Source organism: Eretmochelys imbricata, chromosome 2 (genome assembly GCF_965152235.1).
Source record: "Eretmochelys imbricata isolate rEreImb1 chromosome 2, rEreImb1.hap1, whole genome shotgun sequence".
Taxonomy (NCBI): Eukaryota; Metazoa; Chordata; order Testudines; family Cheloniidae; genus Eretmochelys; species Eretmochelys imbricata.
This window is the reverse complement of record NC_135573.1, coordinates 141,933,827-142,005,517: the sequence shown is the minus strand read 5'-3', so window position 1 is coordinate 142,005,517 and position 71,691 is coordinate 141,933,827. Positions and strand designations below refer to the sequence as shown.

The window sequence follows — 71,691 nt, the reverse complement described above, 5'->3', positions numbered from 1 at the left end:
CATGCCAGCAGCTGGTTGGCACTAACGCTCCGCCACTGCTTCTTCCGGGCAAGCTGCACTGGGGATAGCGCCTGTTGGGAGAGTCTCACAAATATGTTAGTGCAGACTGGGCTTAGGAAGGAAAACTGAGACATAGCTGGAAAGGAGTTAGAGGGCCAGAGCCCCGCAGTGGGTGGCTGAGGATATGCCCGAGACAGGGCAGAGCAGAAAGGACCCTGTTGGCAGAGGATGCATCTGCACATAAGGCATTTTCACTTCTTTGCAATGACACACGGGACCAGCGCTGTAGCTTTTGCTGAGTACCAGGCTGGAGATGTTGTGCAGACATAGCAGCTTTTAACCATCAGCCCATTTTCTCTCCTGATTTATGATTTTAACTAGATTCGGGTTGTTCTGAGGTCAGGTCCTTGCAACACATCACTGAAGGGAAGAGACAGTGTGCTGAGCTCTCAGCAGTGGCATTTGGGAGAAACACAGCCCATCAGCTGAGGCAAACTCCATGAAGTATCCGCCAGATGAGGCCATCAGTCAGGGCCACAGGGAGCCAGGGGACTAGAAGTCGCAGTTCCCAGAACAAGGCTGTGTCCCAATAATTGCTGTCACTGAGGCTGTTTCTGGTCATAAGTCAGAAGGAATCAGCGCTGTTCCCAGCAGGTTCTTAACCAAGGAAGAGGAATCAGATTTCTGGCCACATCAGGTGCGCTGCATGCTACCCTATCACATATACCTATGAGTGTCATCAAGGATGAATGCAGCTGACCCCTCCTACGCCTCAGGATGTATTCTCCTCTACAAAGACTCCCCCTCCAACTCTTTAATGGTAGTGGGCATTACATGGATGAATTTCCTGTATCCCATTGGAGCACCAGTGTCATAATTTACTAACTTTGTTATCTGAAACAGCATTTGATACAAAGTCCCAAATGCAGATCTGAGACTGCATGTCTACAACCTTTGTAGGTTGGTTACAAAGTCCAGAATGTTAGTTCCTGGAGAAGGTGTAAATCCCTCCCATTGCTGCTTCACCAACTGTAATGGCCCCTTAACCTCACGGCCATATACAAGTTCAAATGGGGAAATCCCTAAACTGGGGTGTGGTACAGCTCTGTAGGCAAAGAGCAACTGCTGCAACACTAGGTCCCAATCATTGGAGTGTTCATTTATGAATTTATGTATCATGGCCCCCAAAGTTCCATTAAACTTCTCCACCGTGCCATTGGTTTGATGGTGGTAAGGAGTGTCAATCAAGTGATTTACCCCATGAGCTTCCCAAAGGTTTTCCATAGTTCCTGCCAGGAAATTAGTCCCTGCATCTGTGAGGATGTCGGAGGGCCAACCTACCCTGGCAAAAATGTCTGCTAGTGCCTGGCACACACTTTTAGCCCTGGTGTTGCTTAGAGCTACTGCTTCCGGCCATCGGGTGGCAAAATCCATGAAAGTCAGTATGTACTGCTTTCCTCTGGGTGTCTTTTTCGGAAAAGGACCCAGAATATCCACAGCTACTCGCTGAAATGGAATTCAATGATGGGGAGTGGCTGGAGAGGGGCTTTGATCTGGTCTTGGGGTTTTCCCATTCTTTGGCATACTTAATAAGACTGGACATAGGTAGAAACATCCTTGCCCATTCCCTCCCAGTGGAATGACCCCCCCAAACGGTCTTTGGTCCTGTTCACCCCAGCATGGCCACTAGGGTGATCGTGGGCTAAGCTCAAGAGCTTGACCCGGTATTTAGTTGGAACCACCAACTGTCTCTGAGGATGCCAGTCTTCCTGGTGTCCACCAGAAAGAGTGTCCTTGTATAAAAGTCCTCTTTCTACAACAAACCTGGATCGATTAGAAGAGCTGAGAGGCAGTGGGTTGCTCCGTGCCGCCGTCCAATCTCTCTGGAGGCTTTCATCTGCTTCCTGTTCGGTCTGGAACTGTTCCCTTGATGCCTGAGACATCAGTTCCTCATGGGATTGTGGACCTATGCTTGGTCCCTCTAGAAGCGATGTAGGGGATGGGGCTGTTTCCGTTGACTGTGAACCGCTCTCCGCTGGGACACTATGTTGGGGTTCAGGCTCCGGCTGAGCCTCTTGTGTAGGGTTATGGGCTGCTGCCGGTTCTGGTTCGGTGGGGCCCTCTGGTGTTGAGGTTGCAAGTACTGGATTCAGTGCTGGCAATGGGTCTGGTGCTGGTTGTTCAGCTGGTTCCGGTTCTGGGACTGGTTCCATCTGGGTCTCTGGGACTGGATCCACTACTGCTGTTGCAGACCTTGGACTGGGGTCCAGGTCCATCACCTCTGACAGGGTCCTGATAGAAGTTTCCGGAACAGAGCTAGGCCTCACGGCTTGTTTAGCCTGGCTACGGGTGACTATTCCCACCCTCTTGGCCCACTTCACATGATTGGCCAAGTCTTCCCCCAACAGTGTGGGGATGGGATAATCATCATAGACTGCAAAAGTCCACGTTGCTGACCAGCCCTTGTACTGGACAGGCAACTTGGCTGTAGGCAAATCGAAAGAGTTGGACTTGAAGGGTTGAATCATCACTTGGATCTCTGGGTTGATTAAATTGGGGTCCACTAAGGAAGCATGGATAGCTGATACATGTGCTCCGGTGTCCCTCCATGCGGTGACCTTCTTCCCGCCCACACTCACAGTTTCCCTCCGCTCCAAGGGTATCTGGGAGGTATCTGGGCCTGCGGACCTCTGGTGTGATTCCAGTGCAATGAACTGTAATCTGTTGGGGTTCTTGGGGCAGTTGGCCTTTACATGCCTCAGCTCGTTACATTTAAAACATCGTCCAGCTGACGGGTGCCTGGGGCGAGGTGGGTTGCTGGAGAACGGGGTGGTGGGACGATAAGGTGTCTGGAGGGTTCTTTGGGAGGTAGGTGGGGCTTTGGGCGGCCCCCAGTAATAGGGTGTGGTCTGGGGTTGTCCCTTCTGGTCTCTGCTCCAACTGCAACCAGTTTTCTTCTTCTCTGCCACCTCCACCCATCTGGCTCCAATCTCTCCTGCCTTGATTACAGTTTTGGGCTTCCCATCTAGGATGTATCTTTCTATTTCCTCAGGAACACCCTCTAAGAATTTTCCATTTGCATTAGGAAGGGCAAATTTACTGGAGATTCAACACTTGCTCCTGATATCCAGGCATCCCAATGTTTCACAATGTGGTAGGCATGTCGGGTAAATGACACGTCTGGTTTCCACCTTAGGGCTCTGAACCTCTGATGAGAATGCTCGGGTGTTATCCCCATTCTGACTCTTGCCTTGGATTTAAACAGTTCATACTTGTTCATGTGTTCTTTAGGCATTTCAGCCGCCACCTCAGCTAAGGGTCCACTGAGCTGAGGCCTCAGCTCTACCGTGTATTGGTCGGTAGAGATGCTGCACCCAAGGCAGGCCCTTTCAAAGTTTTTTAAGAAGGCCTCAGTATCATCGTCTGCCTTGTAGGTGGGGAACTTTCTGGGATGGGAAGTGGTACCTGGAGAAGGATTGCTAGGGTTTGTTGGTATATTCTGCTGAGCCTTTACTTTCTCCATCTCCAATGCATGCTTCCTCTCTTTTTCCCTTTTCTCCTCCACATGCTTCCTCTCTTTTTCCTTTTCCTCCTTCTCCAGCCGCATAAGTTCTATCTGTCTTTCATGTTCCCTTTGTTTTTCCTCAGCCTGAAATCTGAGCACAATATAAACGGTTTTTGACCACAAGATTTAGTGAAGTTTAATTTCTGTCTTCTCTGTGAGAGACTGTGTGAATGAGGAATGCATGCATCAGGAAAAGATAAGGTGTGAAGGTCATTGTTATAGCCAGATGGTCAGGGAAGAAGTAGTGAGGAGACTTAATGACACCAGAAAATCATCAATGCGCATCCATAATGAAGGAAGGGCAGATTGACGACCCTGAGGGGAAGGCTGGCACCCCTAAAGACAATTGATTAAATCAAAACCAGGACAGGATGACCCTCTCAAAGGAGTTTTGAAATGTTAACACCAATCAAGGATTAACCGGTCAGAAACTGACACAGCAAAATCCATAGACTTCAACAGAGAGAAAAGACTATAAGAACAGGGTGCTTTGCCTTGAGACTTTGGGTTTGTCTTGCCACACTCCAGGAGCATTGGATCACAACCGACAGAGTCCTGCTCCCCTCTGCGACCAATCTGGCTGGCCACTAGATTGATCCAGACTCTGGACTGGTAACGATAAACATCAACTGGCAGGACTGTGTGCATGGTGTGCATGTGTGTGAGATTGAAAAGCATATGCTAACTGTTGTATTTACAATAAACGCAGAATTTTGCCTTATCCCTCTTATAAGATCCTATTGGTATTTTTTTATTAGTGTAACAAGGGTGGGGGGGAGGGGTGAAAGGGCTTGAGGGTACCCCATAGGGAGGAATTCACAAGTGCGTCTTCCTGGGTTCAAAGGGGTTTTTTGCATTTGGGTGGTGGCAGCATCTACCCATCCAAGGTCAGAGAAAAGCTGTAACCTTGGAAGTTTAATACAAGCCTGGAGTAGTCAGTATTAATTTTTAGAATCCTTATGGGCCCCCACCTTCTGCACTCGAAGTGCCAGAGTGGAAAATCAGCCTTGACAGAGGTATTTAAAGGGATCTGCATGGTTGCTTGTACCACAACCCAAATCTCTTCCATTGCAAAGAGAAGCTCCTCTAGTAGATGCCTCCCAAGGAACCAGGAGAGGCTTGAGAGACCTGTCCTGAAAACCAAGCCAACAGCAGGGAGCGTGTAGTATCTTATTGGTGAGCAGACTGGTGTCAAGATAAACCCTTTATTGAGAAAAGACACGATGTACAGAAGTAAGGTAACAAAACTTCCTAAATTTCTCTAGCTGCAGCCTGTGATTGCCATGAGCTGGACTCCTTTATTTCTGCTTCCCAGCAGGAAGTGTGTCACAAGAAACCAAAGGCTGCATGCAGAGTGTACAGGAAGTGTGGCATCTCTAGGACAGAGAGTGCTCCAGAGCTAGGATGCACAGGGGGTGCCCTGTAAGAAAACGTTCACATATTCAGGTGGGACGCACATGCTCTCCTGGCCCAACTCGGAAGCTTACAAATCAAGAATAAATCTGTAAAAAATCATAACATGTTCCCCAGTAACTGACAGATAAAAGCAGGGCTACTTTAGTGGACATATGATTTACAATAACTAATCTGATGGTTCTTCTGGTTACCCTACCTCATTGAGCATGGGCAAGGGGAAACATAATGAAGTGAAAAGGCAACACTTTTAAAGCCGATATCTGGAACCGATTTTGAAATAATTTCCTGAAAGATGGTTATGGCACTATAGTAAGATGCTTGAGATCTGTGTTCAGTTCCTCGCTGTGTCGTAGTTTTCCTTTATGACCTCAGGCAAGTCACTTAATATGTCTGTATATCAGTGTGTAAAGTGGGTATAACAATATTTTCCTAACTCACAGGGTTGTTAATTAATGTATGTGAAGTTCTATGATTGATGTGGGCCTTAATGAGTACCTAGACAGAATGGGTATCAGGAACTTGGTCTACAAATAGATTCTCTGAATTAAAATTGACAATGCAAACCTACCCCATCACATATCTGTGATGCTAGCAGGCATAATCTGGTACCGGGGAGGCAAAAGATTCTATGTGTGAGATTACAGGCATTCGATAATGTTGCTTTAACAGAATATAAACAAAAAAACTACACAAAAAGAAAGTTAAACTTACTAAGTCAAGCACTCAACAATTAGGAAATGGAAGTTTAATTTACATGTGAAACATTAATTGGCCTCCTTTGTGCATATGAACTATTATACAACATTGTGATCATATGCTATTTTTTCCACACGCCTCCTGCCTTCTTTACTTTTGACTTCTATCTAATCTATCTAAACGGCATACACAAATTGCTCCGTCCCTACCACCAAGGAGGAATGTGACAGCCATTTAACACAGCTAGCCATACAACAGGATACTTTGTTTATTTTTTAAAGGAGAGTTAAATATAGCTTCTCCTACTGAAATTACAGGGAGAATTTGTATAGGCAAAATAGAATGATCCAAGTTGGAATTGGACACAACACTTAGGCCTTGTCTTCACTGGGAAAGGTTTTTTTTCCTACCACATGGTAACTATCACATGGCAAAATTCTAGTGTGGATAAGGCAGTTGTAGTTTTCAGACATGTTAGCAAACTGAGGTAAATACATGGTTAAATCAGCTGTGACATACTGTACCTCAAAATGGCACTCTGTAACCCCCATATTCATCATTCATATGTGGTTGTAATATTTCATACAAAGCATGCCATGTAAGATATCATATGAAAGGTCATGACTGTTGAAACCCATTGTTCTGTCCAAATATGTATATAATTAGTGTGTATAAAATTATGAGATGTTGCTGTATAGTTGTTACTGAACTATGCTGTATGTTTGATAGTGACATACAAAGGAGCCCGCCCAGGAGGGTGCTCCACAACCATTAATCCGCAGGAGAGTTGTAATCAAGGAATTTACAATTCAATGACTTTTGCCCAAGTCCACACAATGGAGGTTTACTCAATCACTGTGACTCAGCAAAGCTCACTGGGACATGTTGCAGCACGTTTCTCCTCCCTGCACCTATGCTGGAAGCAACTGGAATGACAAGAAGACGAAGATCATCTGAGGTGACTGGTCCAGGCTTAAGTGGAAGCCTGTGTATTAAGAATTGTAACATCCAGTTGGATGAGAAAAATGCTGATCTAAACACAGCCGAATGAAATAAGGTTTAAGATTTAGATTGTTCATTGATCTTTTATTTTCTTTGGTAACTATCTCTAATCTTCCATGCCTACCACTTATAACCACTTAAAATCTATCTTTCTGTAGTTAATAGATCTGTTTTATACTTTAACTAAACCAGTGTGTTTTGGTTGAAGCGCTTGGGAAATCTCTGCACAGTTACAAAGGCTTATGCATGTCCTCTCCACACTGAGTGAAGGTGAGAGGGCGGCCTGGGTAATAAACATACATTGGTCAGGCTTCTGACTAGGGCAAGAAGGTACAGCTCTGGGGTCCTAGGCTGGGGAAGCTGCAGGGAATTGTTTGGAGCTTCTCTATTGTTAGTTCAGGAGTGGTTGGGAGAAGCATTCATGTAACTCGTTTAAGTGTGTCCCTACCTGTGGATGTCTGTGTGAGTGCAGTAGCTGCCAGAGGTTTGCAGCTTGTCACAACATCACAGTGTGAGAGGGAGCCCAGGTTCGTGGGACAGAGGGCTCAGTGGTACCCCAGTTCCATGTTGCACCCTGGGGACACCATCACATCAACACCTTTTCTCATAATTTCCCTAGCTATTGCAACAGTTCATGGGACAAGTATGTGGGACAAGCAACTTGATTAAACATCTTATCAGAAAAACAGTGGCCCTAACACCATGCTGGGATTGGAGAATTAGTAAATGTTTGCTTCAGCAGGAGTGGTACTAATTGTTGAGTCACTGATGCCACTCTCCTGGGAAGTCTCCCATCTAATGTCCAAGCACAACCCTGCCTAGTTTAGAGCTGACGAAGCCACAGCTCAAGGTACTGTACGATGGCTGTAGGAGAAATATTTTCTCAGTGCATTCACATAACTGTCATTAGCTTTTCTTACAATTACTCATAAATATTAAGGGATATATGAACCCCTTAGATAGGGGTATATCTCGAAGCAGATTGTAACAATCTTAAGATATGTAGGTCAGATTACAAAACTTTTTTCTAAATTTAAGGTGTTCTACACTTGAAAATATTTTGGCATCAACTTATTCAAGGAAGTTCAAAAATACAAATAAAAATTGTTAGAAAGTGTTACTGCTGAAAAGTAAATAAACAACCATTTATCTTTTTTTATCTTCTAATTAAATTTAAAATGATTTTTATTTTTTCCAAAAATAAAAGTACAATGTGCTCTAAAGTCTACCTAACAAATTACTTGATTGTGTTTTACAGATCTGGCAGTATACTTTTGTTAAAGGTATTTATTTAACCAGTAGATCATGTCCTTTCTTGCTTCTTCAATGTAGGGTTTATCTTGAGGGTTTATATCTTCTCTCCTGCGATGTACAAAACCATGAGTTTGCCCAGGGTAAATTTTAACTCTGTAATCAACTTTACAGTGTTGTTTCAGCTTCTGCTCCAGTAAGGTGACCTGTAACAGAACATCCTTCTGTTAGTGACATTGATTTAACCTATTATTTTTACTAATTCTCAGCTTGCTCATCATTTAGTTTCCTGAAAGATGTGATGTATCCTCATCTCAGTTCCTTCTTTACCAATCTCACACTTGGGCCAGACTAGATTTGTTACCCCAATTGTATTTTTATGGGCTATTTTCTTCTAGTAATCATTGAGCTATGACTGTACAAAATTACAAAAACTGTGTAGGTAAGTGGAATTGCATCTTTAAAGGTCTCTGCAAAGATAAAAACACTTGTTTCCTGATGTGGGGCTTACTACCATGAGTAGTCCAGTTGGTAGCAAGCACTACAGCAAGTAGTAAGTAGTGGAGACTGGACCGAGAAAGGGACAAAACTTTGAATTTGTGTTTGGGCGGGTGGAAGCTGCACAGATTCAAAGCTTGTGATTCTAACCTGTTCCTATGATTTTTGATGGAAAAAAAAATCTACAAGTGGATGCAAGCCTGCAGCATATCTTCCTTTGGGCTCCTGCAAAGGCTACTCAGCTCCCTCCTACTATGATTCTATACATTGTGACAAAGTTCCTGCTCTACCTTGGTGGGTCTTGTGCTTATTGGTGAATTTGCTTGCCTTGGAGCTTCACGGCAGCCCTCAGCTTGGCCATTTTTCTGAACTCACAGTCCAGGTCAACTCCTCCTGTGTCTGACCAGGAGTTGGGAGGATTTGGGGGGAACCTGGGCCCGCCCTCTACTCCAGGTTCCAGCCCAGGGCTGGAATGCAGGCTATCTAGAGTGCCTCTTGGAACAGCTGTGCGACAGCTACAACTCCCTGGGCTACTTCCCCATGGCCTCCTCCCAACACCTTCTTTATCCTCACCATAGGACCTTCCTCCTGGTGTCTGATAATGTTTGTACACCTCAGTCCTCCAACAGTCCGCGTTCTCACTCTCAGCTCCTAGTGCCTCTTGCTCCTAGCTCCTCACATGCACACCACAAACTGAAGTGAGCTCCTTTTTAAAACCTAGGTGCCCTGATTAGCCTGCCTTAATTGATTCTAGCAGCTTCTTGATTGGCTTCAGGTGTTCTAATCAGCCTGTCTTAATTGTCTCCAGAAGGTTCCTGATTGTTCTAGAACCTTCCCTGTTACCCTACCCAGGGAAAAGGGACCTACTTAGCCTGGGGCTAATATAGCTGCCTTCTATTACTCTCCTATAGCCATCTGGCCCGACCCTGTCACAACACAAAAAAAATCTATATTCTGATCCGGAAAACATTGAGCACTGTGCCTATATAAGTGTTCTGGTTCAGATGGATCTGAAATGTTATAAGAAAAGCTTGCAGTATTTTAGTGTTGTTGAACCAGAGCCTGAGCTAAACTTAAGCCTGGAACTTTAGCCTACATGGAATCCAGATTTACGTCTAGTTACTAACAACGCCTTTAGATAATAAACAGGGATAGAACAGGGTGGGGCTGGCAGCAGGGGGTAGGAGGACCCGGGCCTCTCTCCTCTACTGGGTCCCAGCCCAGAGCCCTAACAGTGGTGGAGGGTTCTGCCACTGGGTCAGTGGGATCCAACTGAAACATGCTTACTCATGCTCCAGCAACAAAAGCGGACTAAAGTCTAGTTTCTCTGGGCTACTTCCTACCCTCGTCCAGGTGCAGGACTCTGTAGTCCAAGGATATTCCATCATCTCAGGATACAGGGCTGACAGCAGTCCTGGCAACTCCTATCATGGGCTGGTCTCCTCTGGGGGCAGGGCGCAGCACAGCATTGATTCAGCTCTGGAGTTCTGCAGTTGGTTGGAAACGTCTGCCTCCTTCCATGGCTCCAGCCGAACTGAGCTGCAGGGCCCTCCTTCTATACTTCCTGCCACTCCCCTCTGCTTCAGGTACAAGGGGGTGGGGTTGGCCCTGCTTCGCCCACCAAGGGAGTGTAGGGGTCCCTTGGGCTCAGGCTCGGCGGGAGGCCACTCTCCCTCGCTACAGGGTTCATAATTTCCCCTCTGTTTTCTTTTTGCACATCTCTCAGCTTGGTCAATGAAACTACACTAGTTAGTTTTCCCTTCCAGGGAAACCTTCAAAATTGCCAGAAATGTCAACCCTGAAGGGAGGGGGCTCCAGTAGGAGGGAATAACTAGGAGGGAAATAGGCAATAACACCGAAGAAGGGGACAGAGAGCTGGCTGCCCTGATGGAGGATGGATTTCCCTGAGGTAAACAGAGAACCCGGAGACCAGATCCTCAAGTGGTATAAATCACTACAGCCTCACCAGAGCTATGCTGATTTACACCAGAAGAGGATCTGACCCCAGTTGTTTGCAGGGCTTTTTGCCTTCTGATTGGACTTCATAAACTGTTTGAAAGCCTGGTAAAGAGCAGTGGCTCTCTTGGCCTTCGTGGGATGGAAAGCCTAGGAATGAGCTAGCAGGAAGAAGAGGGAAAGCCTAGGAATGAGCTGTCCCTCTGTAACTGTTGATCCCAATTGCAGGGTGTTGACCTAATGCCTAACCTCACTTTGATTAAGGAGGGTTTCATCTCCTGTGCCTGCCGAATGCCTTCCTTTTGACTCCATCTACAGCTACTAGCCCCTCTCTTACCATGACCCCCTTATTTTATAAAATCTATACTTAGAGATGGGAAACATTGACAGTATGCCTTTAAATAATTTGTGAGAACAATAACAGGAGTTTTTATATCCTTTTTAAGAGGCAAGAAAGATACTAATTCATTTTCTAATTTCTCTGAACAAAATGTTATCTTATTAAATCAATGTTTAAAAAGCAATGAAGATATAAATGTGTTTGAAGGTGAACTTACTTGTTCAAGAGGGATGTAATCATCACTTTCACCAAAAATGAAGAATGTGGGGTGGAGCAAACTGTATCTATCCTCAAAGTACTTAATTACTCCTAGAAAAATTAAATACATTTAAAATGTTTATAGTGAGCAATTTATAATGATTAACACTAAATCAAAACATGAAAGTTACAGATGGAGACACTTTTCAGAGTGGTAGCCGCGTTAGTCTGTATCAGCAAACAGAATGAGGAGTACTTGTGGCACCTTAGAGACTGACAAATTTATTTGAGCATAAGCTTTCGTGGGCTAGAACCCACTTCATCAGATGCATGCAGTGGAAAATACAGTAGGAAGATATATATATATATATATATATATATATATATATATATATATATATACAGAGAACATGAAAAAATGGGGGTTGCCATACCAACTCTAAAGAGACTCATCGATTAAGGTGGACTATTATCAGCAGGAGAAGAAAACTTTTGTAGTGATAATCAGGATGGCCCATTTCAAACGGTTGACAGGTAGGTGTGAGTAACAGTTGGGGAAAAATTAGCATGGGGAAATAGTTTTTAGTTTGTGTAATGATTCATCCACTCCCAGTCTTTATTCAAGTCTAATTTAATGGTGTCCAGTCTGCAAATTAATTCCAGTTCTGCGGTTTCTCATTGGAGTCTTTTTTGAAGTTTTTTTGTGGAATAATTGCGACTTTTAGGTCTGTAATTGAGCGTCCAGGGAGATTGAAGTGTTCTCCGACTGGTTTTTGAACGTTATAATTCTTGACGTCTGATTTGTGTTCATTTATTCTTTTGCATAGAGACTGTCCAGTTTGGCCAATGTACATAGCAGAGGGGCATTGCTGGCACATAATGGCATATATCACATTGGTAGATGTGCAGGTGAACAAGCTTCTGATAGTGTGGCTGATCTGTGAGAGTGAGGAATCATCCTTCAGGATAGCTTGTAGATCCTTAATGATGTGCTGGAGAGGTTGTAGTTGGGGGCTGAAGGTGATGGCTAGTAGCGTTCTGTTACTTTCTTTGTTGGGCCTGTCGTGTAGTAGGTGACTTCTGGGTACTCTTCTGGCTCTGTCAATCTGTTTCTTCACTTCAGCAGGTGGGTATTGTAGTTGTAAGAACTCCAGCTCATCATCAAGAATCTACAACCTATCCTGAAGGATGATCCCTCGCTCCCACAGATCTTGGGAGACAGGCCAGTCCTCGCTTACAGACAGCCCCCCCAAACTGAAGCAAATACTCACCAGCAACCACACACCACGCAACAAAAACACTAACCGAGGAACCTATCCTTGCAACAAAGCCCGTTGCCAACTCTGTCCACATATCTATTCAAGGGACATCATCATAGGATCCAATCACATCAGCCACACTATCAGAGGCTCGTGCACCTGCACATCCACCAATGTGATATATGCTATCATGTGCCAGCAAAGCCCCTCTGCCATGTACATTGGCCAAACTGGACAGTCTCTACACAAAAGAATAAATGGACACAAATCAGATGTCAAGAATTATAACATTCATAAACCAGTTGGAGAACACTTCATCCTCCCTGGACACTCAATTACAGACCTAAAAGTCGCAATTATTCCACAAAAAAGCTTCAAAAAAGACTCCAGTGAGAAACTGCAGAACTGGAATTAATTTGCAAACTGGACACCATTAAATTAGACTTGAATAAAGACTGGGAGTGGATGAGTCTTTACACAAACTAAAAACTATTTCCCCATGCTAATTTTTCCCCTACTGTTACTCACACCTTCTTGTCGACCGTTTGAAATGGGCCATCCTGATTATCACTACAAAAGTTTTTTTTCTCCTGCTGATAATAGCTCACCTTAATCGATGAGTCTCTTTAGAGTTGGTATGGCAACCCCCATTTTTTCATGTTTCTGTGTATATCTGTCTTCCTACTGTATTTTCCACTGCATGCATCTGATGAACTGTGTTTTAGCCCAGGAAAGCTTATGCCCAAATAAATTTGTTAGTCTCTAAGGTGCCACAAGTCCTCCTCGTTCTTTTTAGATGGAGACACTGGATCTGAACTTCCTCTCTTCCAGCTCTGGGGAAGTGAGGCTCCAGATCCAGTGTCTTGGCCCAGCTCTATAACTGGTCTACCTGGACCTGCACTGGCAAAAAAAAAACCACACTGATGTATTTCCCCATCAGTGCAGTTCCCCTAGTAAGGACAATGGAAAAATCTGTATTGTAGACAAGCATTTTTATCACCAGGTTGGATGGCTATCCTACAACTTCCATCATTGATACCCTTGGTGGAGCTGTACTGGTGGTGAATTAATCACCTGACTTTTGCCAGTGTAGACAGACACTGCAACACTGAACCCAAAGATCTGTGGGGACATCTGATTCAGGTCCTGTTCAAAATCCATACTTCACAGCTTGGGTCAATCTTTTGTGACAATTGTATGTATTACATTGAGCCTTGAGTGCATGCCTGGCATTTTGCCCCACTGAAAAAGCCTACAGATCTAGTTTTGACACAGACCAAATGGTTGAGACACAATTGAACTGAATGTGATGTGCCTTTATTATCAGTTAGAAATGGTATAAGAATCAGTATGCTGTAGCAGACTATACAAAGTTGATTTCACATCTTTTCTGTTATGAAAGCTTCATAGATCTAGGGCTACAAAGACACATATAAACATTCATCATTATATATACATCTATGCTTTCAATTTAAATATACTCAGAAATATTGATGCAAATCACTAGGCAATCTATATTGTATTTGTATTTTACTATTTATTTACATTTAAATAACAATAAAATCCATAGAAAAAGCTCTACGTGCTCTGACAAATAATTAGACATACATTCACAAGTGATGACCATAGAGCAACAAAAATAACCATATAGAAATAATTAATTAACTTGGCTGATCAGCAAATCAAAGCAGCAATATGACCTTTTAAGGCCCCCAGGAAGTTCTCCCAACTCTCCCCATAATCCACAGCACATAAATCTAAATCATTATGGATTATATTCAGTAATAATTAAACTACATGCTATATTTATGTATGTGAGTGAGCTCAAGTTTACATGCATTTTAAACTTACCATAGATTGCCACCCCAGTTTTTAATTCAGGATTTTTCAGCATCAAGTGATGTACAGCCATTCCACCCCAGCAAAATCCAATGACACCGATCTTCTTTGCATTGCATTGCTCCTTTAGATACTTCAAGATGACATCAACTTCCCTAACACATATAAAGAAAGGCAAATTAAGGAATCTAATAGCACTGGAAAACTGGAAAGAAAATACAATTGGTTTATAAAATAGACACTTCTAATTTTGTTTAGGTTTTTAGTATCTTCTTGGAACACAACAACTCCAGAATTTAAACTGCAGTTTTGAAACATGAGTTGGCAATTATATGAAACACATGAATATTTAATGGGTTAGCTCATCCTCTAGAAGAAAACAGCATAATGTGTAACATACTGAATGTGTAATGAGGTGCAATCAGAACAATCTTTTACTTTACACGTATTAGTGGTTAGAATTTTAATTGAGTCTAAAAATACAAATACAGTTGGACAAAGGACACGATTTCTTATCTTATCAATTAACATCAATAAAATTTAAGTGAAGCCCATTCAAGAGAACACCATTTATGATCAAATTATTACTTGAACTGTTTCAAGGGAAGTAAACATTGCATGAAGTCAGTAAAGCAAATTTTGAAAATGCTGAATGAAATTCAGCAGTGAACTAATAGGTGTAATGGTGAAGTGCAGTTAGGTGTAAATGGTAAAAAACAAGTTTAAGTGACTAGTAGAGTGGCAAAGTAGTGTAACTTACGCTGACCTGGGACTTTGTGGGTGTGCAATACAAATGTAAGTTACACCAGCTTGGTAGTCTTTGGTGACTAATTTTACATCTTACAATTACAGCAGGGCAAAATGGTACCCTAGGAAGCACAGGAGTAGTGTGACCTAAGTTAAAGTAGGAGAAGCCTGCTTTATCTTGCTGAGTTTTGATAGGGTTTCCACCCCACCTCCTTTCCTTCGATGGTTCCATCTCCACTCCTGACATGTATAACTTATAGCTGTTTGCACACCTGCTTCATGTCACTACTTTGCTATTGACTCCACCGTTTACATAACTACTAATTTGACCCACACATTTCCATGGGATTTGTGCTTTCTTATTCCAAGCTGCATCTGGTCCATTATGTTTTAGGACTGGAGTCTTTACTAGGGCAAAACTCCTATCAATGAGAGCTGTGTGTACATGCAGTCTACTAAATATACATCTTACCTGTCTACCTTGCTGGCATCTCGAGTTTTCAGCCAGTCATTAAAGATGGACCAGTCATCAGAAGGGTCCCAAGGTTTTTGTCCCACAAAGAAGTCTGGGCAGATGGCTCTATATGAAAAAGTAAAACAATTTTAGGTCCATGGAATAGAGGTAAGGAGTAATTATGGGACAGTCTGTATACTTTAATGTGTATTCATTCTGTTTATTCCATAATGCTCACACACAATTATACAGATCTGTTCCCATTACTTGTCTAAATCTAATAGAATGATTTGATAGAACTTCCAGAGCATGGCAGTTTACTTTGACTTATTAGACTTTGTTAATTAAGGAATTTGATAAGTTATTAACTGTTATTAAAATACCCTAAGAACTGATTATCAGTTTTGCAGATATTCTACAATTTACAAGAATATAAATTTGAGCTGGAACTAATGTTAACCTAATATTGTGGGAATGACTTTAGGTTTTTACTATATTTCTGAATATAGTACTCTTATAGGGCTTGAGTCAGCCCTTCACACTCATGCAAAATTCCATTTTTCTTCACTAGGACTTTTGCCATTATAAGTAATGCTAATTAGGACCAAAAAGTACAAGGCTGTTTAAAAGATACTACAGATATTTTAAATAATATCTCAGAAACTTGAAAATCAGATGTTTGGTTTTGTTTTCCTTTCCTTCTTTATGCATCTACACACTGGCTAATTATTGTAAGTAGGGCTGTCAAGCAATTAAAAAATGAATCGCGATTAATCAAGAGATTAATCCAACTGTTAAACAATAACATAATTCCATTTATTTAGTTTTGGATATTTTCTATATTTTCAAATATATTGATTTCAATTACAACACAGAATACAAAGTGTACAGTGCTCACTTTATATTTATTTTTATTATAAATATTTGCACTGTAAAAAACAAAAGAAACAGTATTTTTCAATTCACCTAATACAGGTACTATAGTTCAATCTCTTTGTCATGAAAGTTGAACTTACAAGTGTAGAATTATGTACAAAAAAACCTACATTCAAAAATAAAACAATGTAGAGCCTACAAGTTTACACAGTCCTACCTCTTGTTCAGCGAATTGCTCAGACAAACAAGTTTGTTTACATTTGCAGGAGATAATTCTGCCTTTCTTGTTTACAATGTCACCTGAAAGTGAGAACAGGCATTCACATGGCACTGTTGTAGCTGGCGTCGCAAGACATTTACTTGCCAGATGTGCTAAAGATTTATATATCTCTTCATGCTTCAACCACCATTCCAGAGGACATGCATCCATGCTGATAATGGGTTCTGCTCAATAAACATCCAAAGTAGTGTGGATCTATGCATGTTTCTTTTCATCATCTGAGTCAGATGTCACCAGCAGAAAGGTTGATTTTCTTTTTTGGTGGTTTGGGTTCTGTAGTTTCCACATCAGAGTGTTGCTCTTGTAAGACTTCTGAAAGTATGCTTTCATTCCTCTCAGATTTTGGAAGGCACTTCAGATTCTAAAACCTTGGGTTGAGTGCTGTAGCTATCTTTAGAAATCTCGCTTTGGTACCTTTTCTGCGTTTTGTCGAATCTGCAGTGAAAGTGTTCTTAAAATGAACAACATGTGCTGGGTCATCATCTGAGACTGCTATAACATGAAATATATGGCAGAATGCAGGTAAAACAGAGTAGAAGACATACAGTTCTCCCCCCAAGGAGTTCAGTCACAAATATAATTAATGCATTATTTTTTTAACGAGCTTCATCAGCATGGAATTGTGGCTGAAGCAAGAAGGGGCATATGAATGTTTAGCATATCTGGCACATAAATACCTTGCAATGCTGGCTCCAAAAGTGCCATGCGAATGCATGTTCTTACTGTCAGGTGACATTGTAAACAAAAAGCTGGCAGCAGTATCTCCAGTAAATGTAAACAAACTTGCTTGTCTGAGCGATTGGCTGAATAAGAAGTAGGACTGAGTGGACTTGTAGGCTCTAAAGTTTTACATTGTTTTATTTTTGAGTGCAACAAAAAATTTAGATATAACAAAAAATTTAGCTGCTGGCATGTCCATGCAGCCCACGCCACTTCCCACAGCTCCCATTGGCCGGGAATGGTGAACTGCAGCCACTGGGAGCTGCGGGCGGCCGTACAAATGTAAACAAACTGTCTGGTGACCTGCCAGCGGATTACCCTGACAGGTCGCATGCAGCTCACAGGCCGCAGGTTGCCCACCACTGATAAAGAGATTGCACTTCAATACTTGTATGAGGTGAACTGAAAAATACTATTTATTTTGTTTGCCATTTTTACAGTGCAAATATTTGTAGTAAAAATATTAATATAAAGTGAGCACTGTCAACTTTGTATACTGTGTTGTAACTGAAATCAATATATTTAAAAATGTAGAAAAACATCAAATGTAATACATTTCAGTTGGTATTCTGCTGTTTAACAGTGCGATTAAAACTGTGATTAATCGCAATTCATTTTTTTATCTGCGTTTAATTTTTTTGAGTTAATTGTGTGAGTTAACTCTGATTAATCGACAGCCCTAATTGTATGGTTACTCACTAGTGATCAGCTACTTGCACTGTTTTAAGATGACATATGTGTTTAGAAAAAACACATGCTAGCAAAGTCTTTGAAATTCTTCATACGTGGTGTGGTTTTAAAAAAAAGTCTATAACATTTTTGGCCTAGCAACTTTGACCATGTCTCTTTGGGAAGAAAACATTAAGATTGCTTACATGTATCCATTAGCTGCAAGCATATCAGTTATGTATCTGGTATTTGGGAGTTGCCATCCAAATATATCGTGAATCACAACCACAGCTTTTTCCGTGCTGGCGGACGGTTTGCAAACGTACGCCTTGATGTGCTCCACTTGCACTTCATGCCCAAGGCCCCCATACTCAAACCTGTCTCCAATGTCACATGGGCATGGTCTCGCTTCATTGGCCATCTGGGATACAAACATGGAAAGGACAAAAGATATTAAACTATTAATATTTAAGTACACACGCAGAAAATGTCTGAACGCAATGTGATGATGGCACCGTGAAATATGGAATCTATTGATAACGTTAGGCATAGCACTGATGTTAGGTATGAACTTCTAATACTTGTCAAACAACAGCATTTTTGCTGTATTTCAGAGAGCTGTAATTTGGTTACTTAGCCTATATGCTCTTGCGGGCAGAGAACCATCTTTTTGATTTGTGTTTGCACAGCACCAAGGTTAATGGAGTCCTGGGCCATGACTAGGGTCCCTAGGTGCTGTGGTAGTACAAATAATAAAACAGTGAAAAAAATTAAGAGTAATATCTCCCTAGATAAGATCATCGCAAACTGCTGTTGTGATGAAGTAAGTTCTTTTCCTTCTTTTCTGTGATGTGCTCAGTAACTCATAGTATATATTAGTCTAGTCATTTTAAAGTTTTGATATGTGACACAGTGCTTTGGAAGTGAATAATCTTTTCTGAGCAAGTAAAGATACATACATAGTTTTGATTAAACGTAAGACATTTTATGGCAAGAATTAAAGCTCTCTAAAACATTCTGTAATGGGCTCTTTCAATTTGAAGAAATGCCACTGCTAAAGCAACTTCCAGCCCAGGTTGAAGAAAGGTGTTTGTTTTATATATGGAATGTGATCAATAAGAACATACCTAACAAATATTTCACAAACTTTTTATGAGGTATTTATTACATATTATGGAAGTGATACATTCTGCCAGTATGGTAAAAAGCTCATGAGAAGTGAAAATCTTTAAGGTGAACAAAAATGTTATAAGAATGAAATGACCACAAGGCCTGGTTAACTGCTGATTAGCTATTATACAGAGAGAGGTCAGCATATACAAGTGACTCAAACAGAGTAAAGAGAACAGAGCTGATACAGAGATTTATACAGCTGTTTTGTCTTACTATTTCATTAAGTTAATGGCTACATTCTGCTAGTGTCGGACCAACCAAATTAATCAAATGACTTTATATTGCTGCAGAATATTTCAAGTGATCCATATAAATTACTTCATTGTGGACTGAATAGTATACAAACTTAAACCAGGGGTCTCAAACTCAAATGACCATGAGGGCCACATGAGGACTAGTACATTGGCCCGAGGGCCGCACCACTGACCACTCCCCAATGCTGCCCCGGCCCCACCCCCACTCCACCCCTTCCGTGAGGCCCCGCCCCTGCCCCACCTCTTCCCACCCCTTCCCTGTCCCCATTCCAACCCCTTCCATGAAATCCCTACCTCAACTCCGCCCCCACCCTGCCCCCAAGGGGTGCAGGAGTGTGCAGGGTGCAGCAGGCGGCTCAGGGTAGGGGGTTGAGGTGCAGGAGGGGTGCGGGCTGCAGCAGGGTGCTCAGAGCAGGGGGTTAGGGTGTAGGAGGGGTGCAGGGTGCAGCAGGGGGCTCAGGTCAGGGGGTCGGGGTGCAGGAGGGGTGCAGGGTGCAGCAGGGGTCTCAGGCAATGGTGAGCTGGAGGCGGTTTGCACCAGTTCGCGCGAACCGGTTGTTAAATTTAGAAGCTGGTTTAGAACCGGTTGTTAAAGGCTTGGGCAAACTCCAGCCCGTGGGCCACATCTGTCCTGCAAGACCATCCTGTCCAGCCTGCCTGAGCTCCCGGCTGGGGAGGCTCCCCTTGAGAATGCCTTTATACTCACCCGGCAGTGCTCTGGGTCTTCGACAGTGGGTCCTTCACTCGCTCCGGGACTTCAGAGGCCCTTTGGTGGCGGGTCCCTCAGGGCCGCCGAAGATCTGGAGTGAGTGAAGGACCCGCCGCTGAAGTGCCGCTGAAGACCCGGAGTGACTGAAGGAACCGGTTCTTCAGATTTTGGCAGCTCATCACTGGGCCCGGGGCAGGGGTGCAGAAGGGGTGTGGGGTGTAGCAGAGGGCTCGGGGCAGGGGGTTCAGCTGCAAGAGGGGTTCCGGGGCGGGTCCGGCCCAGCATGCACCGGGGCCAGGGCAGGCTCCCTGCCTGCCCGCCCTGCCCCTGCACCGCTCCGGAAAGCAGCCGGGACCTGGGGGCGGGGGGCACAGGGGTCTGTGTGTTGCCCTGGCCGCACCTCCAGGCACCGCCCCCTGCACCTCCCATTGGCTGGGAATGGGGAACCGCGGCCAATGGGAGCTTCGGGGGGGTACCTGGAGGAGCGGCCAGGGCAACACACAGACCCCTGTTGCCCCCCTCCCCCAGGTCCCGGCCACTTCCTGGAGTGGCACGGGGGCAGGACAGGGCTGCCCTGACCCCAGTGCACACCAGGCCGGAGCCGCTCTAGGTAAATGCTGGGGGGGCCACGGGAAGCTGGTGGACCACAAAAATCACCCCGCCTGCTGCATGTTTGAGACCCCTGTATTAAACAATGTGGAGAAATTTTACTTAAAATTCTGTATAAACTTTAAAATGGACATGTTGCAAAGACATAAGAGCACTGACAAAGAACATGCTGCCTGGTACATAAAAGGAGATGTATAAAGTTGACTACACTAAGTATGCTCATGGAAACCATCCTGTGGAGGCAGGTTGCTGCCTAGGCCCTGGTATAGGATGATCTAAATAGTTGTCTGTCCAAATGCAAAACTGAGGACAAAAAAGTCTGCATACCCATATGACCAGATGATTTACACAAATTGGTATGGCTCAAGAGGTTTTGTACTTATGGACTTCAAATTCCAGTAACACAAACCACAAGCAGTGAACAATTCCAAGAGTAAAAAACACAGCATTTGTTCTGTCTTTGGATGGTGAGAAGGAACAGGACTTGTACTCTGATAGGCCACTTCAAAACTTAGTAAGAAGTATCAGTTGTATGTTGTTTGAGTCAAATCAGCTTTTCAAATGGAGGAATTCATTGGATTATCTCAACTCTTCATCAGAAGCATGCATCACTTTCTGACTGGCCTAGATCAGCTTTGCTAAGAAGAACCAGGCCGTATTGCCCATAAGTGGATAAATGTAGCTTAATGCCATCAGAACTTTGTTCCCAAACTGAAACATCTAGACAAGAGAGACTGAGAAGGCCTTCACTGGCATACCAGTTGTCTGGTCCTAACTAAAGTCTTGTCATAGACAAGCAACGTTTTAATGCTGTTCCTTTGAAGTCCCATAGGAGACTTCTGCAAAATTCAGAAAAAAATAGAGATATCAGAAGGTCTTGAATGCAAACTACCTGAACTGAACTTTCCATTTGTCTCAAGAAACTATTCATTGCAAAGTCAAGCTGAGCTGGAGAACTTACCTTCACACCAGTTGTAACTGATAAGTAGCAACCAAGTTTCAATAAAATATGTACCCAAAGGAAGACTTGATTATTTTCAAGCAAAATGCATCTCAGAAATGACTTAAGTGTATAGCATACTGTGTTTCACTAACAAGCTCTATCGTAGACGTATAGAAATAATGCTACATCAAGTAATTGAGAGAGCTGAGGTTGGAAGAATTAATTACACTAACTCATCTCAAAACTGGGCGTGGTGGCACGTGCCTGTAATCCCAGCTATTTTGGAGGCTGAGGCTGGTGGATCGCTTGGGCTCAGTGTTTCAGGGCTGCAGTGCACTATGCTGATCAGACAGCTTGGCCAGTGGGTAGCTGAAGAAATGGCTAGAACAACACGAATGGTGTGTTGTGATCGGCGCTCTCTATGAGAGGGCTGATGGACCAATTGATCAAGGTGACTGAACTCAGCCTAGCACTACTTATAACAAGAATGCTTGCTTATAGCAAACGATAACTGAGAGAAACCTTTAGTGTCTAAAACAATCAGCCTAGATACACAGTTGATCAGAAGAAACATACAGCTCCCTAAAGTAAAAGGCAAAAGTAACTTTCAGAGGTTTCGTTTTAATTAAATGGCACTAAAGGCCAGATTTTTAAAGGTATTTAAGCACCTAAAGATTCAGATAAGTGCCTACTGGGTTTTTCAGAAGTGCCTAACTCCCACTGAAAGGCTCTTAAGTGCCTACGTCACTTTTAAAAATGGGACTTAGGCCCAGATTTTTAATAGTATGTAGGTGTTACTCCACTCAGCATTACGAGGCTGCAATTATTTAGATGGCTAAGAGCTTACAGCAGCAGTGAATTTCCTGTGAAATTAGGGTAGTTTGCATCATTAATTGCATATTATATTTGTGGTTTAGTGTGTGATGAAGGCTATGATTTATCACCTAGAGAGGCAATTTTAAATTAAATTCACGTTTTAGTAATTAACTGTCTACATTCTAAATTCTAACCTTAGAGTAATGTTTGGCAACAGACAGTCCCATAATTTGATTAATAGATTAGTAGGGATCTGTATTGAATGATCCATTGTTCAGTGCTTGTACCAAAATCACCTGTCCAGAATAGTTCATTGCTAGGATACTTTCACCTGTGTAATAAGATTTTCTGATAAGACTTTGATTGATTGATCCGACTTACTAGCTCTTGATGTATGCAGTGCTGTTGTAGCCATGTCTGTCTGAGGATATTAGAGAGAGAAGATGGGTGAGGTAATATCTTTTCTTGGACCAGCTTCTGTTGGTGAGACAGACAAGCCTTCGTGCTTACATAGAGCTTAGACCTGAAGAAGAGCTCTGTGTAAGCTCAAAAGTTTGGACTCATACAATCCAAATCCATTATTCTAACACATTAGTTGTTATCAGTCAACTCTAGAGGGGAGCCTACAGTTGATCTTTACTAGCCAATGTGTTAAAATACAAATTGTGCTTTCTACACCAAGGTTTTAACAAATGTCTTAGTGATATGTTAAAAACACTTTTTAGCCTAGGGAAGGCATATCCTAAATGTGACAGGAGTCCAACGTGCTAAATCACACACCCCTACTCCCCCTATCTCGATCTACATGGGGAGGGGAAAGAGTTCTAGAATCAATTCAGGATTTCTTTGGTTTGTTTGGCCTGAATCACTGAAAAAGTTAAATACAACTTACCTCACATACAATGTATTAAATGTATATAAAGCAACTCAAAGTGAAAAGAAATGAGAGCAAAGCCTACACAAAACCTTTTTCTCATCTGAAATATCTCAATCTCCATTTCATTTCCCTGTGTCATGGTGTTGCAGTTCTCTGAGTTTGTTTGTTTTTAAAACAGTTAATCATATGTACTTTGAAACTTTTCCCTCCACCTAAAATTGTAGATTAAATTACATACTAACCTTTGGTGTCTTGTGCTTGGCTGAGCAGCTGATTCAGTTCTGTTGCTGTTTAGAAACACAGCAATTTTTTTATTTGAGGGTGATTTAAAACTATTCAACTTCAGGAAGAAAGAACGAGGCTGTTCAGGAAGACGTAACGAGTCCCGACAATGAAGTTGTTTGGAATTTGTGCTGACCTGGACTTGTATTGCCAGTTCTTAGTTAATGAATCACAATTTTATCTACAAGATTTAACTGTGTGTGTATTCAGATATTTTATCTTTTCATTTTAAACAAAGGCTGTGCTGATTCTAGGTTTAGTTTTTTGCTTAGTCACAAGATTGCCATGTTCTGTAATACAGTGTACAATCCATCCACCATTTCTCTAAATATATGGCCTGATTTTTCTTTTATTTACTTTGGTGTAACTGTTGAATTGAGGAGAGATGCTCCTGATTTACACTAGAGTAACTGAAGGCAAAAATAAGACCAATATCGCTATATCTATTTCCCTCCTGGATAAAAATGTGTGGGAGTGGTGCCCATCAAAGCAGGAAGGGGAAAAGGAACGATAAACTAGAACAAACAAAAATACAGTTAGTTAATTTTCTTATTTTCTATTTTCTTTATTATTTTGAAATATAAACATATTAACATAGAATTATTTGATGCTGTATGTTTATACTCAGAGGCTGCCATGACGAAGAAATCCTTTAATTTTACCAAGTTTTTTTTTTCCACCATGATTATCACATGCCAGAAATGTAAAACAGTGCATCAAATTACAATAAGGTAGATAAGATGATAAAGTAAAAGTTTCTTGTTTAATAGCAACCACAGTATGCAATTTCACAGTAAGAAGTCCCCATACTTGCACTACATTATCATTGTAAATTCCCAACCTGAGGTAAACGTAGGCCAAGTGGCAGCCAGGATCCTCATAGGGAAAGGAAAGACCCAGGGTCATCTGAGAAAGCAGTTCCTTGTTGTTGCCCTGTCCACCCCCCAAATTTTGGGGGAAAGTTACTCCACTGATGACATCTACGAAATCCAAATTGGCCATGAGAGTACAGGTCTTACAAGTCTAATCTCTCAGGTTTGGATTCAGCAAAGAATCTAAGCATGTGCTTAAATTAAGTATTGATGATTTAAGCACATGCTTCAATAAATACTTTGCTGAACTGGGGCCACAATGCACAGTTAATTGTAACTCACCAAAAATGTGAGGAGGATAAACCTCAAGGAACTTGGAGAACTTTTCCCAGCACATTAGAACAATATTAAGTTAAGTTGAATCTGAGAATCATTTAATAGAATTCAACTTGAAATCATGTGTGAATAACTACAAAATAAAAGTACAATTCATTAGTGTCAAAAAGTCTCTCCAATGTTCTTTGTCAAACTTCTATTAATATGGCCTGTGTGTTTTCCCTAAAATATAATTTATCAAATATTTATCCCTAAAATAATGATAGAAAATGTTTTCCCCATAAAAATATAATTTAATTAGATGATTATCACAGTATACTAAGTGATTTTGTTTTGCAGGTCTGGCTATATGCTTCTGTTAAATATATTTATTTAGCCAGCTGATCATGTCCTTTCTTGCTTCCTCAATGTAAGGTTTATCTTGAGGATTAATATCTTCTCTCCTGCGATGTACAAAACCATGAGTTTGCCCAGGGTAAGTTTTAACTCTGTAATCAACTTTACAGTGTTGTTTCAGCTTCTGCTCCAGTAAGGTGACCTGTAACACAGAACATTCTTCCATAAGTGATACTGATTTAACCTAGTGCATCTTGCCAGTTCTCATCTTGCCTACTATTTGACTCCTTGAAATCCATGCTGTATCCTCACCCTGGTACTTTCTCTACTAATCTCACACTCAGGCCAACCTCTTTATACAGGTTCTTTTAACTACAGGAGAAACTATCTTTGAACTAGGACTCTATAAAATTATACTGTGACACTGACAGACCAGCCAATCTGTGTATGTCCAATAACAACTTAACAGGTGGCATTACAACTGTAATCAAAACAATTTACTTGTATGTGAACTTCAAAGAGATGTACTAGACCAGCATTCATTTGTAGTAACAGAAATCAAGGGTAGGTGTTAAGTGTATTTGTCTGTGTTTACGAATATCCTTTTAGAAGTTTAACAAGGTAACTAAATTAGCTTGTTAATGCTAATTCCCTTTCATGTCTTAATTGCCTGACATTATGTATGCAAATGGTTCAGTTAACCTTAAGGTCAAAGATGCAAGATACCGTAGGAAACTAATAATATTATCTATATTGTCTTCAGCTTAATTATCTGTGTTATAATGAATGACCAGCTGGTGTCTTATAGTGTAACTAAATCACCTGTGTATACATAGGAACTAGAAAATTAATTTAAAAGCAAATGTCAACAAACTATCTGCACTGCCTATTCTTCCTCTGGGGAAGGCCCTGCTGTGACAATTTCTGTGAGGAGACTTGTCAGCCTGCTAGTGAGCTATGAAAGAGAAGCCTTGGGCCTGATCCTGTCATCTCAGGTCTGCTTAAACATTAAGCAGGGAAGGTCTAAACCACAGGACCAAGATCTCCAGGTAATTACCTGGATTATCCTGGAATTCTCATGGAAAAACTCTAACAGACTCTACATCTGAACTGCCTATTGGACTATAACCCTTTGAATTGATTCCAGAGAGACTTTTACAATCTAGCAGTTTATTCCAACATTGTTATGATCCTGAACTATGAATACTGAAAATCACTTGTATGTATACGATCCTTTAACCATTCAATAACTTTCTTCTTTTCTTTCTTTTTATATTATTAAACCTTTAGTTTTTCAGTTACTAAAGAATCGGCATCAGCATGATTATTGAGTAAGATCTGAGACTCATACTGACCTAGGGATAAGTGTCTGGTCCTTTGGGACTGGTGAACCTCACATATAGTGAATCAGGTTTTCAGTAACCTCTCACTATATTAGACCTGTTTGCCTAGATAGGAGGCAAGGGGTGGAATGCTTAAAGGCATCTTTGGTTTCTTGTTAACCAGTGTGGTGCTACAGCAGCTCTTTTGTTACTGGCTTGGTGAATCTAAATATAGAATAAACCACCATTTGGGGGGATTGTCTGCCCTATTTTTTGCACTCTGCCCTGAGTGTGGCGTTCTCAGTGTGGCCCATGCAGGCACGCGGGCATATATACAAAACATACTGACAAGTCCAATAGCCTCTGAGGAGTTAATGCAAAGATCACACATTGTTATTTGTTACAGGTGGCATATGTAGTAATGTTTAAAGTTAAAGCTGCAGAAGCATTTTCATTCATAAAAACTGAAGAACTACTAAGTGTGGTATGTAACTGTAATGAGGTGGAGTGCCCTTATTCCTGCACTGAGGGGGTTAATTCACCCTTTTGGACACAGCTAGCCCTGCTCCTTCCCCCTTGCAGGAAGTGCAGGGCAGGACAGGAAGTATAAGGGCAGGGTCTCGCAGTTCAGTGGGGGTCAGATGAGGGAAGGAACCAGATGTCCTTTCCAGGAAGCTGAAACACCCACAGAGCTCACAACAGGGTGCGGACGCTTCTAAGCCAGCCTGAGGGAAAGGCAAGGAATCCAGAGCAGACACGCAGAGACAGACATCCAGTTCACAGACAGGGAACCAGGCCCCCAGAGGCTATGGAGCAACTCAAGCAAACACCAGTAGGAAGCAGGCCAGGGTAAGGGGACACTGGACCTGTTGTGTTGCCAGGAGGTGAAGCAGTGACCTCGCATTTCCCCACCAATCCAGCAACAGGATCACCCATCACTTCAAGTACCCTGGGCTTGGACCCAACGGAGCAGGATGGGCCCGGGTCCCCCTACCCTGCCCCACACTCTGCACTCATCCAGCCCCTAACCCCTAGGCCAAGGGGCCTGAGCCATTGCCTGTTTATTGCTTAGCCCACACTCAAGGGGCCTGAACTATTGACTGTGTACTCAGCCCATGCCCAGACGGCCTGAGCCCTTGGCTATTTATTGCCTTAGCTCTCAGCCAGGAGACCAGAGCCACAGACTTCTTACTAGTCCAGGACCCATCCAGGAGGCCAGAGCTAGCACATGCCCAGTGGCTCGGCCACAAAGCAGGATGACTAACCTCTCCACTTGGCATGAGCACCAAGTTCCTGCTGCCACCGAATGGGGTGCCCCAGAGAAGACCTCAGAAACCTTACAGTAACCTATCACTTAAATCAGCTCCTGTACTAGATGACTGGAAGAGAACTAATGTGACTCCAATTTTTTAAAAAGGCTCATAGTCGATTCTGGCAATTACAGGCTGGTAAGCCTAACTTCAGTACCAAGCAAAGTGGTTGAAACTCGAGTAAAGAACAGAATTATCAGACACATAGATGAACACGATTTGCTGGGGAAAAGTCAGCATGGCTTTTGTAAAGGGATATCATGCCTCACCAAGCGATCAGAATTCTTTGACAAGGTCAACAAACATGTGGACAAGGGGGATCCAGTGGATACAGGGTTCTTGGACTTTCAGAAAGCCTTTGACAAAGTCCCTCACCTAGCTCTTAAGCCAAGTAAGCGGTCATGTGATAAGAGGGAAGGTCCCTTCATGGATCAGTAACTGGTTAAAAGAGAGGAAACAAAGATTAGGAATAAATGGTCAGTTTTCAGAATGGAAAGAGATAAATACTCTTTCCCCAGGGATCTTATTGTTCAACATGCTGTTCAACATGTTCATAAATGATCTGGAAAAAGGGGTAAACAGTGAGGTGGCAAAATCTGCAGATGATACAAAATTACTCAAGATAGCAGTTAGCTTTGGACTTAACTAAGAGTTACAAAGGGAGCTCACAAAATTGGGTGACTGGGCCTCAAAATGGCAGATGAAATTCAATGTTGATAAATCCAAAGTAATGCACATTGGAAAACATAATCCCAACTATACATACAAAATGATGGGCTCTAAATTAGCTGTTACTACTCAAGAAAGAGATATTGGAGTCATTTTGGATAGTTCCCCTGAACATTTTGGATGTTAGGAACCATAAGGAAAGGGATATATAATATCATAATGCCACTATATAAATCAACAGCACACCCACACCTTGAATACTGTGTGCCGTTCTGGTCATCCCATCTCAAAAAAGATATATTAGAATTGGAAAAGGTACAGAGAAGGGCAACAAAAATTATTAACGGTATGGAATAGCTTCTGTACGAGAAGAGATTAAAAAGACTGGGACTTTTCAGCTTGGAAAAGAGAGGACTTAGGGAGGATACTATAGAGGTCTATAAAATCATGAATGATGTGGAAAAAGTGAATAAGGACATTGTATTTACTCCGTCACATAACACGAGAATCAGGGGTCACCCAATTAAATGAACAGGCAGCAGGTTTAATACAACAAAAGGAAGTACTTCTTCACACAATGCACAGTCAACGTATGGAACTCATTGCTAGGGGATGTTGTGAAGGCCAAAATTATAACAGGATTGAAAAAAAGAATTAGATAAGTTCATGGAAGATCCATCAATGGCTATTAGCCATGATGGTCAGGGATGCAGCCCCATGTTCTGGGTGTCTCTAGCCTCTGACTTCCAGAAGCTCAGAGTGGACGATAGGAGACGGATCACTGGATGATTGCCCATTCTATTCATTCTCTCTGAAGCATCTGGCATTGGCCCCTATTGGAAGACAGGATACTGAGCTAGATCGACTATTGATCTGACCAAGTATGGCCATTGTTAGATCCTTATTCTAAAGGGTTCTCTATAGAAGTTTACAATGTTGGGCTGCAGTTTGGCACATCTGACAACCTGTGAGTGAATGATACTGAAAACTTCAGGCAAAAACATTGCAGCCAATTTTTGGTATAAAGCAAGTGCAGCTGAGATAGGGGAGAAACATTTGAGACTCTTTTTGAGGAGCTCAGCAGAAGGTGGTAGAAGTGGGAAATTTGGCAGTGACTCAATCCCTATGTCACTGATGCGAATGTCAGTAGTTCTATGAAAATCAGTTTTAATTTTGCTGAGTGAAGGCTTTTAGAAAATGTACTTTGTGCATGCACACTGGTTTGTATTATAGGATAAACTAAAACTGTATCTAATAACAGTATGAAGCCAGCGCATTTGCAATGACATTTGAAGACAAAACACTCTGTGCATATGAGTAAACCAGTAGAATATTTTCAAAGAAAGCTTTCTGAGTTCCAGACTGGCCAGCTTATAATTAAAAAAACTTCAACTATTTCTACAAAAGCACTCAAAGCTTCATATGCCGTCTCCCTTCTTATAGCAAAACCAAAGACGCTGTAGACAACTGCACATGATCTGATTCTGCCTGCCACTGTGGAGCCTGTAGAAAACACGCTTGATAAAAAAGCAGCCAATACTCTCAAAAAAGTATCCTTATCAAATGACTTTGTGTGTCGCAGAATTGAAGACATGGCTGAGGATACTGTCTCTCAACTTGTAGAGAAACTTAAAATGGCAAAAGCATTTGCCCTTCAGCTTGATCAGTCCACGGGTATCAGTGGAGAAGCTCAGTTGATTTCTTATGTTTGATACCCTGAAACCACTGATATCAACAAGCACATACCGTGTTGCAAAAGTATAAAGGCAAACTCAACCGGAGAGTATCAGGGGGTAGCCGTGTTAGTCTGTATCCACAAAAACAACGAAGAGTCCAGTGGCACCTTAAAGACTAACAGATTTATTTGGGCTTAAGATTTCATGGGAAAAAACCTGAAGAAGTGGTTTTTTACCCACGAAAACTTATGCCCAAATAAATCTGTTAGTCTTTAAGATGCCACCGGACTCCTTGTTGTTTTTCAACCAGAGAGGACATTTTTAAACTAACTGACTTTTTTTTCGGAACATGATTGGAGTTGGAATTTATGCAAATTCATCTGCACTGATGGGACCCCTGAAATGACTGGGAGAGTGAATGGACATGTAGCTACAATCAGGAAAGAAAATCCTTCCTTGCAATGGATGCACTGTATCATACACAGAGAGACACTTGCTTCAAAAAAGATGATTTCTTCGCTGCAGGAAGTTTTAAATGAGTCTGTCAAAATTGTCAACTTTATCAAGTCCAGGCCACTCAATGCTTGCCTGTTTCACATTCTTTGTGAAGAGATGGGGTCAGAACATCAGCAACTGTTGCTTCACACAGAGGTTTGCTGGCTTTCAAGAGGGAGAGTACTTGACAGACCGTTTGAATTACGCACAGAAGTTAGAATCATAGAAGATCAGGGTTGGAAGGGACCTCAGGAGGTCATCTAGTCCAACCCCCTGCTCAGAGCAGGACCGATCCCCAATTATATCATCCCAGCCAGGACTCTGTCAAGCCTGATCTTAAAAACTTCTAAGAAGGGAGATTCCACCACCTCCCTAGGTAACGCATTCCAGTGTTTCACCACCCTCCTAGTGAAAAAGTTTTTCCTAATATTCAACCTAAATCTCCCCCACCGCAACTTGAGACCATTACTCCTTGTTCTGTCACCAGCTACCACTGAGAACAGTCTAGATCCATCCTCTTTGGAACCCCCTTTCAGGTAGCTGAAAGCAGCTATCAAATCCCCCCTCATTCTTCTCTTCCGCAGACTAAACATCCCCAGTTCCCTCAGCCTCTCCTCATAAGTCATGTGTTCCAGTCCCCTAATAATTTTTGTTGCCCTCCGCTGGACTCTTTCCAATTTTTCCACATCCTTCTTGTAGTGTGGGGCCCAAAGCTGGACATAGTACTCCAGATGAGGCCTCACCAGTGTCGAATAGAGGGGAACGATCACGTCCCTCGATCTGCTGTCAATGCCCCTACTTATACATCCCAAAATGCCATTGGCCTTCTTGACAACAAGGGCACACTGTTGACTCGTATCCAGCTTCTCATCCACTGTCACTCCTAGGTCCTTTTCAGCAGACTGCTGCCGAGCCATTCAGTCCCTAGTCTGTAGCGGTGCATTGGATTCTTCCATCCTAAGTGCAGGACTCTGCCCTTGTCCTTGTTGAACCTCATCAGATTTCTTTTGGCCCAATCCTCCAATTTGTCTAGGGCCCTCTGTATCCTATCCCTACCTTCCAGCGTATCTACCTCTCCTCCTAGTTTAGTGTCATCTGCAAACTTGCTGAGGGTGCAATGCACACCATCCTCCAGATCATTTATGAAGATATTGAACAAAACCAGCCCCAGGACCGACCCTTGGGGCACTCCACTTGATACCACTTGCCAACTAGACATGGAGCCATTGATCACTATCCATTGAGCCCGACAATCTAGCCAGCTTTCTATCCACCTTATAGTCTATTCATCCAGCCCATACTTCTTTAACTTGCTGGCAAGAATACTGTGGGAGACAGTGTCAAAAGCTTTGCTAAAGTCAAGGAACAACACGTCCACTGCTTTCCCTTCATCCACAGAACCAGTTATCTCATCATAGAAGGCAATTAGATTAGTCAGGCATGACTTGCCCTTGGTGAATCCATGCTGACTGTTCCTGATCACTTTCCTCTCGTCTAAGTGCTTCAGAATTGATTCCTTGAGGACCTGCTCCATGATTTTTCCAGGGACTGAGGTGAGGCTGACTGGCCTGTAGTTCCCAGGATCCTCCTTCTTCCCTTTTTTAAAGATGGGCACTACATTAGCCTTTTTCCAGTCGTCTGGGACTTCCCCCAATCGCCATGAGTTTTCAAAGATAATGGCCAATGGCTCTGCAATCACATCCGCCAGCTCCTTTAGCACCCTCGGATGCAACGCATCCAGCCCCATGGACTTGTGCACGTCCAGCTTTTCTAAATAGTCCCGAACCACTTCTTTCTCCACAGAGGGCTGGTCACCTCCTCCCCATGCTGTGTTGCCCAGTGCAGTAGTCTGGGAGCTGACCTTGTTCGTGAAGACAGAGGCAAAAAAAGCATTGAGTACATTAGTTTTTTCCACATCTTCTGTCACTAGGTTGCCTCCCTCATTCAGTAAGGGGCCCACACTTTCCTTGACTTTCTTCTTGTTGCTAACATACCTGAAGAAACCCTTCTTGTTACTCTTAACATCTCTTGCTAGCTGCAACTCCAGGTGTGATTTGGCCTTCCTGATTTCACTCCTGCATGCCTGAGCAATATTTTTATACTCATCCCTGGTCATTTGTCCTATCTTCCACTTCTTGTAAGCTTCTTTTTTGTATTTAAGATCAGCAAGGATTTCACTGTTAAGCCAAGCTGGTCGCCTGCCATATTTACTATTCTTTCTACACATCGGGATGGTTTGTCCCTGTAACCTCAATAAGGATTCTTTAAAATACAGCCAGCATTTCTTTCTGATCTTTCATCCCCACTTACCTCTGTTTGTCAACACTGTGTAGTTAGCTCAACTTGCCTACATTGCAGATATATTTAGCAAGCTGAATGATCTAAATTTGTCCATGCAAGACCGTGACACTAACATTCTGAATCTCTATGACAAAGTGAATGCTTTTATCAAGAAAACTGAATTCTGGAATTCCAAATGTGGAGACAAGGACTTTACCTGTTTTCCACTGCTTGAATACTGCGTATTGAATACTGCTTGAATGATGCACATATATCACAGAGAATTCTTTCCGAGGTATCTACCTCGTGGGTCTTGCCCACATGTCCAGGGTCTAACTGACCACACATATTTGGGGTCGGGAAAGAATTTTTTCCTGGGTCAGACTGACAGAGACCCGGGGGAGGGGGGGCAGGGGTTCACCTTCCTCTGCAACAAGAGCCACAGATCACTTTCAGGTTTAAACTCGTGTAAATGGAGAATTCTCTGTAACTTGAAGTCTTTAAACCATAATTTGAGGACTTCAGTGACTCAGACAGAGGTTAGGGGTCTATTCCACGAGTGGGTGGGTAAGGTACTGTAGCCTGCAATGTGCAGGAGGTCAGACTAGACGATCACAATGGTCCATTCTGACCTTAAAGTCTATGAGTCCAGGCCCCTGTCTCTTTCAGCACATGGCTCTGATGGTGAGTGAGGCTCGGGAAGAGTACTGCATCAGTCACTACCGAAGCTATGTGTAGTAAATGAGGCAGGGGTCCACAGAACACAAATGTGAAATGCATCTACAAAAACCAGGCCTCCAGTCATTGTCACCAAACATCCTTTATCCAGCTGTCCCCATCTCAGTCCCTATTCAATACCTCCATCACTGGGAAAGCCTGGAAAAACAGCTGAGTCTTTCAGTGTCATGAGGGTTACCTAAATCCATGCTTTTGTGAACCAAGGTGGGATGTGAGTTCCATAGCCAGCTAGTCTGCTCAGAGAATGCCCCATTCCCGATTACAGCAGGGTGACAGCCTTAGCAACTCCAAAGGATCAAAATTGCTTTGACATCTCAAGGGAGGGGTGAGATTTTTGGAAAAAAGTGTTACTAATACCAATTCTGAGGCAGAAAAGGCAAAACTTTTTCAATGCCATTTTCTGGTTTTGTTTTGGCTTTGGTTCCTTGGTCCTTCACTCAGCTTAGACAATGAAAACAAAGGTAGTCAATTTCCATTTTCTTCTCTCACTCTCTGGTTCTCATGCACTACCACCAGGCTGTTCTGTGTTTCAGCTTCCAAGACTGATGGGACAGGTTCAAGTCCAAAAAAGAAAATAATACTGATCAACAGAGGTTTCATTTAAAAAAGCAACTTACTTGATCAAGAGGAATGACATCATCTTTTTCACCAAAAATGAAAAATGTGGGCTTCAGTAAATTGTATCTGTCATCAGAGTCCCTGATTATTCCTAGGAAAAAATTCAAAAAAGTGTTTAAAATGTAGTGATACAGTTTCCAAGGTGAACTGTATATTCAGAGTTCAAAGTTTCTCTTTGCTTCAGCAATATTCATTTCTGTTTCATTATTCAAATGTTTCTGCACCAAATACTAGGTGTACATCACCTTTAAAATCACACAATTTAGAACACAGCTAAAAACCCCTTTGAGACACTCAAGAGACTAAATCCCCTTCGAACTAACCCCTCAAGCAAAAGACTGAATATCTGAATTAATAAGATTTGCAAGTTATCCTGTGGGCTCCTTTGGACCAATGGGGGAAGCAAATTCTATTGTAAACAGCCAAAGAATTATAATCCAGGACTGTTAGCAAGGCTAACTCAGCTGACCTCATCTTTTGGGATAGAGCATAAGGAGAAGTCCATACCTGAAAGGAAATGTCACAACTTCTTTGCCAACTCAGGATGAAAGAAAGCACTCTTGGCCACCTCAGTTGGAACTATTACACATATGTAAGTGAACCTGATTGCATTCCCATGCATTCTCCACTTACCATAGACAGACACACCTGCCTTTAACTCAGGGTATTTCATCATCAGGTGATGTACGACAATGCCACCCCAGCAAAATCCAACAACACCAATCTTCTTTGCACTGCATTGCTGCTTTAGATACCTCAAGACAACATCAGCTTCCCTACAACATATAAACAAAAGTGAACTAAGGAATCCATAGTAGAAGCACTCCCTGAAAATCAGAAAAGAAAATACAAAAGTACATAAAATTGTCCCCCCCACAACTTCTCTGTGTTTGTTTTTAATTTATATATGCTTTTTTTAAAGAGAGATATTCGAGCCCGAGATTAGGGGCTGATAATCTAAAATGCAGGCTGACAACCATAACTCAGTTTCCAAAAAGAGATGAGTATTTAATATAATTAGTTCATCCAGCAAGGGACAAATGAGAGGAATGAGAGGAAGACATGAATAACACACATTGGAAGGAAATAGAAATGTGTGGAAACAGAATAATTTATTACACTACAGACCTCAGAGGCAGAAGAATTAAAACTGATCTGTGAAGATGGCTCAATTCTTATCTTGTATATAAGTATTTTAAAAAGTGATAGAACAGTCTCCAGGGAATGCCATTAACTAAACAATTATAACGTTGATGATAACTGTAATTTAGCTCTTACACAAAATGTCTGGTGTACTGCAGGAAGGGAAGTGTAACAAATCTGGAAAAGGTCTGCATATTGCTCTAACAGCTGGATTTCCAAAACATGAGGTACTCCACAAACACCAGCCAGCCCAGAGGGAGACATGACCACTGCAGAGGTATTAAAGCAGGGGTTCTCAAACTGGGAGTCAGGACCCCTCAGAGGGTCATGGGGGGGGGGGGTCACAAGCTGTCAGCCTTTACCCCAAACCCCACTTCCTCTCCAGCATTTATAACGGTGTTAAATATATTTAAAAGTGTTTTTAATTTATAAGGGGGGGTTGCACTCAGAGGCTTGCTATGTGAAAAGGGTCACCAGTACAAAAGTTTGAGAACCACTGTATTAAAGGGAGTTGATGTTGGGAAGGAGGGGGGAGATGTAACATCTGAGCCTACACTCTACCCAAACAACTCTTTACTTCAGACACTATCCCCTACTCCCCTGCACCTGGGCATGTGAAATATGAATCAGACCAACACAAGACTCTACCACTAGCCCCTCAGCACTAAAACCTCCAGTGAAACGCCAGACACTTTGTCTGTCCAATTGGGACCAACATTTAGAACATGTAAGGTACAGGGAGGAAATGCCAGGCAGAGCCTAACACCTCCTCCCCTGAGCCATTGTCTTGTGCAGAGGAGGTGTGATGCTCTCCTACAAGCGGGTAATGAGAGCAATGAGCCAAGAGTATGCTGGATGTGGATCAGTTGTGTCTTCCATAATCCCTGCACTGCTTCACAAAACCCTGACAACCCTCACCCCACCCCCGCTCAAAATCCCAAGAAAGAGATGTGCTTTGCAGTGTGCCCGGAAGGGTAACAAATCTGGGCTCTGAGGAACCAAGGGGGAAGTGAATTCTGAGGCCAAGGACCCTCATGGAAAGCACCCTGCCAATGGTTCCTTCTCATTTATACTCAGGAGACACCAACTCCAGCACCTTTGCTGATCACAGCTGTAGCAGTATGGCACAGGTGGGGGGGGAGAATCTCACAGGCAACCAAGACCAAAACCATTTTAAGCTTGACATGTAGAAACTAACACCTTGAATTCCCTTGGAAGCTTATTAGAAGCTAGTGCAGTGCACTGGTGTAATTGTGCTTCCAACATGCAACTTAATAACTGCACCATTCTGCACCAGCTTCAGCTTCCAAAAGGTCCCAAAGTGTAGCCCTAAGTGGAGCACATGAAAGCAATCTAATCCTGAGGTGACAAACACATGGATATTTGTGGCAATGTCCCTCCATCAAAGAGAAATGTCTTGCCAGGTGCAGATGGAATAAAACGCTCTTGGCTACTGCCAGTACCTGGGCACCCAGGAGCAGCTCAGAATCTAACAATGCCCACGTGTACCAGTTTTATAAATAGCGGCCATGCTCTCTCAATGAGAGGTACTGGTACAATTCCTGCCGATTCTTCTGCCTGCTTCCACTGGCCACCAACATTCTCTCATCTTGTCTGGATTGAGTTGCAGCCAGCTAGCTGTCATTCACGACCCTTTCTAATCACAGAGTAATTTGTTCTATTGCTCCAACCATACGATTGAGATGCAGATCTAAGTATCAGCAACACACTGAATAAATCAGACTCTGTATCTCCTCCCACAGGCCTCATGTATACATTGTACAAGAGAAATAATAATATAAACCCTGTGGTACCCTGTAGGAAAGAGCCTTTGGGACAGAGGAACAAATCCCCAAAACTACCTTTGGGATCTCTCAGAGGTACGCACAGAGCCATACAAGAGCAGCTCCATCGACCCTGCCAGGGTCCATAAACAAGCCAACAAAATCTCATCATCAAATGACTGTTACAGAAATTGGCACAGACACTATCTTTGTCCATTTCTGGGTGGAGTTTATCAACTAATGCAACCAGTGCACCTTCTACCCTTTACCCAGGTCCAGATCGACAGAAGTCAAGGTCAACTAAGGAATCAAGAAACTGCCACAGCAGCCCCACCTCAACCTTCTCAACTACCTTTCCACAAAAGTGGGATGAGGGACACAGCTCAATAGCTGGGCAAAGTTGATATCAAGGGTAGTTTCTTGAGCAATGGCCTCACAATAGCATCTTTCAGAGCTACCGAAGCTCTGCCCCTCACCCCACCTACCACAGAGACACCCTGAAAATCTTAACTGACAATGCACCAGTACTTTCTTATTGGCCTTACTCGGCCAAGGAGGAAAAGGGTCCGACTCATAGGTTTTAGCATGAAGCACCTCAGTATCTCCATTACCTCAGTGAGCAAAACTAGCTGAAACCCAACCAGGGAAGACTCAATGCCTGTCCCCTCAAGTTATTGTTCTTTCTTCCTTGCAATAAACAATTGAATCCAAATCCAAGCAATTTAGTCTGCAAAGTAATATGAACATTCTTGACAGTAAAAAAGATTGTATTCTAACTATACATACTAACTCTCTTAGTTAGGCAGTAAAGATTCATCCAGATGTCAACCACTTGGGACAGTTATGCTGTGTACAACTTTTTAGAAACTATGGTGGAACCAAGGAAACCTTTCCACACCACTGTTAGGATATAGATATTCAGGCCTGTCTGTGAAGGCCTATACGCTAAGAATTTAGGTGTATTCTTATCACTTGGCTAGTTATAGAGGTATAAAAGAAACAATCAAAATCACTGTCTGCCGGTATAAGAGCCTTCTCTTACTGTGACAGTCTGAGGCCCTGTTCTTAGGCTAAGACTAAGACAGTCTGAGGCCCTGTTCTTTGGCTAAGCAGCAGGGGCAGCCATAAGCTGGGAAGGGACCGGTCACATCCTCACATTCCAACCTAGTCGCATTGAAAGAAGGTGCTATTGGGCTGTTAGGAATACAATCCTGTCCTGATAATGCCTATCGCTTCCAGAGAAAGGAAAGTGCCTAGAAGATGTAAAAGGAAACTTAGTTTGATAGCATCCTGTCTGGCAAGAACTCACTTATCAATAGCTGGGATGTTAAATCCTCATTTCTGTGTTTGTTCTATCACTGTAGTCCCCATTTCCCTATTGTTTGTCTGCATAATCTCTATCTGGTTCTGTGATTGTTCCTGTCTGCTGTATAATTAATTTTGCTGGGTGTAAACTAATTAAGGTGGTCGGATATAATTGGTTACATAATCATGTTACAATATGTTAGGATTGGTTCGTTAAATTTCAGTAAAATGATTGGTTAAGGTATAGCTAAGCAGAACTCAAGTTTTACTACGTAGTCTGCAGTCAATCAGGAAGTGTGTGTGGGGGGGGAAATGGAAACAGGGAATGGGGGTCGGGAAATTGGAATCATGTTTAGCTAAGGGCAGGAATGGGAACAGGGACACAGGTAAGGCTCTGTGGTGTCAGAGCTAGGAAGGGGGACACTAAGGAAGGAAACTGGAATCATGCTTGCTGGAAGTTCACACCAATAAACATTGAATTGTTTGCACCTTTGGACTTCGGGTATTGTTGCTCTCTGTTCATGTGAGAAGGACCAGGGAAGTAAGTGGGTGAAGGAAGAAGCCCCCTAACCACCACTGTCATATAATCTTAAAATATTCATATGTTTCAGTTGGTCAGTCTCCGAAAGAGACTTTTGCCTTTGGCTGTCTCCTCTCTCACTTCATCTATCACAGGTCATTTATAAGTTCTGGTGACCTGTGAGGAGGAAGCTGGTGGACACAATGTTTAGCAGCTATTGCACCAACATCCAAAGACTATAATAAAGTCCTATCAACAAATGATAGAGTTCTCCGCTGGAAGAGCAACCTCATCCCTTAAGGCAGCCAGGTCCCTGCCACCGCCAAAGGTGGAACATTTAAACCAGCCCATCAGGCTGGTAGGCTAGGTGCACCCCAATCTCAGACCAAAGAAAAGAATAGTTGATCCATGACAAGGGATGCCATCCCTCTTGCATCTTACTGGTCTATTTTTCTGGCATCTCGTGTTTTCAGCCATTCACCAAACGTGGACCAGTCATCAGAAGGATTCCAAGGTTCTTTTCCCACAAAAAAGTCGGGGCAGATGGCTCTGTATGAAAAATCAAAGTAAGTTTATTTATCAAATCCTGAGATGTTTTGTAGTCTTTTAAACCAAGGAATGTTTCCATTAATCTGTGATATGGTAGTGATTTCACTCCCCTCAATTTTGTCCTTTGTTAAATATTATTAATAATTCTTTAAAAGTATAAATCATTATTTTAAATATATATACAAATAAATACAATTTGCTTAACAATATTCCTTTAATGATTAAATCACATAAGCTCATTTGCCATGACAATGGGTATAGGGATACTCCCTTTTTCCAATCCTTTGTCTGTCTTGAGTATTTAGACTGAAAACTCTTTGGGGAAGATAACATTTCTTACTATGTTTTTTACAATGCCAGCATAGTGGGACCCAGTCTGAGATGGGGTTTGAAGGTTCTACAGTAATACAAAAAATAAAATAGATATTAACTGACCTCCTAAGGAATGACTGGCTGAAATAAATGGCCAAACTCAAGTGCTGATATCCTGATAGTCCACATTTCAGATTTTGTGGGCAATATCATGCTATCAGTGCCTACACAGAAGTCCCTGTCATAAATATAAAGGGAAGGGTAAACACCTTTAAATCCCTCCTGGCCAGAGGAAAAACCCTTTCACCTGTAAAGCATTAAGAAGCTAAGATAACCTCGCTGGCACCTGACCAAAATGACCAATGAGGAGACAAGATACTTTCAAAGCTGGGGGGGGACGGGACGCAAAGGGTTCTCTCGGTCTGTGTGATGCTTTTGCCGGGACCAGAGCAGGAATGCAGGTCAGAACTCCTGTAAAGAGTTAGTAAGCAATCTAGTTAGATATGCGTTAGATTCTGTTTTGTTGAAATGGCTGATACAATAAGTTGTGCTGAATGGGATGTATATTCCTGTTTTTGTGTCTTTTGATTCTCTATGTTTTGAATCCGATTACCCTGTAAGGTATTTACCATTCTGATTTTACAGAGGTGATTCTTTTACTTTTTCTTCAATTAAAATTCTGGTTTTAAGAACCTGATTGCTTTTCATTGTTCTTAAGATCCAAGGGTTAAGATCCATAGTGTTCACCTATGCAAATTGGTGAGGATTTTTATCAAGCCTTCCCCAGGAAAGAGGGTGTAGTGCTTGGGGGGATATTTTTGAGGGGTGGGGGGGGAAGACATTTCCAAGTGGGCACTTCCCCTGTTCTTTGTGTAACACTTTGGTGGTGGCAGCTTTTAACCTAAGCTGGTAATAATAAGCTTAGGGGGTCTTTCATGCAGGTCCCCACATCTGTACCCTAGAGTTCAGAGTGGGGAAGGAACCTTGACATGGTGGCAGAGCAGTGGGATTAACTTGAAATCATTCTGAGATCAATTTGAGATTTTTGTGAACCAAAAGCATAGATTTTAAAAGGACATTTTTTTTTCCTTTGGGCTGCTTGAAAGCAGGTTTTAAGCTGAAAGCAGTTAGAGTTTTTTTGTCTCTGCTTGGGGTCCAGAGCAGAGACAAAAGGGAACTGTCTTTTGTGAGCTGGAGTTTTCTCTACCTAAAGGCAGGGTAGTTAACCTCCTGCAGGGAAATTCACAAGTTCTTCACAGACCTGAAGACGTGGGGTTTTTTTCTAGCTAAGAGCAACTAGAGGGTTTTCTGCCTATTTGCCTGGAGACAAAGGTGTTAGGGTTTTTTTTAAAAGGATTTTTCTGTAGGCTGACAATCACTATCAGAGAACACAGGTATCCGGTCACAGCACAACCTTTTTTTTTTTTTTTTGACAAGCCAAGTTTTTTGTTTGTTTGTTTTATTTCTAACTTTCGGGTGTAAAGTTAGTTAAAAACAGAGAGGCAACCATGACAGAGCCCAAGGCAGAAACAGCCAAAGAGGATTCCCACAGGAGAGAACGGGAGGCAGCGAACGAGGCAGAAAAAAACCAAGAGGCTGCCCACAGGAGAGCTATGGAGGCAAGGGAAAAAGAAATGGAGGAGAAGGAAAAAGAGAGGAAGCATGCCGAGGCGGAGAAGGAAAAAGAGAGGAAGCATGCACTGGAGTTGGAGAAGGTAAGGGCTGGAGCGGAATCTACTAGATAACCCTAACCATCCTTCCCCAACAATCCACAAATGGGAGCGACTATGTTCACAGTATGATGAATCCAGTGATATTGCTGAATATTTTCTCACCTTTGAGAGACTGTGCACTCTCCATAAAATTCCTGAAGCTCACAAGATGACCACATTGGTCACAAAATTGACTGGAAGAGCTCTGGACATATTCAATAAGATGCCTACTGATGAGGCTTCTGACTATAATAAGTTCAAGAATTTGGTTTTAAAGCAATTTCAAATTACTTCTGAAACGTACAGAGTAAAATTTTGAACCCTTAAGAGAGGGCCTGGACTAAGTAATGTGGCTTATCTAAACCAGATGAAGGATCTGTTAGATAAATGGGTTGAAGGAAGGGGTGTCACTAGCTTTGATGGAATGTGTGATTTGATAGCTCAGGAGTAATTCCTGAATATGTCCAAGGAGGAAATAAAACAACGTTTATGGGATAAGGAAATGGACTCAGCAGAAAATCTTGCTTCTTATGCTGATCAATACAAGCAGTCCCAGACCGCCAGAGAAGCGGGGCAAGCTGGAACAAAAGAGGTGGAGGGAGGAACAACCCTGGTCGCAGTTGGAGCGGATACCAGAAGGGACACCCTCAGACCACACCCTACTACCGGGGGCAGCCCAAGGCCCGAACTACACACAAAGGAATACTCCAGACACCTTATCGTCCTGCCACACCATTCCCCAGCAACCCACCTTGCCCCAGTGACCCATCAGCTGGACAATGTTTTAAATGTAACGAGCCGGGGCATGTAAAGGCCAACTGCCCCAAGAACCCCAACAGATTACAGTTCATTGCACCGGAATCACACCAGAGGTCCTCAGGCCCAGATACCTCCCAGATTCCCTCAGAGCGGAGGGTAACTGTGAATGTGGACGGGAAGACGGTCTCCGCGTTGAGGGACACCGAAGCGCAAGTGTCGGCTATCCATGCTTCCTTAGTGGACCCCAATTTAATCGACCCAGAGATCCAAGTGATAATTCAACCCTTCAAGTCCAACTCTTTCAATTTGCCTACAGCCAAGTTGCCTGTCCAGTACAAGGGCTGGTCAGGAACGTGGACTTTTGCAGTCTATGATGATTATCCCATCCCCACACTGTTGGGGGAAGACTTGGCCAATCATGTGAAGCTAGCCAAGAGGGTGGGAATGGTCACCTGCAGCCAGGCTTAGCAAGCAGTCACGCCGAGCTCTGTTCCGGAAACTTCTACCAGGACCCGGTCAGAGGTGATAGAACCGAACCCCATGCCAAGTCTGCAACAGCAGTAGTAGATCCAATCCCAGAGACCCAGACAGAGCCAGCCGCAGAACCATTGCCAGCACTGAATCCAGTACTTGCAACCCCAACACCAGAGGGCCTCACTGAACCTGAACCGGCAGCAGCCCATAACCCTACACAAGAGGCTCAGCCGGAGCCTGAACCCCAACATAGTGCACCACTGGAGAGTGGTTCACAGTCAACGGAAACAGGCCCATCCCCTACATTGCTTCCAGAGGGACCAAGCATAGGTCCACAATCCAATGAGGAACTGATGTCTCCAGCATCAAGGGAACAGTTCCAGACCGAACAGGAAGCAGATGAAAGCCTCCAGAGAGCTTGGATGGTGGCACGGAGCAACCCACCGCCTCTCAGCTCCTCTAATCGATCCAGGTTTGTTGTAGAAAGAGGACTTTTATACAAGGAAACCCTTTCTGGTGGACACCAGGAAGACTGGCATCCTCAGACAGTTGGTAGTTCCAACTAAGTACAGGGTCAAGCTCTTGAGCTTAGCCCATGATCATCCTAGTGGCCATGCTGGGGTAAACAGGACCAAAGACCGTTTGGGGAGGTCATTCCACTGGGAGGGAATGGGCAAGGATGTTTCTATCTATGTCCGGTCTTGTGAGGTACGCCAAAGAGTGGGAAAACCCCAAGACCAGGTCAAAGCCCCTCTCCAGCCACACCCCATCATTGAGGATCCATTTCAGCGAGTAGCTGTGGATATTCTGGGTCCTTTTCCGAAAAACACACCCAGAGGGAAGCAGTACATACTGACTTTCATGGATTTTGCCACCCAGTGGCTGGAAGCAGTAGCTCTAAGCAACACCAGGGCTAAGTGTGTGTGCCAGGCACTAGCAGACATTTTTGCCAGGGTAGGTTGGCCCTCCAACATCCTCACAGATGCAGGAACTAATTTCCTGGCAGGAACTATGGAAAGCCTTTGGGATGCTCATAGAATCTCAGGATTGGAAGGGACCTCAGGAGGTCATCTAGTCCAACCCCCTGCTCAAAGCAGGACCAATCCCCAATTTTTGCCCCAAATCCCTAAACGGCCCCCTCAAGGATTGAACTCACAACCCTGGGTTTAGCAGGCCAATGCTCAAACCACTGAGCTATCCTCCCGTCATCCCTCATGGAGTGAATCACTTGGTTGCCACCCCTTACCATCATCAAACAAATGGCCTGGTGGAGAAATTTAATGGAACTTTGGGGGCCATGATACATAAATTCGTAAATGAGCACTCCAATGATTGGGACCTAGTGTTGCAGCAGTTGCTCTTTGCCTACAGAGCTGTACCACATCCCAGTTTAGGGTTTTCACCATTTGAACTTGTATATGGCTGTAAGGTTAAGGGGCCATTACAGTTGGTGAAGCAGCAGTGGGAGGGGTTTACACCTTCTCCAGGAACTAACATTCTGGACTTTGTCACCAACCTACAAAACACCCTCTGAACTTCTTTAGCCCTTGCTAAAGAAAATCTACAGGATGCTCGAAAAGAGCAAAAAGCCTGGTATGATAAACATGCCAGAGAGCGTTCCTTCAAAGTAGGGGACCAGGTCATGGTCTTAAAGGCGCTCCAGGCCCATAAAATGGAAGCGTCGTGAGAAGGGCCATTCACGGTCCAGGAGCGCCTGGGAGCTGTTAATTATCTCATAGCATTCCCCACCTCCAACCGAAAGCCTAAGGTATACCATATTAATTCTCCAAAGCCCTTTTATTCCAGAGAATGAAAGGTTTATCAGTTTACAGCCCAGGGAGGAGATGACGCTTAGTGGCCTGAAGGTGTCTACTACGAAGGGAAAAGTGCTGGTGGCGTGGAAGAGGTGAACCTCTCCATGACCCTTGGGCGTATGCAGTGACAGCAGATCCAGCAGCTGTGCACTAGCTACGAGCCAACGTTCTCAGCCATCCCAGGACTGACTGAACGGGCATACCGCTCCATTGAGGCAAGTAATGCTCACCCAATTAAAGTCCAACCTTACCGGGTGTCTCCTCAAGCTAAAACTGCTATCCTGGATCTCCCATTCTATATGCTACAGATGGGGGTAATCCGCCCCCCTGGCAGTGTGTGGGTATCTCCAGTGGTTCTAGTTCCCAAACCAGATGGGGAGATACGCTTTTGAGTGGACTACCATAAGCTAAATGCTCTAACTCGCCCAGACAACCATCCAATGCCACGCACAAATGAACTATTAGAGAAAGTGGGACGGGCCCAGTTCATCTCCACCTTGGACTTAACCAAGGGGTACTGGCAGGTACAGCTAGATGAATCCGCCAAGGAAAGGTCAGCCTTCACCACACAGGTTGGGCTGTATGAATTTAATGTACTCCCTTTTGGGCTGCGGAATGCACCCGCCACCTTCCAAAGACTTGTAGATGGTCTCCTGACGGGATCAGGAGAATATGCAGTCGCCTACCTTGACAATGTGGCCATATTTTCAAATTCCTGGGCAAAACACCTGGAACATCTACAAAAAGTCTTCGAGCGCATAAGGGAGGTAGAATCATAGAATATCAGGGTTGGAAGGGACCCCAGAAGGTCATCTAGTCCAACCCCCTGCTCGAAGCAGGACCAATTCCCAGTTAAATCATCCCAGCCAGGGCTTTGTCAAGCCTGACCTTAAAAACCTCTAAGGAAGGAGATTCTACCACCTCCCTAGGTAACGCATTCCAGTAGGACTAACTGTTAAGGCTAAGAAGTGTCAAATAGGCCTAAACAGAGTGACTTACCTTAGACACCAGGTGGGTCAAGGAACTATCAACCCCCTACAGGCCAAAGTGGATGCTATCTAAAAGTGGCCTGTCCCAAAGTCAAAGAAACAGGTCCAATCCTTCTTAGGCTTGGCTGGATATTACAGGCCGCAATACAGCCAAATCACGGCCCGACTGACAGACCTAACTAAAAAGAAACAGCCAAATGCTGTTCAGTGGACCAAAGAGTGTCAGAAGGCCTTTAACCAGCTTAAAGTGACACTCATGTCTGACCCTGTGCTAAGGGCCCCAGACTTTGACAAATCATTCCTAGTAACCACAGATGCGTCCGAGCGTGGTATGAGAGCAGTTTTATTGCAGGAAGGACTGGATCAAGAATTCCATCCTGTCGTGTTTCTCAGCAAGAAGCTGTCTGAGAGGGAAAGCAACTGGTCAGTCCGTGAAAAAGAATGTTACGCCATTGTCTATTCTCTGGAAAAGCTAAGCCCATATGTTTGGGGATGGTGTTTCCACCTGCAAACCGACTATGCTGCGCTACAGTGGCTTCATACCGCTACGGGAAATAACAAAAAAACTTCTTCAGTGGAGTTTAGCTCTCCAAGATTTTGATTTCGACATCCAACACATCTCAGGAGCTTCTAACAAAGTGGCTGATGCACTCTCCCATGAAAGTTTCCCAGAATCAACTGGTTCAAATCGTCCTTGAGATGTGGAAAATACTGTTCGTCTTTATATACTTGGTAGTATATTTAGAGCTGCATGTGTCTTATTAAGTCTGTTTTCTCCTAGAGCTCCAGGAAGAAATCACAGCCAGCGTTTCACCCTATTTGTGATTTGGGGGGCATGTCATAAATATAAAGGGAAGAGTAAACATCTTTAAATCCCTCCTGGCCAGAGGAAAAACCCTTTCACCTGTAAAGCATTAAGAAGCTAAGATAACCTCGCTGGCACCTGACCAAAATGACCAATGAGGAGACAAGATACTTTCAAAGCTGGGGGCGGGAACGGGACGCAAAGGGTTCTCTCTGTCTGTGTGATGCTTTTGCCGGGACCAGAGCAGGAATGCAGGTCAGAACTCCTGTAAAGAGTTAGTAAGCAATCTAGTTAGATATGCGTTAGATTCTGTTTTGTTAAAATGGCTGATACAATAAGTTGTGCTGGAGGGAATGTATATTCCTGTTTTTGTGTCTTTTTGTAACTTAAGGTTTTGCCTGGAGGGATTCTCTATGTTTTGAATCTGATTACCCTGTAAGGTATTTACCATTCTGATTTTACAGAGGTGATTCTTTTCCTTTTTCTTTAATTAAAATTCTGCTTTTATGAACCTGATTGCTTTTCATTGTTCTTAAGATCCAAGGGTTAAGATCCATAATGTTCACCTATGCAAATTGGTGAGGATTTTTATCAAGCCTTCCCCAGGAAAGAGGGTGTAGTGCTTGGGGGGATATTTTGGGAGGGGGAGACATTTCCAAGTGGGCACTTCCCCTGTTCTTTGTGTAACACTTTGGTGGTGGTAGCTTTTAACCTAAGCTGATAATAATAAGCTTAGGGGGTCTTTCATGCAGGTCCCCACATCTGTACCCTAGAGTTCAGAGTGGGGAAGGAACCTTGACAGTCCCCATTTAATGTAATGGGAAGTTCTGTTTAAACAATGCTGACACAAAATGGCCCTGTATTATTAAGCTTAATGTGAGATTTAAACATGAGCTATACGTAATGTCACTTAAATCAGACTATTATTTGGAGAATGAATTTATCACCCAGGACTGCACTACAAATATTGAACACATTCCTCTCCACAGGAGCAAGCCTGTTGAGATAACACAGGGTATTTTCCTTAACAAGGGCCCTGAAATTCAGGCTCAAGGGCTCTCCGTCCCAGTGATGCTCTGGCAGGAGGAGCGGGAGGTTGGAGAGCACTTAAAATAAACTCCTGCATTCCTGCCACTAGATGGTAATGTGCCAGTCCAACCAGTCACATCCTACACTGAATGCCCACCCTGCTCACATCTCTGTGTACTCAGCCAGTTAACTACCTTACACGAGAGGGAGCCAAAAGCTGCCTGCCTCCCAGCTTTCCACTCTCTCCCCACCTTGCGAGGGAAGTGCAAACATCAGATGATCAGAAATTAATGGGCAGTGGAGAGATAGTGAGCTACAGACCCAGGGTGGACAAGCTTTGGAGCATACACAGAATTCAAACAGAGAATTCTTGTCCTGCTGATTGACGCATTCAACTACTAGATAAAGCCAAACCAGATTATAGGATAGGCACTAGTTCCAAAACCAGACCTCAGTTTCTTGAGATTAACAATTGTCCTTCACTGCCATTAATTTTAATTCCATTTTCCTCAATGGGCTGCAGCCACTAAAGGGGGCCAGCACTCAAAGCCAGAACATTACAAAATTAGGCAGAGGCACACTTTTCTGGAGCAGAGGTCAAGTTCCAGCTCCCCAGGTATGGTTGTAATTACACAGTAACTGCCTGTTTACAGCACATGGATTTGCTAGAAATTGGTACCCCACTGTTGGATTTAACTCTTATGAACCTCAGAAGCTTGAGACAAGCTGTTTCTAGCTGGGAGCAGGGGAAAGGATTGTATGCAATGCTCTAGTGCATACAGTCCATTACATCTTTTTGGCAAAAATTAAAAGAAAAACCATCATGTAGTTCAGACTAAAAGATGTTTTGTTTTAAAGAGAATTTGCAAAACCTTATATGAACATGCACTTCTTGTTATTGTTTAATTAAATTTCAGTGAAAGCTGTTTAATTTTTTTAATCACCCACATTGTTTGACATTCAAACACAACAGCCTTTGTTGGTGCTTCTGTTAGTGCACTGCACTTTGACATTTCTCAGAACTCTGCTTGTGCAGCCACTATGTTCTGACAATTGCTGTGCCATGTCTGACAACAATCATGTCTAAAAACAACTATGCAGAGGAGACCTACTGTATACTGCGGTCTCTCAGGAAGAGTCCACTTTTTCTTCTTTTGTCTTCTTTGTTCTAAAATAAGTCATACAGACTGAAAGTATAAGGTTGCTCCTAGTGTATGGAAGACACCATAGACCAGGTCATAATTTGGACCTAGTGAACTTGAGAATGTCTCTTTAGGAAGAAAACAAGAAAAAAGAATTGCTTACATGTATCCATTAGCTGCAAGCATATCAACCATGTATCTGGTATTTGGGAGTTGCCATCCAAATATATCTTGAATCACAACCACAGCTTTTTCCGTGCTGGCGGACGGTTTGCAAACGTACGCCTTGATGTGCTCCACTTGCACTTCATGCCCAAGCCCCCCATACTCAAACCTGTCTCCAATGTCACATGGGCATGGTCTCGCTTCATTGGCCATCTGGAAATCTGATGTGAAGTTAAAAGGACAAAGATTCATATATCTCAAAGTACTGTAACTGACCCCACTACAGGGCATCACTGCAACTGCCGTAGTACAGAATGCCCTCTAGATGTCTGATAATAGGGTGTGCTGTGTACCACTGGCTCAGAGGCATATGGTATAGGCACTCCATGCACCAGGCTCTACAGTACAGAGGCCACTCATCCAGTACTGAACTGGGCAGTCCTCTTTTTGAGAGGTTTGTCCCCTGTCCAGTACTGGGATAAAACCAAATGTGGTTTTGTCTAATATTGGACGGGGATACCGCTCCGCACCCTCTGGCTCTTACAAATGCCCCCCATGTGGTATTCTGGAAATGTGAGAGTGGCCACCTTGCTTAACAGGCTGTAGCCATCAGTGGGTCCTCATAAATGTTTATGGAGTCTAAGTGTAACAGGAGAGAACTATATTGGGGGAAAATAAATACCATGAGGGCACTCACTTTGACAGCTACAAAATTCAACCCACAGTTCCCAGCTCTGTGCCTGGGGCAAACCACTGGAAGGGTAACTGTTTCATTGAGATCCCTCCACACCATGCTCTGGCCACCCATATGTGTAGCCATCTCACACCTCCTACCTATAGGCTGAGGCCCTGTATCATGTTGCTTTTGTGAGCCTCTTGTCCAGCCTTCAGTCCCAGCTCTCATTCTGCCTGCTACCCAGCCTTTCATCCACACAGACAGCAGCCAGGCTGCTGCTCCTGCTCACATGCCTGGTCCCTTCGAACCTCACCGTGTTACTTCCTTTTCCTCTACCCAAGATATTATAGACCCTTCTTCTGGCTAGCTCCTTTCCCTCCATCTCAGCCAGGGAGAGCACTAGGTACCCAGTAATGAGCCAGCAGGTCTGTTACACTTTTCATCTAACTCAGATTAGGTAGAAATTAGACTTGTGAAAAAGGAGTCTGATGACATCAGCAGTCATCAGAAGGGCCCTGCTGCACCAGCTTCTGTGTTTCCCTCCAGCTCTCTCTAGCTGGTTCCTCCCAGGAGGGTCTCTCTTTCCCAAGCCCACATGGCTGGGAGGGAGCGGTAGGGCCACAGAGGCCTTGGTGCCTTTGGAGAGCAGGGGGGAATCTCCCCTCACAATTCTGCCTTGGGCAATTTCTCTCTGAAGCTACCAAGGCAAATTTAAAGTGAACTGGGCTTTACAACAGGGAAATACGTAATTCAAGCACAAAGATGTGAATAGCCAAACACCCCGCTATCAGGGATGGATTAACACAGGGACTTTAGGGGCTGCAGCCCAGGGCCCCAGGCTAAAGGGGGCCCCGATGCAGCAGGGCTCAGGCAGGCTGCCTGCATGCCATGGCCCCATGCTGCTCCCGAAAGCAGCCAGCTGCTGGCATGTCTCTGCAGCCCCTGACGGGGGGGAGAAGTGGCTCCGTGCACTGCCCCCGCCCCCAGCACCATCTCCACAGCTCCCATTGGCCGGGAACCCCAGGGGCACATAGAGACATGCCAGAAGCCGGTCACTTCTGGGAGCAGCTTGCGGGCAAAGCATGCAGACAGCCTGCCTGAGCCCTGCTGGCCGGGAGCCACCTGTGGTAAGCGCCTCCCGGCCGGAGCCTATACCTTGCACCTCCTCCTGCACCCCAACCCTTTGCCCCAGGTCAGAATCCCCTCCTGTACCCAAACTCCTTCCCAGAGCCCACACCCCTCACCCTCTCCTGCACCCCAACACTCTGTCCCAGCCTAGAGCCCCCTCCTATACCCAAACTCCCTTCCAGAAAGAAACTAATATAACAGCTGTTCTAGGGTAAGAAGTAGGCTATTTTGAATTAACTCAGCTATATTCTATATATTTTAAGACTGAAATGTTACCACAGAATGGCTTTATGTTAATTAAAAGGCAAGTTTAGTATAGCGTTAATAGCCTCGATGCCATAATTGTGATTGTTTTGTTTTAAATTAGGAAAAAGACTTGTATACAGGGGCCCCACAAAATCTAATAGCCCTGGGCCCACAGGTGAGTTAATCCATCCCTGCCCCCTATACATTTGTTTTCCCACAAATAATGGAAGAAGCCACCCTTCTTTATTACTTAATGGCTACTGAAAGTCAGCTCCACCACCATACAGTATGGGGCAGACGAGGCCTTTGGGGATCCTGGGGGAAACTGCCTCAAGCTCAGCAGCTGTGGAAATGAACCTGAGCTATGTTTCTGACTGGGTCAGTTGAAGAAGGTGGACCTCACCACTCAAATGGTGGGTGAACACCACCCCTTTAAAAATAAAACTAAACGGTAAATGGATTTTGGCGAGATCTGGTGTTTAGGCAGAGGGTGAATGTGTGGCCACATTATATTCATCCCCACACCTCCTTTGTTCCACCCAACATGGAGCTGGGCTAGATAGAGTCCCGGCAATGCTAGAATCTGGATATCTGCTATCCCTGCTCCTTCACCTCATTCCCTCTTCACACCAGTACTACCCACCATGCCTTCCTTCAGCCTACTTCCCCTGCAGCACTACTCCAAGCAAGCAGTCCCCTCCCCCCGCCAACCTCTCATCACAGAACACTGGCCTACAGGGGATACAGACAAGGGCATGCAACTAACATCAGAGGGAGCAGCTGCCACCAATTAGGAAGAAACTACAATCCCCAAGAAAATCCGAAGACAGACTGTTGCCAGATAGGAGTTGCCAGATAGGAGGCACTTCAAGGGTTCTCTTCCCTATTAGGAATGCTGCTGCTGCTGCTCTTTGAAGCACTGGCGGAACAAGTTTACTGGCTGCTAGCATCCATTTAATGCTGTTTCTTAATTGATATGTATTTGGGTTGCACAGGGCGTATCTCCTGTTAACTATGTTTTTGTTTGATGAACTTCATTTTAATGTGAATTTGTACAGATTGGTTCATTAAAATTTAACTAACAAAAATAAATTATTCCCATGAGATAAATCCAGCCCTCTGAAATTAATGCTGACTTATGGAGAGTGGATTCCATTAAGCCACCTGGTATACCACTACTTCTATTTCTTTCTATGGTAGAAAAAAATCTTATTTGACAATGAATACCATGCATATAATACCCCCAAGATACAGTTCCCACCTTGCTTTTTAGAACTGGCAGGTTTATCAAGTTCTAATAATATCCCAAAGGCAACATCATTGTGCAAGCTTTGGGAAGCAATTGTCTGGCATGTTGGATCTTGCAAATAAAAACTTTTATCAGTGTGAAAAAATACAGTAGGATCACGCTGTGTCTGCATTTGTTAGTCACAATCAAGTCACTGATGTTCACTAACCATGGTGTTTCGAAAAAGGTCCTGAATTCTAGGTCCTGAATTTTGTCACAGAACTGCTGACTAGATTATGACAATGCGCTGTGCTTTGGTGTAAACTTAAACACAATTCAGTGGCTTCAGCTGGTGCAGACAGCTGCCAGGATCCCTCTGCCCTTTTTATATCAATGCACTACTCTACCTATCTATTACAGCCAAAGGGTTAGTAGTTATATTTAAAGCCCTGAATGGCTTATACTAACTACCTCAGAGATCCTCCTCCTGGCCAGTCTGTGGGTCCACCTTGTGGACATTTCCTGGCGTGAACAAACACATGACAGATGTTCATCACATTGCTTAATGCACTACTCGTAGGCACTCAGATATTAGTGATGAGGGTGGTCATAAGAACCTACATAGAACAGAACAGAAAGCTTTATTGTCAGAGACCAACAGCAAGGAATTACCATTTGAAGGTCTCCTACATTGTAGAATACGTCCCATCAGATGCTCCATCAGAGCTCACGGCATATTTATACTGTTACATGCAGGCCTTTAATGAAATACTGGCACTTTTAACTTTAACTAAGTTGATGTGGAAATGGAGTAATGCTTCAGTGATTCAGGGCTTTGGACTCCTCTGTTTTTCATTGTTGCAACCAGGACAAAGCGACAACACATTCAACAAAATCTCATTCTTGCCTTCAGGCAAGTCCTGCTCCTATCTGAATCAAAAATGGAGTATGGGGAAAGGAACGTAGTTTGGGGAACACATACATGGAGTTTGCACACTGCCTGCAAGCTCTCTGACTGTCCCCATGCACAAGGTTTTGGGGGTTAGAGGTGGGGCAGGAAGGAAAGGGACCAGTGGATCAATCACTATGCAGATCCATCAGCCATTAGCACTTGCAGAGCTAGGACATGGGAGCAACTTCCCAAGGGCCACAGCAGCCATTACACAGCAGCTCTGTAGCTGCTTCACAATCTGGGAGAGGGGAAGGGGTGATAATTGCCTCCTCCTAAGTACCCCTAGGAATCCCCTGCACTGAACCTGGCCAATCAGGCTCGCTGTGTGCAGGGGGATTTAGCCCTTACAGCACAAATAGGTTTCACTGATTCATAGATTATAAGGCCAGAAGGGCCCAATGTGATCATCCAGTCTGACCTCCTGTATAACACAGGCCATAGAACTTCCTCCAAAATAATTCCTAGAGCATAGCTTTTAGAAAAACAACCAACCTTAATTGAAAAGCTGCCAGTGAGCTCTTCTGCAAAACTAGTTTATGTAACCTTACTGGTCAGTGCAAGTTATGTGTCTGCCTCTGTACCTGATCCACAGAGGACAGGAATTTGTTACAGCCCGTGATTACAGAGCTTGGATCTTGAGCGCAAGCTGTAGAGTCTCCTGCTTTTAGCTGTGAAGGTCCCCAGTGATGGCCAAGGTGGAGGCTGTCACACTTACAGCCCTTCCCACCTCTGTCATTCTGCTTTCTGCTGTGGGGACAGAGACTGTAGGAAAGATCCTATATTTATATTTCCAAGACGTGTTTTAGAGTGATAATTTAACAGAACTTGCCAACAGGAAGACAGTCTAAATTTGGGATTGGTAACAGTATGGGGGGGGGATGCTGACTGTCTCCCTTCTTCTCTGGATTTTGTGCTTACTTGAAAACCAACAGAAACATTTTACCAGTGACACTCCCCTCTCCCTACTTTCTTAGGAAACCCACTTTATTAGCATTATTAAAAAGCCTAAAGTCTTCAGGGGGCTGTTAAGAGACAGACACTCTACTGTTGTCCTATAGCAGTGGTTTTCAAACTGCAGGTCGTGACCCAATACTGGGTTGTGGAACGTAAGGCACTGGGTCGCAGCAGCTCTGATCAGCACTGCCGACCAGGCCATTAAAAGTCCCATTGGCGGTGCTGCCCGGATATGGCAGTCTAGTCCCTACCTGTTCTGACACCATGCAGTGCCCCAGAAGCAGCCAGCAGCATGTCCAGCTCCTAGGCAGGGGGGCCACAGGGCTCCGTGCACTGCCCCAGTCCCAAGCACAGGCTCCGCATTCCCACTGGCCAGGAACCAGCCAATGGGAGCAGGGGGGAGGAGAGGCACCTGCTGGCAAGCTTCATGCTCCTCCCCCTATGAGCCGGACCTGCTGCTGTCTGCTTCAGGGGTGCAGCATGGTCCGTGGTGCCAGGACAGGCAGGAGGCCTGCCTTAACACCCCCACTGCGCTGTTGACTGGCAGCCGCACAAGGTAACCCCGTGCCCCAATCCACTACCCCAGCCCTGAGCCCCCCAAAACCTAGAGCCTTCCTGCACCTCAAACCCCTCATCCCCGGCTCCACCCCAGAGCCTGCACCCTCAGCCCAGAACCCTGACCCCAACCCCTGCCCCAGCCCAGAGTCCCCCTTCCACACCCTGAACCCCTCGTTCCTGGCCCCACCCTGCAACCCTCACCCCCCATACCCCAACCCTCTGCCCCAGCCCTGAGCCGTCCCCCCCCACACACACACCCCAAACCCTTCATCCTCAGCTCTGTTGGGTCAGGGGCATCAACAATTTTCTTCAACTGGGTTGCCAGAAAAAAAGTTTGAAGGCCAGGGTCCTAGAGCCTGCCTGGGTAGCGGGGCTGGCGGAGGATGAGGAAAGGCGCGGAGTGCCCCGGGCCCAGTCACATGAGACAGGTCCCCTGCAGGCCAGACCCGGTTTGGCTAGAGGGAGGACGGCAGGATCGGTACCTGGGGCGGCACGGCGACCTGTGCTACTCCCAAACCGCTTGGTTTTAGTGTGAGGAAAACGCAACCACACCCTGTCGGCAGCTGACTGTGTTTCCTGCCTGCCCCCTGCGGTCGCAGCCGGGCTCCCTCCATACCCGCGCGTTTCCCCCGCAGCCTGCGCAGCACCGCAGCGCGGCGGCCGGCCGGGGTCGGGCCCGTGTCCGTGTCCCGGCTCTCCTGGGCACCCTGCTCACGGCCACAGCGACTCGGCTTGAACGTGGGGCTTCTCGCTGCGAGGGGGGCGGGGCGGGGGCGTTCTCAGGAGCCAGATCCAAGCCCCGTCCGGCCTGAAGCCCCCCCCCGTCCTGCCCCGGGAGGGAGCGGCCGCTGCGTGGCTGGCCCCTACCCTGGCTCCTACCCGCTGCGTGGCTGGCCCCTACCCGCTGCGTGGCTGGCCCCTACCCTGGCCCCTACCCGCTGCGTGGCTGGCCCCTACCCTGGCTGCTGCGCCCCGCCACCCACCTGGAGCGCAGGGCGCTGATCGCCCCTTCCCGCGCAGCGAGCGGCTCACGCGCAGCAGGGGCCGGAGACGCGGCTGCCTCCCTGGGGAGGGCGCTGCGCTCTCTGCGTGCTCCTGGCCGCCGCCGCCTCCCCGGCCCCAGCACCTCGGGCCCTCGGCTCAGCGCCCGCGTCCCGGCGCCTGCGCTTATCATACAAGCGCAGAGCAAAACAGGAGCGGGCGGGCAGGGGTGGGGCCGGAGGCTTCCCAGCATGGAAGGATCTCGTACATAAGAATGGCCAGATTGGTCAGAGCAATGGTCCAGCTAGCCCAGTACCCTTCTGCCCCGGTGACTGCTCAGCTGCTTCAGGGGGAATGAACAGAACCGGCAATCACCCAGTGAGCCACCCCTGGCAGCCAGTCCAAGCTGCTGGCGGTCAGAGGTTGAGGGACACCCTTGTGCCCTTAACTGAGTAGGGAGCAGCGTGTTTACAGCCCTGCACTGCCAAGGGAAAGGTACCATAAAATCGCTGCTGGGCTGTCTTCGAAGCAGATGCTTATTCCTCATGAGGGCGAGCCCTGTGACCCTCAACCTGCTGCCTCAGTGATTATGGCTACCCCCAAATGATTTAACTGGGAAATCGCTTGTGAATAGCCTGCAGTCCTCCATTTCCAGCACCCAGGAGAAAGAGAGTGGGTCTGACTCCCACGGGTGTAAAAAGAAACAGTATTTACAGCCTAGAAAACAGAAGTGAGAGCAGCAGTGGGTGGGCAATAAATGAGGCAAGGCAGAGGGAAATGTGAGGGAGCTACTGCTGGGACTGCATGGGGTTAGGATTTTCTAAAGTGCTTTGGGAATTTAGGCACACCAGGCCCAGTGAAAGTAAATGGGACATGCTCCTTTCACCCCTTGTGTGCCTTTGAAAATTCCTGCCCTGGGGAACAGAGGGCTGTCAATAGGAATGCTGAAGGGAATGGTGCTACATTAGTATGGAGCTGTACTTCATCTAAATCAAGGTTTCCCAAATATACCACACCGGTGCCCCATTCCAGATCAAGAAAAGCTTCCTGACCCCTCTCTCCAATACCTTGTGCAGCAGAAATGTTCTAAACTTAACCATGCTAGAAACAACTACTAATTACCTGAGCAAAACAAGGTCCCATTCAACTTGATGGCATTCCTCTGCTTCAAAAAAATTTGTCTTGATGTAACACTATTTCCAAGATTTTTTGATAAATGTGGTGCTCATTCAGGACATTCATCTACCCACCATTGAGAGTTCAGCTGCTGATCACTCTAGAAATCCTCCACTTCCACTCTGAATTCAAGTTAGCATTTCATTTTGTAAGAGCTGCTTTGCTTCAGTATGAAAGAGGAGCTGCTGACAGGGCCGGATTAACCTTTTGTGGGCTTGGCCCCAAACCTATTTTTTTGTGGGCTCGGACCCATGGGACACTACAGCAGGAGTGCTGGAACCTCTCCTCCCACCCCACCCACCTCTTCCCCCTGAGGTCCTGCCCCCACCCCGACCCTGCCACTCCCTGCTGTCCCTCCTCCCCCTTCCTCATCACTTGATCCTTCCCACCTTCCTCCCCATTTTAGGGGTTTAAGCAAAGTGAATGAAGCTATTGTATGCTTTGCCTTTATATGTCCATATACTTCCCTTCTGACAAACAAGAAAACTTAATCACATGGACCAACTATCCACTTCCAAGAAAGGCAGGCATAAATATACATGAAACTTTTCCCCATATATGAGCCTAGTTTGGTCCTTCATAACCCCATAACCCAGCTGGGCTGTGGGTCAGGAGTGAGAGGCACCGGCAGAGCTGGGGTGGGGGATCCCAGGGCTGGGCTGGCAGAGGGCTGCCTGGCTCAATCCTGGGGGTGAGGAAGGGGCAAGGGACAAGCACAGTGGGGCAGGCGAGGGGGTGTCAGTGCCCTGCCAGAGCGAGGTAGGAGTCAGGGGCAAGTACTGCGGGGTGGCGGGGGACAGATAGGATCCCCCAGGGCAGCATGGAGCTGGTACCTATCTCTATCTGCCAGAGCAGGGTCCTTGGGAGTGAATTCTCTCTCTCTCCAACTGAGCTGCAGCTCCTCCAGGCAACAGCAGCTGCTCTTCCCGCCCTCCTGGTGGAGAGGCTGATTTCGGTTACTCCTGTAACCGGACTTTTGACTGGACTTTCCAGTAAAAAAACAGACACCTGGCATCAGAGGCACTGGAATGAGGTAGCCATGGGAGGGCACTTTTTTTCTGCCTTAAGGATGAGCGACAGGGTTGGGAGGGGTGGAGAGGAGCAGGGCTGGGGAGAGGCGGAGTGAGGGGGGTCCTCGGGAGAAGAGTTGGAGTGGGGGTAGGGCCACAGTCCAGGCACCTGTGTGGGCCCTTTCTGCAGTGACTGGCACCATTGTAAACCCAGTACTGGCTGCTGATGAAAGGTTCCTATGTTATTCTAAAGTGATACAAAAAGCAAAGAAGTATTGGCAGTCTTTAAGGCAGTTCTTTGAGTCTTAATTTCATAGTGTAGACATACCCTTGAAGGCAATTCAGTATTTTAACAGCTTAAAGAAAGACATGGTGGAAGTTTTCAGGCTTTCCTTTGGCAGCAAGAGCTTGACAGTGCACGAAACAAACAATGACGCTAACATGACGTATGATATATCTAAATGATTAAGGAGATCTTAGTATCAAAATCAAATATGGAGGCACTTTTGAGGTGTCATTTTTAAGAATACAAAATACTTTTACAGAATTATTTTTAATTGTGCACTATTGCTAGCTTCTGACTCAACCATGACATGAGCATATTCCTTCAGGTATGTCTATACTACCCGCCAGATCGTCAGGCAGCGATCAATCCAGCGGGAGTCGATTTATTGTGTCTACTCTAGACGCAATAAATTGACTCCCGAGAACTCTCCTGTCGACTCCTGTACTCCACCACCGCAAGAGGCGCAGGCAGAGTTGACGGGGGAGCGGCAGCAGTCGACTCACCACAGTGAAGACACCACAGTGAGTAGGTCTACGTACGTCGACTTCAGCTACATTATTCACATAGCTGATGTTGCGTAACTTCTATCGATCCCACCCCCCAACCCCCTAGTGTAGACCAGGCTTGAGAGTGGAAGAATTTTTTCCAGTGGCATAGGGTTCTAAATGAGTTTATAATGAACACTCGACTGGTGTCATCCATGTTTGCAGAACAACACCTTTTGACAGTGTCTGCAGTCATTTGATTTATCTGTTCACATCGGTTGCTCTCTGTTCACCATACTCGGCTAGACTGCTCCTTCCTGTTACACAAACAGCAAATTCTACTAAGTACAGCAATATGTCTTGTATAAATGTTTTGTAGTTGTTAATAAAAAAAATGTCTTGACTTATTAAAAGAAAAAACAGGACATTGCAGGTGTCCCCCAAAAAACTTCCTGGGACATCATTTAGAAAAAACACATGGCTCTGCTGGTGAAATTAGGATGTATGGTCACTTTTGTCATGATAGTATAGATCAAAGGAGTCCACACTCTCAATGCATGACCAATTTCCATTAGTATTAATTATGATTAAAATATGATCATTAAAAGAATATGCCCTATACAAATTGGAGAACTTTTTCCGGCAGATTATAACTATATTAAGATAGGCTGAATTTGAACAACTTTTTAATGCTTAATGATTTCTTCATTCAACAATGATTCAATATGAAATCAGATTATAAATATTAAGAACTACAAATGAAAAAGTTACTATTTTTAATTGTTGTAAATTCTCTACAAAACAGTACAGATTTTCTTTTTCAAAGTTATAGGAATAGGACCTTTATATTTTCTGTAAATATAATTCAATCAAGTGCTACTCTTAAATCCCCAAAATATATTACTTTATATTGTTTTACAGACTAGACTTTATATTTCTGTTAAACATATGTTTTCAGCCAGTTCATCATATCCTTTCTTGCTTCTTCAATGTAAGGTTTATCTCGAGGTTTCATATCTTCTGGCTTTAACTCTGCAAAGCCATGAACTTGTCCAGGATAAACTTTAATTCTATATTCAACTTGACAGTACTGTTTCAGTTTCTTCTCCAGTAAGATGATCTGCAACACAGAGCATCTTCCATTATTGTGTTGTTTTTAATTTTTGTTTAACTTGTCAACTCTCAGTTTGTCCATTGTTTGGCTTTCTGGAAGATGTGATTAGTATCTTCTTTACTTATCTAACACTCAGGCCAGATTTTTATTAACGAAGCTCTTTTTACAGGCTCTTAACTAATAAAGAAGAAAACTTATCTTTGAAATATGACTCTGTGAAAGATATGGTAATTTCCTCCCATATCCTTAAGAAACCTTAGTGAATTAAGTCTTAGTATCCTTGGGGTTCATTGTACCAAATACAAAGTTTATGTATTATTGTGGGCCAGAACTGTATGTAACCTCGGTAGGGGGAGATCCAATATAAGGCCTGAGTGATCAAAGGACTCTACTGAACAATGTGTCAGATAAGAATGAGCTTTTGGGACAATACGCGTGAAGTGGATTTCCTGGGAAATATCTCAGGTAAGGTGAATTCAAATTCTGCACCTCCGGTTATGCAAAAATCCAGCCTTTGAAGTTACACCCTGAGGAGCAGGCCTTTGTCTGTGGATCACCTGTTACGTAAGGCCAGTATTAAAAGCCCAAGTTGTATAAAGGAAAGACTGAACTATTCATGGTTGTTCTGGCTCTGAATCTGAGACAGTTATGAACTTGTAACCATGGGGAAAACCCAGTTGAACAAGTGATACCTACCAGAGCCAGAGGCTGGAGTTGAGGTGATCTCTGGTAAGCTTTTTAGAAGTATGTAGAGTCTTTTATTGTTTTTACTATGTTTGCTCTGTAATGCTTTCACCATAAGAATAAATGTGCTTGCTTAGAAAAAGATGTGGTAACTCATAATTGCTGGCAATTACATTGTTCTTAGCATTCAAAGAGAAAACAAAGTGCAGACTCCGTCCTGTTTAGGCAGTCTGGCTTGCTGGGAATATCACAGAGTAGCCAGAAATGGTGCAGCTTGACAAACCCCAGTCAAAAGGGAGAAAGACACAGGTCTCTGTGGTGGGAGGGGCTAGCTGCCTTGAGTACAATCCTGTCTAAGACCCTGCTCCTGCTCATGCAATTACAGCTACATTCTATTTTTAGTGCACTAGCTCGATCAGAGCTAACATGGGTATGTCTCCTCAAGCTTGAAGTGTGAATGTACCCTCAGTTGCACATGCATGGGCCAGATGTGGAGGGGAATTTCATTTTTAATGTGTAGACCTGTGCAGATGCCTGTGCAGTATTATCTGTGAAGGTGAGTATGTAAGCAGGTAGGACTGTAAAGGATTCCTGCTTCCTTCTGCACTATACCCAATCCTATGTTAAAAGAACATTAAGGTTGCAAAGCCAACCACTCAGAAATTAGAAAATTAAGCCCCGCTTTGCAATCTTAATTCAGCCTCTTTGTGCATATTCATTATGATACAGTCTCCAACTACATTATCACATACTATTTTTCCCACAGGACCCCTGCCTCATTCAATAAACAGAATGAACTGTGCTCTGGGGCTGAATCAAGGTTGGGTAGCGAAGGAGGCAGTTGTCTCATTTGTTGCAGAATTTGGAAGGTCTGTTAGTTGGAAGGAAGAGAAAGTAGGGTCTCAAAATTGTATGTGTTTGTGTAATTAAAGAATGTATCGTAATTCCTGTGCCCAAAGGGTCTGAATTAAGGTCGCATGAGCAACTGTAAAATTTCTATTACTTTGCAGTCAGAACATTCTTTTCATGTATTTTTTTCAGATGTAAATAGGGAAGTGTATGGAATGAAGCCTAGGTTTGGTACCTCACCGGAGCACATGCAGTGCAGGACAGAGAGTTCCACTGCTGTACAGCACATTACAGATGATGGAAGCTTTTAGGGCATTTTTTGTTTTTCTTTTTTTAAGAACCTAGGAATTTCCGTTTATAAAAAAAAATACATTAAATAACCCTTGAAAAATAAAAGCACTTAGAAGAAAAATTAAAGGTAATGCGGCCTTACAATCTTAATTGTTCCCTCGTGTGTGTATGCACTACAATGCAGTCTTTATGTAATCACATACTATATTTTCCAAAGGGCCCAAGCCTTATTCAGTTTGCAGGGTGGGTGAAATAGCATTGTGTAGTGAATGAGGCTGGGGAAGAGTACTGAGTCCTTCACCTTGGAAATTGGACAGCATGTAGTGAATGAAGGTTTTGTTCAGTCAGTGCAGGGACAGCCATATCTGAGGCATGGATCCACACGTTTAAATAATGCAAATAAAAATAAATATAAATCAGCTTCTTCCTTAACTGAGCACTATCCATACTACCCAGTGAATAAGGCAAGAGTTCTACTGAACAAAAATAATGTAAGGATCATGTAATTAAACACTGTGGGTGAAATCCTGGCCCCACTGAAGTCAATACCAACACTTGAATGGATTTCATCCTGTGTCCTAATGCATATGGATAAGGGCACAAAGTTGTTCATCCAACCTTAATATTGGCATTTCCTGTCATGTAAGTGTTTCATTTTACACCTCAAGATTCTCTTAATGCAGTTTTTGTATGGAATTTAGATTTTCCTGATGCATCTATTCCATGCTGTAAGCACATTACATGGATTAAAGAACATTCTTATGAAAAAATATCAAGTACATCTGAGAAGAATAGAAAAGGAGTACTTGTGGCACCTTAGAGACTAACAAATGTATTAGAGCATAAGCTTTTGTGAGCTACAGCTCACTTCATCTGTAGCTCACGAAAGCTTATGCTCTAATACATTTGTTAGTCTCTAAGGTGCCACAAGTCCTCCTTTTCTTTTTACAGATACAAACTAACACGGCTGCTACTCTGAAACCTGTCAGTCCTCTCCCACTTATGGACTATTCCTACAGCATAAACTATGGTGTTGTGGTGATGTGCCATCACTGTCACTGCACAGGCAGGGAATTTATATGCAGACCAGGCTCTTGACTCCTATTTATGTACTTATGGGGCCCTTGTCATTTTAGTATTTTAGTGCCTACCAAGCATTAGTGAATTTACCCTCACAGCACCTTTGTTAGGCAGGGAGGTACTACCCTCATTTTACAGAGGGAACCAAGGCATGGTCACCCATGTCTACACTGGGAAAAAGCATTATATTAGGAAATGTACTAATTAGCCAGTGTGGCCTACTAGATAGAGTACTGGAGTGGGCCTTAGGAGAGCTGGGTTCTATTCCTAGCTCTGGCCTTGAGCAAGCCACTTCCTTCCCTGTGCCTCAGTTTCCTCATCTGTGACATGGAGATAAGGATACTGACCTCCTTTGAGATCTACTAATGACAAGCCCTATATAAGAGCTAGGTGTTTTAATTATAGCTAATCTTACATCATTCCTTTTTTTAAAAAAACACTATATTTCCTCATCTAGCCAGGGCATAAGGTTTACAGGTATTATAAGTAAAATATGTTCATTACCACTTTTCTAACCTAGTTTAGTTTCCCAGTATACCCAGACTGACTAGGTGACCTGCTCACAGTCGCTCAGAGAGTTCTGGAGCAGGGCTGAGAACTGAACCTCTGTCTCCAGAGTCTAAATTCAGTGGCTTAACCCTGTGCCCTCTAAGAGGCAGCACAAATGTCGAAGTGGTTAAAGTGTATGGTTTGTACCCACTGGAGTCTCTTTGTACACATTCAGCCCTTGCTTGCTGTGATACAAAGAGGCTGACTGTTGGCCCCACCATGTTTCTGTTCAGTCCCCCCGAAAGAGAAGCTATACAGTGGCTTCTCTGTAATCTCAAGGAGAAGCTAAAATATAGCTACTGCTCTGCTCTCCTGTCTCCCCAAGGGTTTCCTAGCAGGCCTACACAGATATCCAGTAGCCAGAATTCTGCTTTATAAGATAAAAGCATGTCAGGAAAAGAGAAATCTGTTTTGAGACAAACACTTACTTGGTCATACGAAATGGTGTGATCTTTTTCCCCAAAAATAAAAAACGTCGGGTTCAGCAAATTATATCTGTCATCAGAGTCCCTGATTATTCCTATAACACATTTTGAGAGAGTATTTAAATCATGTGACGTCTTTCAAGGTGAGCTGCAAATTTAAATACAAAACTTCTATTTACTTCAGCAATATTTATTTTTTATTATAAAAATGTTCTGTCACAAATGCTACGTGCACGCGTAAATCAGCTTTAAACTCACACAGCATAAAATATAGTGTAAAAAAACACTCAGAGAACCTCAAGAGGCTCAACTTTCCTCAAGTCAACCCAGCAAATGAAAGATAGTATATTCATGTACATGGGCCTTGCAAGATATCCTGAATGTCAACAAAGGTGGGTTATTGGGACCAGTGAGGGCAGCAAACTTTAGAGTCAACAGCCCCTTACTCATCCCAAAAATTGGGATGGAGCATAAGGAGAAAGATGACATGTAAGCTAGACAGGATCCAAGTTGGACAGGGATTTAAAAACCAGCAACTCTTGGCAATGGCTTCCAATTGGGGGTAGTTCAGTCTATGGAACGCCAAGATGTAAGAAGCACCACTAAGCAGATAAGAGAAGTTGCATTCTGCAGTCAATGAAAGTTGAGTGGTCCTCAAGACTGATGTTCAGCACATTACAGCAATCTAAACTGGAAGTGGCTGAAGGCATGGATAAGTGTGGCTAGGTCCATATCTGAAAGGAAACGCTGTACCTGCCTTGCCAAGCCAAGATGAAAGAAAGCACTCTTGGTTGCTGCTGTACCAGGGAACCAACATGGCTCCCACATTGTGAAACTCCTTAACCATCGGCAGATGTGCTCCTCCCATCAGAACAGGCAGCAGAATCCTCTCTGCCATCGTCTGTGCCAAATGTCCAGTCTAACTTCCTGCAATGTTCCTACAAACTAGGCTCCGTTGGGCATTCAGCACATGAACAACAGACAACTTACCTTTTCTCCTTCTTTCAGACCACTTATATCCCAAATTATTTGCTTGTGCTCTGGGATATCCCAGTATGCATTATGCCATGGCAATGCTGAGAGCAGAGAACCCTGCTGGAGCATAGAGCCAGTCAAGTGGAAATCAGGAAATACTTGATTCTTAGGGCTAGTCTTCACTACGAGCTTAATCGGCACCACTGTGATCGATGCAGAGGTATTGATTTAGTGGGTCTGGTGAAGATGTGATAAGTCGGCGAGAGAGCACTCTGCCATCGACATAGCATAGTGTAGACACCATTTTCAATCAATATAAGTTACATCAATTTATGTAGTTTACATAACTTAATTAGTGTAATTTACATCAATTTACAGTGTTAGTGTAGACAAGGCATTCATATATTTCACAGATTAGCACATGTTTTATTCTGATGAAAAACAAAAGATTCTGGGGGAAAAGATCACAATTTTCCGAGCAGTTATAGCGCTAGTGAGGACATTCAGTGAAAAATGAAAAATTACATTTTCTGTTGTGTGAACATCTTAAATACTGGCTTTCCCTTTAGTTAGTGGAAGCATATAGCACATATTGCTGAAATAAATAGTCATATTTAAATCTGCAGCTCACCTGTAAATTGAATACTTATAGAAATCTATATAAAGCAACATCTAAAATATATACTCTACATAATCAAGTGAGCCTGCTCAAGTTTACATGCAATCTTCACTACCATAGAGGGACACGCCAGTCATTAATTCAGGATTTTTCAGCATCAAGTGATGTACAGCCATTCCACCCCAGGAAAACCCAATGACACCAATCTTCTTTGCACTGCATTGCTCCTTTAGATACTTCAAGACAACATCAGCTTCCCTAAGACATACAAACAAAAGTGAACTAAGAAATCTATAGCAGATTTAATCTGAAAATCTAAAAAGAAAACCCAAAAGTACATAAAATTGTCCCCATCTACTCCTTCTGTCATTTAAAATTATTCCAGCCCCAGATTAGGTATTGCTATTCTTAAATATGGGTTAGGAACTATGGCCCTAATTCAAAAGAGTATCCCTATATTGGACAGCAATAAGCATGTGCTTAAAATTAAACATTTTCTTCAGTAGAACTTAAGTAGAGTAAATTAATCATGGGCTGAAGTAATTATCTGAATTGGGAGCTATCCTACCATTTCCAGGAGAACTGACTAAGAATTACTTCATCCAGAAGGGAACTAATAAGAACAAGACATGCAAGCAAGTGCAAATGTGCACAAACAGAATTTTACATGATGGATTGTGGGAGCAGAAGAGCTTAGCTTGATTCTGTAAAAATGAAATACTTATTTAGGTAAACAAATTACACGACTATATTATGACCCACCTCATACTTTGTGATGTAGCATAAAATAATTCCAGCCAACCACTTGACAGAGCGTTAAAGAATTATCCAACTAAACATTTTTCCAAAATTAAACTGACAATAACTACTACACAAAAAGGCACATGTACTGCATATGAAGGGTAATGTAACAAATTTGGGAATATATAATATATACCATGGTCAATTCTTTTTTTTTAATTTCAGAAGTCTCAACAAGTTTGAAAACATTTTCATTTTATTATTTTTCAGAGGTCTGATTTTTAGTTTTTAAATTTTACATGTAATTGCATATACTAAGCTAGATTTTCAAAACTTGGTGCCTAAGCTGATAGGTAAGTGCTTATATATCTGCACCTTGTTTTGGGAAAGAATTCTAAAAGGTAAATGTTCAGCAACTATCTGTTCTGAAAATTCAGTAATATTGTTATACACAGGGATTCTGGGATTTGCGTAGTCGGAAGCTGGGCCGGCAGGAGTAGGGGATAGGCTGGGTGCACTGAGCTATTCCTAAGAGGTTATGGAAGTGCTTAGTGGCCCATCAGTCAATGTCAGAGTAGATGGGTGTCACTCTGGCTTTATTGTCTGTTTCTTGAAGTTTCAGGCTCTCCTGATGGACACTGAAGAACTAACAGTGCCTCCCTGAATTCAGGAACCGGTTTGTTGCAAATGTCGGTATGGACTATAGATAACTGTACCTACATTTCATTTGCTGTTTAAAAGTGATAAATTTAATCAGAGGAACTTAGATGTCTTCCTCAAAGTATTTAGAGAAGAGCTGCAGAAAGGACCTGAAAGCTCCCCTCAGAAATCAAGCACTGGCATGCAATGACAAAATACTACTTCACTAGTGTATGTACACACTGTGTAAAGTGAATATATTGGATGATATGTCAAGGAAGCATCAGATACATGGGATGTATGTTAGACAGACCTCCCATTGACACACTGAATCAGCATTCAGCTGATCATTTCCTCTGCAGGCATCGATATTTCCCTCCGACAAGAAACATTCTCTTTAATATGTTCTAGGGTAATCCTGCACATTTTGCTTAGGAGCTGTGCAAGAGAATAAATCCTATTATCATCAACTGGAGAAGGAAAGTGTGATGTGAGATGGGCAGACAATGGCTGACAGAGAAAGGGAGCATTCTACTTGAAGAACTGATTCATGGAAAACTTTGCCTCCTTTCCACATGGAGTTTGGAGAAAGATCAAAGCCAGCCTCAGTACCTATGGATACAGGTGATAGGCGGCGTGAAAGCTGTGGGACACCAGAGGAGTAGTCTGGAGGACATTGGGAGGTGGCTGGTACTCTGCAGAGAGGTTAAGAAGACAGCAGCTGCGTGTGCCAAAGCCAAAGAAAAGAACTGTGGTTGGGGAGAAGGGGAGACAATGGTGCTACAATCCATCCAGCAGTGGGGATTGCCCACCACCCACATGAAACAGCTGTCTCCAGGTGAGTATGTTGGGCAGGGTGTTGCACGTTTATATTGCTCACAAGACCACGTTCTCATGATCTTTTCCCACTGCTACTCCTGAGACTCACTGCAGCCAGGAGTGGGGCATTTATCAAAAATGCCCCTCACCAAGTGGCAAGATGTGCAGCTCCTTATGTGAAAGACAGAACATTCCCAGGTGTGAATACAACAGTCCATCCCACGGTGAAGCACAAGCCACAGCCCTTACAAGGTTAACAGAGCACAGCAGGCACCTTGCCCTGCCAACAGTGTCATTCAAGCAAGTGGCTGAGGTCTGTATGTCTGTCAGTAATAAAGATGTGCCTCTCCCCACCATTTTCCTTGTGTAAAATACATAGACCAGAGCAACCCTCCTACAAGAACCCCCTGCTGTGACCCGGGACCTCTCCAGAAGCAAACTCCAGCTACCCTTGAAGAGGACATGGCCATTGCAAAGGAAGAGATAGGAGTCAAGAGAGGGGTGACACCAAGCTGATAACCCTTTACTTCACTACTTACTATGGTGGATCTGAGCATGAGGAGGAAATTACTCCAGTGCACCACCAGGAAACTCCAACTCCAGCCCCACAGCATCCATCCAAACATAGAATTGTATCTCTCCATTTGGCCCAAACCCTGCGCACATAAACCGTCTGGAAGCACAGCCAGGCAAGGCTCAGCATCTCCTCCCCCTGAGACTTTGCCCACTACAGAACTGCAACCTTTCCCCCCATCCCACTATCCTGAATTTGATGAACTGGAAACTACCATTCCCATCAACTCCCCTCCCATGGCACATGCTCTTCCCCAAGCCCGGCAGGAGGAAGGGGCAGAAATTGTATGGAAAGACCCTGACCCACGAAGAGACTTGGCACTTTTGAGAAGCAGTGGTGGCATGGCGCCAAGAGCAGCAGGGACTCTGGATGCAGGGGGCAAGCCCCAAGAACTGTGTGCGGAGCAGGCTGCAGCAAAAGCTGAGGCACAGGGTGTGACTGCCATACGTTGCCGCTGGGAGCAGGTCTGTGCAAGGCTTGTGGAGGAGCAGCAGAGACTGGGCAGGGAGCCAGCGGAGAGGGATCCCAGTGAGACACACCCCTACCAGATCCTGGCTTGGAAATCTGCAAGCCCCTATTTGCTTTGAAGGAGACTGGACTGCAGAGGCACCCCTGGCAATAGGCCTGAAGGCTGGACTGTCCCCAGAGGCCCAGACAGGAACTGCTTTTGTTTCACTTTCAGCTGTAACTGTTTAAGCCACTGTACCTAGGGCAGGGGTGGGCAAACTTTTTGGCCCAATGGCCACATCTGGGTATGGAAATTGTATGGTGGGCCATGAATCCTCATGAAATTGGGGGTTGGGGTATGGGAGGGGGTGAGGGCTCTGGCTAGGTGTGCAGGCTCTGGGGTGGGGCCAGAAATGAGGAGTTCAGGGTGCGGAAGGGGGGATCCGGGCTGGCACAGGAGGTTGGAGTGTGGGGGTGGGCTCCAGCTGGGGGTACGGGCTCTGGGGTGAGGCTGGGGATGAGGGGTTGGGGGTGCAGGAGGGTGCTCCGGGCTGGGACGAAGGGGTTCGGAGGGTGGGAAGTGGATCAGGGCTGGGGCAGGGGATTAGGCTGCAGGAGAGGGTCAGAGGTGCAGGCTCCAGGTGACACTTACCTCAAGCAGCTCCCAGAAGCAGCAGCATGTCCCTCCTCCAGCTCCTACACGGACGTGCAGCCAGGTGGTTCGGCGAGCTGCCCTGTCCGCAGGCACCGCCCCTGCAGCTCCCATTGGCCATGGTTCCCAGCCAATGGGAGCTGCAGGAGCAGCAGTTGGGGCAGGGGCAGCATGTGGAGCCCACTGGCTGCCCCTATGTATAGGAGCCGGAGGAGGGATATGTCGCTGCTTCCGGGAGCAGCGCGGAGCCACAGCATGCGTGGAGTGGGGCAAGCTCCCAGCTGGAGCACCGGACCAGGGCAAACCCTGGACCCTGCTTCCCAGCGGGAGCTTGAGGGCCGGATTAAAATGTCTGAAGGGCCAGAGGCGGCCTCCAGGCCTTAGTTTGCCCACCCTGACCTAGAGTATCTGCAACCCTTCCCTTTCTTGCCAGCCCTAGTAAAATACCCCTTCACTTTAGCCAAACATCAGAGTGATTATTGGGACCCACCAGGTCTAACATCTACTGGGTCTAGCAGCTGAAGCCCCTTCAGTGTTTGCCTCAGTCACGGTACACCCGGCGTGCTACTAGTGCCAGAAGTTTGGTGTGCCCTTGTCCTAGGTGGCTGTAGTAATTATGCCACCATCTCCACAAAGTGGGAGAGCCCAGACTCATATCCTACTTTCAAGAGACACTCGCACACGTCTGGGTGCCCAGCCAGCAGCACACCACAAGGGCATTGGTCAGATAACTGGTAAATTAAAAAATAAGCTCCTTTCATGGCACTTTTAAATATAAACTGAAATCCATGCAATTCCTCTTACTCCTAGTTATTCCTCCCTTTCTGTAACCCCTCCTCCACATCCTTACACTTTTGCAAAATAAAAAGCACTTTGTGATCCCACATTTTTGAAGTAACCCTCTTTCCCCCTCAGTAGGCATCTTTTGCAGTTCCCCCCAGGCAGCCTTGAAGCACTGACCTGGCCCCAAGGAAGAACATGGCGCAGCAGCTCTCCTCTCTTAGTATGCCCAGGGATGGCCTAACTTTTCAACCTTTAACTCCTGTTATGCTCCCTCCCACACAGGCTTTGTCTACTCTGTAATCTGGAGGACTGATTGCAACACCATAGATAGGTAGATCAAAGCAAGCTTGAATAATAATAGCAGTGAAGCCAACATGGATGGAGGCTATTTGAATATGTACCCAGAATCCTGAGCAGGCAGGGCCAGCTGTTGCAGCCACCCGTGTTGCAGCAGCTTCACTGCTGTTATTACTCAAGCTAGCTTTGATCTAGCTACATCAGAGCTAGCCCATACAGCTGCCTAAAGGCACATACATTCTCTTTAATTGCTACATTAAATCCATATCTTTATGTTCAGGTGCCCATGAAGCTTTGAAATTTCCAGCATAAATATACATCTTACCTGTCCACTTTTGTGGGATCTCGATCTTTCAACCAGTCACCAAACTCAGCCCAGTGATCAGCGGATGTCCAAGGTTTTTTCCCCAGAAAAAAGTCTGGGCAGATGGCTCTGTATGAAAAATAAAATTGACTCAACTTTTAGGTCCGGGCAAGAACAACAGGGAAAATCTATGTACACCAAAATATTCATTTGGCCCTTTTTTGCCCCATAATGGTCACCCACATGGTTAGTGTCAGTATCACCTTCTAATCATCATGCTATTCCAGTAGTCAGAAAATTACTTAGCAAGATGTAGTAAGACTGAGCACCTGTCCCAGACCTAAAGAAGAGCTGTAGAAGCTTGAAAGCTTGTCTCTTTCATCAACAGAAATTGGTCCAGTAACAAGTATTACCTCACCCACCTAGTCTCTCTAAAAAAAATTCAGTGTTTCTGTAGAAAAATAAACTGATACTATATCACCTTATCTTTAAAAATCAAATCCAAAGGCCAGTGCATTTAAAAGAAATCTTCATTGCTATGCACACTCGCTCTCTCTCACTCTCATGTTACATCTGTGCTAATGAAAGCTAAAAGAAATATTGTCATGTTGTCTAGTCTCAAAGAAGTTTTGTTTTAAAGAGAGGTTGCACAACCTACCATGAATATACATTTCTTGTTAGTATTTCTAATTAAATTTCAGTTTAAAACAGTTTCAGTTTTTTAAATCACCCACACTGCTGGGCACTCAAACACAGCAACCTTTTGTTGGAGCTTCTGTTAGTGCACTGCACCTTGACATTTCTCAGAACTCTGCTTGTGCCGCCATTATGTTCCGAGAATTGTTGCAGCCTGAACTGAGAAAATCTATTTTACACTGGGAGCTGTCAGGAAGGTACCATTTTTTATGTGTCCTTTATTCTTAGATAAGTAATTCAGACTCAAATGACATGATTTCTCCTTGTATATGGAAAACACAATTTGGAAATTGGAATCTGGTGAACCTGAGTGCGTCTCTTTGGGAAGAAATCAGTAAAACAATAATGCTTACACGTATCCCTCAGCTGCCACTAGATCAGCTATGTATCTAATGTCTGGGAATTGCCATCCATATATGTCATGAATCACAATCACAGCTTTGTCCGTGACAGAAGATGGTTTGCAAACATATGCCTTGATGTGCTCCACTTGCTCTTCATGTCCAAAGCCCACATAATCAGTTCTTTTTCCAATATCATATAGGAAAGGTTGAGCATCTAAAGTCATTTGAAAAACTAAAGTAAAGTAGAAATGAAAAAAGATATTAAACTATTAGCATAAAACAAATTAAATACACGTTGGATTTTCAGAAAATATTACATTGAGTGACATTATAACATTAATGAATAACTTTAATATGTCATGTCTCAAAGGGAAAATTAAAATTGAAGGGTAATGTTCCAAAGTGAGAAACTTTTCGAATAGGTCTCAACCAATCGTGTTAGTAAACTGAAAATAAAGAAAGGAAGAGAAAAAAAGCAAAGTTAAGAATGACATACACAACTTAAACATTTGGGGCCTGTTTCTGATATCACACCTTTTTACCCTTATACAGTGCCATTAACCACAAAGCAGTTACTCCTGATTTCCTCTGGCGTGAAAGGAGAAA

The 71,691-nt window shown here is 44.1% G+C and overlaps 3 protein-coding genes across 3 annotated transcripts; all 3 read right to left on the bottom strand.

Annotated features, from left to right (window-relative positions):
- Positions 1-7,956: 7,956 nt before the first annotated feature.
- On the bottom strand, positions 7,957-18,187 carry LOC144260520 (carboxymethylenebutenolidase homolog). The gene is made up of 5 exons (XM_077809173.1): positions 17,973-18,187; positions 15,240-15,347; positions 14,033-14,175; positions 10,942-11,033; positions 7,957-8,136 (listed from the first exon to the last, which is right to left on the bottom strand). The coding sequence occupies exons 1-5, from the start codon at positions 18,185-18,187 to the stop codon at positions 7,957-7,959; spliced, it is 738 nt and encodes a 245-aa protein (XP_077665299.1).
- Positions 18,188-23,969: 5,782 nt separating this feature from the next.
- On the bottom strand, positions 23,970-55,411 carry LOC144261351 (carboxymethylenebutenolidase homolog). Its single transcript, XM_077810799.1, has 6 exons — positions 55,249-55,411; positions 48,522-48,744; positions 39,215-39,322; positions 34,655-34,797; positions 34,021-34,112; positions 23,970-25,115 (listed from the first exon to the last, which is right to left on the bottom strand). Exons 2-6 carry the CDS (start codon positions 48,734-48,736, stop codon positions 24,936-24,938), a joined length of 738 nt encoding a protein of 245 aa, XP_077666925.1. The 5' UTR covers positions 48,737-48,744; positions 55,249-55,411; the 3' UTR covers positions 23,970-24,935.
- A 3,732-nt stretch (positions 55,412-59,143) lies between these two features.
- On the bottom strand, positions 59,144-71,309 carry LOC144260519 (carboxymethylenebutenolidase homolog). Its single transcript, XM_077809172.1, has 5 exons — positions 71,095-71,309; positions 70,067-70,174; positions 64,905-65,047; positions 63,199-63,290; positions 59,144-59,323 (listed from the first exon to the last, which is right to left on the bottom strand). The coding sequence occupies exons 1-5, from the start codon at positions 71,307-71,309 to the stop codon at positions 59,144-59,146; spliced, it is 738 nt and encodes a 245-aa protein (XP_077665298.1).
- Between the last annotated feature and the right edge of the window lie 382 nt (positions 71,310-71,691).

Coding starts and splice junctions, on each gene's coding strand:
- LOC144260520 (XM_077809173.1), bottom strand. CDS start 18,187: ATGGCCAATGAAGCGAGACCATGCCCATGTGACATTGGAGACAGGTTT. Junction 14,176..15,239: donor GATGCCAGCAAGGTAGACAG/GTAAGATGTATA, acceptor TATATGTGTTAG/GGAAGTTGATGTCATCTTGA. Junction 8,137..10,941: donor ATTACATCCCTCTTGAACAA/GTAAGTTCACCT, acceptor GTTCTGTTACAG/GTCACCTTACTGGAGCAGAA.
- LOC144261351 (XM_077810799.1), bottom strand. CDS start 48,736: ATGGCCAATGAAGCGAGACCATGCCCATGTGACATTGGAGACAGGTTT. Junction 39,323..48,521: donor CTTGCAGCTAATGGATACAT/GTAAGCAATTCT, acceptor TTTTTCATACAG/AGCCATCTGCCCCGACTTTT. Junction 34,113..34,654: donor GGCAGGTGTGTCTGTCTATG/GTAAGTGGAGAA, acceptor ATTTTTTCCTAG/GAATAATCAGGGACTCTGAT.
- LOC144260519 (XM_077809172.1), bottom strand. CDS start 71,309: ATGACTTTAGATGCTCAACCTTTCCTATATGATATTGGAAAAAGAACT. Junction 65,048..70,066: donor GATCCCACAAAAGTGGACAG/GTAAGATGTATA, acceptor TGTATGTCTTAG/GGAAGCTGATGTTGTCTTGA. Junction 63,291..64,904: donor GACTGGCGTGTCCCTCTATG/GTAGTGAAGATT, acceptor AATGTGTTATAG/GAATAATCAGGGACTCTGAT.